Genomic DNA, 70,148 nt, shown 5'->3' with positions numbered 1-70,148 from the left:
CCCAAGATACAATTACAATAGCATAGAACTCCGGAAGTACTCAATCTTGTCAAGTAATACAAGCGCCTTTTATATATGTAAGACTGCTTTCTATATGTAAATGGAAGCTACGTAATCCACGTGATTTTATTCATGTCTACATATATTTTTATAACCTTACTTTCCCGCAATGGCTGCGCATTGCGTACAGAAAAAGAAAATCCTCCCCAATTGTGTGTTATTTAAAAAGATTTTCCTATTCATGCAATAAATGTCTGGATCAAAAGAATTCGAGATTTGAGAGGTTGCGGAGCTGACCGCGTGAGCGACGTAAGCTGTGCGGATACGTTTTCTTCATCTGTCATTTTTCTCTTATCAGCTTCGGCGGCGACTATTATGGACTCAAACGTGTTCATGGACACGGTTCTTCAGCAGAAGATGCCTTCCCTGGTTAGGGGAAACACCAGGCTATACCCATTCGCAACCATTCCCGATTTTAAGTTCAAGGTAGGTTTATTGTTTTAGCTCTTGTCTTGCGACAAGAACCAAGACATTAACTGCTGCTCTTCGCCCCTTTCATTTTCACTCAAGGAAGCAGGTCGTGTCGCAAGAAAATTTCTTTATACTTTTACATTGTTTTCTCCCCGAGTAAATCTTCGTTAATTTTTATCGAAATGAACTTTGTTGTACTTATTGATAACACGTAAAACCTACTTCTCGATTCGTATAAGTACAGTGTTTGACAAAGGTTTCAGAGCCACCGCACCTGGCAGTACTTGCATTGAGATGGCATACTATACAGCGCGTATGAAGAATTGTCATCGCTACAGTCGTTTCAGATTTCTTGAAAATGAAGAGGGGCAGCCCTGTTCACTTCCCTGAGGTTCAGTAGCCTTGGCGTCCCAAAGAATCTGTCACAAGGCTCTCAGCCAAATTGTGTCATTTGGGGTGTAACTTCGAAGCTATTGGTAAATATTGTAGAAATGCACTAATTTGCCCTCCCCCCAAAAAATGCCAGTCGCTGCAGCGCTAAAGAAGTGGCTTACTCAACATGACGCGCCCGCAAACGTGAATACGCAGATAAAGTCCACGGGCCTGTTCAACCGTGACCTGAAGGTCAACGCGACCGAAGGCGCCATACGACACCTGGACACTGCGCCACACCGCAAGGGCAGCTGCCAGCCCCCGGTGCTGGTCGCAGGCAAGACCACCGTCATCTGCGAACTCGACCTGAGCGGAATCAACACCACCTTCACGGCCAAGGTAAACAGACGGCTGCAGATAGCCTTCCCGTCGTCGGAGATGCCGCTGAGGTATAGCGTGCGAGCAGTAATGATATTCGTATGCAGCGACGCACATGTGACCAGTGCGTAGTAAGCAATTGGAAAACAAATTGCTAGACCTACCTAGCAGAACCCCTGCTTGGCTCTTCAGGACCCCAATAAAGTCCTTTACTGCTACTACTGCTGTTTGAAGCCGCACATTATCCAGCAGCCAAGTGTCGTGAACTGTCCAATCGCAGGATCCAACTCAATCCTTCCTGAATGCAAAGCATACTGCTTTAATTTTACACCAAAATGAATCTTGTTTTCGTTTTCATAGAATGCGCAGAATGGTTTTGTTTTACGGGTGATCAAACCTGGGCACCAGCATCAGGAGATTGCAGCAACAGATGTTATTTAAAAAATCCTTGTTAAAATTATGGTGGTGACAACTAGGGTGATGATATCTGGCACAAGCCATACCCGAACAACAAATGGTGCGTGGAAATCGGGCTGTAGATATGAGCCAGCTATGCATGGCCGCTAACTAAGGCACCTATAATTCATATTAAAACACATAGAGAGACAACTGCGCAGTGTAACCGTGTTTCACGGTGGCCGAGCCGTTGTTCTGATGCTGTATCTCTCGCTTATTGTTCGGTGACCCTAAAATAGGGTGATAGGATAGAAAAATCAGGGCTTTACTCTGATAGTCAATCATAATGATCTGGCTGCGTCAAAATTCAGCCTAAAATTGCTCCGCCGAGGTCAGGCCCGGATGCGTCAGTGTTCCTACTCATAAAATCATTCGTACGGTCAATCACGGAACGAGTGACATGAAGGTAATAGGTGTCTTGAGCACATACGTTCGTGAATTGGGTTCCTGGTGTAATATTCAACGGTAATTCTTTAGCGCGTACCAATCCAGTCCTGCCAGTAGCCACCCAGTGCTTTCGTTTTACGATTTTCAATGTACTTGCTAGATTTATCCCACGTGTATTAGTAGGATAGCAAACTCGGCACTCAGATCAGCTATGTGCTGGAACAATGCAAAGTAGAGGCCAACATCTTTATGTTCTTATTGATAATTTGGTGGTAGTTTATTATCTACTAGTGTTCTACGGTATATCATAGTATTGCGCAGCTGTTTGTTACGAACGTGATGCTGTCGCACACATAATATTTATCTCATCGTTTTGTGTATTGTTCGCTTTATCAGCCACATGAGTGCTTGTAACCTGCATTCTTTCAGTACAGTGTCATGGGCCTAAGGCTCATTGAATCAGGCGTATCGACGCAAGAGTTATCTCAACTCTTGTTTCGCAACTTGCCCGCATACCTTACGTTTCTCGGAGCAAAATATATTGTGGAGGAGTGACGTTTGTTATCGTTAGTGTGGCTCTCCATGCAACTAGTGTCGTGAAGCGCTGCAAGAAGCCTGCTTGCCTGTTTCTTTTTTGGAAAACGGTGTGAGCAGCTTGGCACGTTGTTATATTATCTAATACCATGCGGCACTACAGATCTTGCGCAAAACTTGCGTTTGAACACTTATAATGACTTTCCTTTCGAGAATCTGCGACGCCAAGAAATAATAAACAGATGACAGCAGCTTAGAGGTCAGCCAACGTCTTCACGGAATTTCACAGAAGCTGTAGGCTGCGCGGAATATCACTGCCTTGAAGTGCCTATACGGCGCTGACCAAGCAAATAATTCTGCTCGAGATCCACCCACAAAACCGCGCTGCACCTGTCTTCTGCGCTTCCGCTACAAAACACAGTCCCTGAGAAACGCGATACTGTAAGAAGTTCGCATCCGCCGGGACGTCACAAAAATGAGCGAAAATAATTGGCTGGGGCATCTATAGCAGTTCCCTTTGAGGTGGCATATTTACCACTGCCAGTCTTAGGTTGTCCGCCACATTATAGTACCTGTCGTTAGAAAATGTCGTGGACAGCATACTCGCGAAAAGCATTTTGCGCGATTGCGTTGTAACGCCCAAAACACAAGATATCGCTTTACTCGGCGAAACGTTGTCAATTTCACGCTTAAGCTTGTTTCTTGAAAATGGGGTGAAAAAGGAACAACCAAAACCGTCCCGCTTACGTTCCGCCTGCCATGTTTTACCGCGCGGAGCTGCTAACCTCCCTTTTGCGCTTCTCGTCGCACAGACCAAGGGTGACAACCTCGCGGGCACGATCAAGAGCATCTGGGTGCACGTGAATGCCACCAAGGTGCTGACTGACTTCGAGGCGGCCGCGCTGCCTGGCAAGGACGCCAGCGTGCAGACGTTTCGCATCAAGGAGCTCGAGCTGAAGACCAAGTACGACAAATCACTTGGCCTCGGCGACGAACGCAAGAAGGAGTTCAAGCAGGAGCTCGAGAAGAAGGTGCAGACCGCCCTGTACGAGGTCATCTACAACGAGTACAAGCGGGTGCTCGAGAGGGCCGTTGCCGACACCTACTTTCCGCGAGCGTAGAACGTGTCGGAGAGACACATCAACGCGCCGGAATGTGTCGCGCACACACCACACACACCAAAAATTCTACGAAACTGATAAGCACGAGAAGTTGGCTGTACGGTGGTTTAACTATGAAAATGCATTGCTTCGCTACGAGTGTAGCGAAAACTATTGCGGGAGTAAATATATCTGTATCCCATCCCTAAAAGCACCTTCTGTTGTCTTTGAAGCAATAAGCTTCAGGTGAGCGAAAAACAAAAGTGAAATGCTTGTTAGCACCATGTCACTTCTGAGATGTGGAGGTTCAGTCGACAGCAAAGTTGGGGTGCTTTTTTTTTGAACAATTTAGGGGTGTACCTTATGTGGTTCACGTAAAGTGAACAAACATACCCCGTGACTCTGACAAGAAAAAAAAAAAAAAATATGAATAGAGAGAAGAACGCATGTGTCTCGCTGAGTGTTTATTTCAGTTGTAGCATTTGTTGTGGCCTGTGTGTCTTTTTCTGCTCATCAGACATCGATTTCACTAGGAAATTGGAACACCCCCCCCAGTTCACTATACATTCTTATACTCTAGTGCCAGTGGTGCACCATTCAAGTGCGTCACGCTTGTTGTATCCTTCGAGCTCGATACATTTGAGACAGTGGTCGCGCTTCTATCACACACACCAGTGTGATTGTTCTCCGTGCATTGTTTCCTTCTTCCTCGCTGTGACTTACAGGCAACAAATTTATATGCGTTGCAGAAGAAGCGCTTCCTATTCTGTCATTGTTTCTTCCTTTTTGCTATTGGTGAAATATTCTTAGATTTACGTAATACGCAAAGCCTAAAGTGGGAGCTAACAGAGTGACTCCAGTTTTTATTCTCTCTCTCTTGACATTAGAAGGTGGCCAACAAAAGTCAGAAAAAGACGCATCTGCATTCTTTCTACAGCATCAAACATTTCATTCAATCAAACATTTGATGCAATCGTTAAAAGCCATGTGAGTGCTGCTTTAAAAACGAACTCATATAACTATTATTATTATACATAGTTTGCAGGGATTAGTTTTGAGAAAGGATATCACTACTTCCTTTTTTTGAGCTTTCCAAAGGAGACAAAGTATATGAATTGGTTTACAAAGAGTGAGTGAGTGAGCAAAAATTTTTTGAATATAAATAAAACAAGGCACGATGGTTGGGGCCCCTATTCCAGGGCCCCACTGGGACGAGCGGCTCGCTGGGCTTGGTCCACAAGAGCCAATTGGCTCTCCCGGGCCTCGTCCGCAAGCCATGCCTCCCGCTGCCTATTCCTCATTAGTGGATGTTGGTGTTATATGGGGCTGTCTATGTGCGGAGGCCTTCTGGGACACTCCCATGGGATGTGTTTTAGTTTGGGTATGTCTGTGCACCACAGGCACTCGCCAAAGAAGCTTTCCGAATAGCGGCTGATCGTTCCGAGTTCTCTTGAAAAACTGATGCTGCTAACCATACCCACAGCTCAAGGATAAATTAGCTATACTGACATTTATGTGTTCACCCACAGCAATGACTAAGTGGCTGCGGCGTTCCGGCGCTCAGCATGAGCCAGCGATAAGGAATCGAACCCAGGATGATGGAATAGAAAAGAAATGGGGATTGTACCGGGCGTTGGGTGCAGTTATAGCAGAAAACGTGTCCAAAGTTATTCCGGAGGACCCCATTAATGTGGCGCCTCTCGTTGGCAAAATTTTGAATTGAATGCTACGGTTTTACGTGGCAAAACCACGATTTTATTATGAAGCACGCCGTAGCGGGGGACTCCCTGGGTTAATTTTGACAGCCAGGTGGTCACTAAGATGCCCCCAATGCACGGTACGCAGGCACTTTTTCTTTCATTTCGCCCCGAACGAAATGCGGCCGCCGAGGCCGGGATTTGATCCCGCGACCTCGTGCTTAGGCAGCGCAACGCCATAGCCGCTAAGCCACCGCGGCGGGTTGGCAAGTTGTGGCTTTTACATTTAAAACTCCAGTTAATCTAATTTTTTAAAACATTTTGGTCACAGTGGGGAGTTCTTGGTACCAAATCGACATCCACGTCTTTTCACTTTTGAAAATGTGGAAAACTACTTTTTAAATAAGTAGTCCTCACAGCTTCATTTTTTTTCCTTTGAACGCATCGCTGAAGTTCACAATTCCTTTCAATGAACAATGAAAGCCAGAAATCTGGATAGTTACCTAGGTAAACCATTAACCCCCAGTACGGAGCAATGGGAGGTACAGCTCGCCACCTCGGACCCAGAAGTGCAAAAGGCGCTTCTGAACCAAGTCCGGCGGGCAGCCGAGGTCAGTGGAGCCCAGGACCTGGGACCCCACCCATAGGATCTCAAAGACCACCTTACTTTCTCAAGAAACGTTTTCATCATAATCACTTTCATTATTTTCCTCTTCGCTGTGGGTTCCCATTGAGTTTCACTTGCCAAAGATTATTTGACTGTAATTATTTTTATGAGAACATTTCTCTTTGTCATTATTTTCGCACCATCTGTACGTTCTTCTTCCATTGAGTGTATGTTGCTACAAGAGCCCAGTCTGGCGTGCGATATTTCGCCACGCGAGCTCGCCACGACAATCCTGCTTTCACATGCTTAGCCAAAGCTGCGGGTGGCCGTCAGATTTCAAAATCGCGCACGGAGTAGTACATACCCGGGTACAGCCAACGCCCACGCAAGTAGTTGCTAACGTGGGCTACGCGCCAAAACTCGGCAACGACCAGCGTGAAGGAGCCCGAACAAAGCTAAGACGATCAATGAATTCCTTGAGACTGTCACGCCAAAGAGAAGGGGACCACCCGTGCAGGACGCGTCATAAATATTCAAAGCTGAAACTTGGGGTGACTCAGCTGGGCAACACGACCTTGTCGCGCGCCGCGCCTCCTTGCAAACACACGTGCAGCCCCTTAGCCTATGTCGAGCTCGAAGCCAGGAGACGTCGTGGCGATCACCAACCACGCACGGACAAACTGCAAGGTCCACTCGCCGCCGTCTGCGAGTGTGGTGCCCTGAGGTCACACCGCAAGCAACAGATGCAGTTCCGCGCGCCGTCGCACCCCACGTGTGTAATTACGGCCGATCCACGTGCGGAGAGGATGATTCGCGGACAAAAAAGAAGAAAATGCCGGCCGTGATGTGGGTCAGCAAAAACGAAAAAGTCGCGCCAAGGCAGGCAAGGTTGAACGGTTGTGCCAACTACGGCCGATCGGGTAGACACGGAGGGCGAAATGGAACAGAATAACGCGATTCCAAAATCCGCACTTGACACAGTTATATGAGCTCTCACCTCGGGCATGAGCGAAGGAAAGAAAGAAAGAAGGAAAGAAGGAAGAAACAAAGACGTGAAGGCGATGCCGAACACAGAGTTGTGAAGTCAGAGTGCGCGACGTCAAAGCTGCTAATGGTGCCACGTAGAACGCATCCGATTTCGCATACGTTTGATCCTTCGCGATACCAATGCGCAAGAGAGCGCCGTTGGCACGGGCGTGTTTTTCCTTTTCCTTTTCTTTTGTCTGCAAGCTGAGATTGTGAAACTGCGTCGAAGGCTTGTACCTATCACCACGACGGTGGAGAGGGCGAAAGTTGCCAGGGGAAGGAAAAAAAGAAACTCTCCGACCTCGACGTCAGCGTGTGATCGTCGCGGCTGCCTGATTTAGTCGAGCGAAACCTCTTGCTGCGAGTGACGGCAAGGTGAGCACCAGCTCTTTGACGCTGTGTTTGTTTTCTCTTTCTTGATCTTAAATGCATTTCGTTAGAGTATAGAAGTTCAAGGACATAACTGAAAGCGTATGGCTTTAGCTACTTTTGCCGAGAGAAGACATCAAATGTCACTTTAGCCATCTAGATGCAGTTGAGTGACATTTCATACGAAATGTGGCACCAAAAGCTCCTACTTTGTTAGGACGTCACAGTGCTTATCCAAGGCACCGGGCCCTCCGTGAAGGTGATGCTCGTAAATCAAGTGTACTGTTAAGTAGTCCGCTCTTGCTGTGTAACGAAAGTATAGCTTCTGAAAGGCGAAAAACTCGTTTTTCTCATCGATTTTAAGAAGAGAAATGACACAAGAGAGCAAAACAAGTTGACAAAGAAAGCTGAACTTTGGAAAAGAGAAAGCATGTTTATTGCGACGATAAAATCCTAAATATTCTTGCGAATTTATCAACGAATAAACCATTTTTTCACGCTCATAGACGCTTATCATAGAGGGATTGCCCATGATGAACGTAGCGCATGGCTTTGAAGATGTCTTGCGAACCCGATGCGTTTGGTTTTCATGTTGACAAGCTGGCAACGTTAAGGGCAGGGGGTGTGTCTTTACGGCCTAAGTGAAGTAATATTTATTCTGAAATTTTTTTTTTTCAGGGAACATAAAATCATCATGCTGAAGTTCTGTATTTTGGTGCTGGCAGCTGTCAGTTACGGTGAGTTTTGGGCTGCCATCAGCATGCCTTCCATTACTTCACGCGAGTTTTTAGGTGAGGAGAAAACCGATAATTCCCGGGTGAATTGCAGTCTGCGAACAAATTACACACTTAAAGAAAAAAGTAAGCTTTATTGTCCCGAATTTATACAGTGATTTTTTAATCATGGCTTAACACGTACCCACGGGAAAGATAAATGATATAAAACATTGTGCATGATACGTTTCACGTATGCATGAAAAAAAAAAAGTTCACACACATGGTTCCGAGCACCTCAATAACTTTTTTTTTTTGCTTTCTGGTTTTTTCTCGCTGAAGAGAATCACGGTCACTGACCAAGTCAGATTAATTATCCCGACGTTTCGGAACCGCGTACGGGTTCTTTGTTCACTGACTTGGACAAGAAATTGTCGTCACTTATGTAGACAGCACGTGAAGTAATGAGCGTGCGTAAATGGCAGGTATAGTCCATGCTGTCCGGTTCATCGTAGCTGGCGTCTACTGAATGATTAACAATTCTCTCGCAGCAGTAAATGATCATATGTGTCACCTTGGTAGTAAGCATAAGGACACCGCAAGTGACTAATTATTCTTCTATATATTGTTGCACGTAAATGAAGATATAATAACGGACCATTTACAGTGTGTACAACAAGATAGAGAAGCTGGCGGGTAGTCTGCCGTCAAACGTCGTCGTTGACTTCTTCCTCACAATGGCCAAGGTGGTCGTTGTCGCCATGTTCACAGTACCGTGACAATATGTTCGCGTAGGAAGCTTTCTCAGTTGACACGTCAACCACAGCTTGCACTATGACTGCTGGTATTCAACAGAAAGAACGCACAGCGAAGCACCCGTTCAGTGCCCGAAAACACTGATATGAATTCAAGAACACAGCACCAAGCATGTCTGGAGCGCCTACCAGAGTTGTTATGTCCCGCCACAGTCACATACGACAACTATAAATTGTGGGGAAACATAGGCCAAATTTTCTCAGCAGTCACAGAATTTTATTTCTGTTCTGCTGTGTTATACTTGAGTTCCTCTAGAGAGATTGATTTAGAGAGTGCACCGGCTACTCCATTTATTTACGTTATATAGCAAATATAAAGGAATAAATATTATTACCAAAATAAATAAAGAAAAAGGAAATGACAGTGAAACCAATAAATGTTACGCCGCAATGAAGAGTTCCTTTGGAGTCTGTTCACGCCGCTAACAGAGTAACATACACGTGTTGTATTCGTTATCCATTGGTGCGAAAGTCCTCCATGTACAATATTTCACTGTCAAGTCTGTAAATTTACATGTTCAAAATAATTTATTCTGTCGTGTATTCCCAAACAGCCGCGGCGGCGGGCGTCAGCGATGCGAACACCTTTGTGGACACCATTTTCCGGGAAAAGATGCCATTCCTCGTGAAGGGATCGCCACGGCTTTTCCCCTACGCGACCATCGGGGACTTCAGATTCAAGGTACCCCCGCAAGGGCTGTTACCCTTGGAGGATGTTTCACATTTGAAATCGCTACAACGTGTATAAAATTATACCGCACGCCTCGCCGGTACCTTCTGAATCAGGAAAAAAAACATTACTTTTTTGATGCAGGTAAGCCAGCCGCGAAGGTGATATGACGAAGAGTAACAACAGCGCACGAGCTGCTGCAAGATAGTATTCAGAGTATTTGCTACGCGCAGTCGGTCAGAAGTTGCAGCCATGTACTTAGAAATGACGACAATGGTGACTGAGATAAAACAAAGTGAAAAAGGAGACAAAAAAAGAAGAGAGATAAGGTCGAAAGTAGCGCCATTTCGTTGAGCTCCGAACTTCTCGGTGATTAATGCCTGCAATTTTGTACGCATTTGACTTAACTTAAAATTACTTTCTTTTTATTTTTACGGTAGTCTCTGCATAACGCTTAAATATCTATTCATATTGATAGAAAGAACGCTTGTACAAGAACGCAAACATTACCTCCTACTTGGGTGATTTCTGCCTATAGTGATGTGGAGAACTAGAACCACAAATATCGTGTTGAATCCCTATTAAAGGAGATTCGCCCGAAATTACGCGCGAGGTTACTAGAAAGGAGGGAATGTTAGTTGTTTCCCTGCGATGGTCGCTTTACTTTAGTTACTGTATTCCTTTGCGTTACACACCTTTCCGTTACACAACAACAATGGATTGCCAATTATTCCCATCTTCCAACTTGGCTATGTCACTGCATCAAGGTGTTTCACGTGAGAGCACAGTGGCGGAGTCTTTGCTGACACGTCTTCACAATACACGTTCTTCGCTCGACGCACCCGGCAGGTGTACAAGACCCAGATCACCAACCGTGACCTGAAGGTGAACATGACGCGTGGCGAGATCCGTGGCCTGGACACCGCTCTGCAGCGGCTGGGAGACTGTCAGGCGCCCTTCCTCCGTGACGGACAGACCGTCGTCTTCTGCAACCTTGCTATGCAGGGACTCAACATTACCTTCACTTCGCTGGTAAGTCGCTTGTGTCTTCTGCAGTGCCGGCCGTAACAGTGAGTGTGAGCTGTTTTCCCTGCCCGCTTTGGCCCTGCGAATCGTCTTTACGAGAGGGTCTCGACCCGAAGATTTCCCTCGACTTTGACGAGCACTGGATGGCGCCTTCCCTAAAACGAAACCGTCTTTGAAATCTAATGATATTCCTTGTCAATTACTGCGATAAGGAAGGAGTGTGGTTGGGAGTGCAGTCTATATTGCATTCGCGTGGTATTATGCAAGTGCTGGGTGAGAAATTTTTAGTAATTGAATCGCTGGGGATCGTTATTAAAACAAAGTTGCTGTTTTAACCAACCCACTTTCCTGCGATATTCATGGAACAGGGTAAAGGACGCAGAGAGAGAAAGAGACAGAAGAAAGCGGAAAGGCAGGGAGGTTAAGCAGAGGGGAAGGTGCAGTTTGCTACCGTACGCTGGGGAGAGAGCGGAGGGGAAAGTAAAGAGATAGGAAAGTTCAGAGAGCGAAAGAAAGAAAGGGAGCAGAGATACATAATCACAGTCGGTCACTATCACCGCATGTTATCGCACAACACAGTAGCACTCGTAGCACCATAAACTTCAATTACGGCTAGAGCCGCTTGTCCAAGTCTGTTGTGTTTAAAAGCTGCAATAGTGCCCTCACCACTCTTCGCTGCGATGGCTTGTGATGTCAGCATTCTAAAATGGTTTCTTCTATTAAATTTCTTTTATCGCGATTGCGAGCGATCCTCTCAGTAAATTTTAATGAGGGCGGTTTCCTCGCTACCACAGTCATCCCACAAGGCGTCATTGGCCCATACCATTCGGAATTCAAAAGACTTCGTAAAAGCCATTCCTAGTCATATTCGACAAAGCAGGGTAGCCTCGCTTCGGCAGAGTCTAGCTAGGTTGCGAATGTGGATAGAAGAGTTTAGGTGGTGTAACCGGTTGCCTTGAAAAGTTCGGCTGTTCCACAGGGAGAACGTGATATCCCGTGCGAGCATTCGACGTTTTCTTGCGGCATCTGTCCGTATAAAACCTAGTACGTATAAAACCTATGTAGAACCTGTCATCAGTCTTCAAAAACTGGTGCTACTAATAATTACCTTTTCTGAACATACTCATCCAAGTAAACATCTGTTTCAATCGCTTCGTGTTTTGCCGTTCAGTGAGGCGTACAAAGTAAAAGTTGGTCAGGCAGTTAATGCAATAATACGTTTTAATAATCCGCTACCTATCACAATATTTAATTTTCCGGCACGAAACACGAGGGCAGCTACTGACAACTGTATTAACTCACCACCATGTCACAATGTATATGGACAGAGACTCGTGGAGTTCAACGGTGCTATAATATGCAACTAGCTCTCACTCAGTGGAAAGGCTAGTCAAAACTTTCTACAATGCTTAAAGAACTTCATGAATACTCACAGGGTATTTATATTTGTATCCCCTGATGTCATAACACCATTTGGTTCATCCCGTATTTTTCCTATAAAAATGCTTTAATAACGTGTGTTTAAGTTGTCTCGTACAATAAGTACGCTGTTCTTCTAATGTCTATTTCTTTGTTGAACCCCGAACTAGCCGCCAAGGCTATGGGTACAAACAGTATTGTGTGTATGCAAGTAATTAACTTAACTAAAAAAGAAACGTTATCAACTGCTCTTTACCAGCTTGAAGAGCCGACCGAGCAGCGTTATCGGTGCGTTCGTTACCTATGACGCAGCAGTGACTTTGAAGCCACTGAAATGTCACGTGGTGTCAGTTTCCGGCCAAGGTATCGATTAGTTGTCTAATCAGGAATACCAGTTGTTCCCAGTTATTCCCAGAATACCAGTGTTGAATACCAGTTGGTCCGCGCCGCAGGGCTGATAGCAAAGACTGCAGTGCTGCCGTGGAATCACGGAATATTGACCATCTTCGAGGTTGTTCTTGGCTGACGAGACTAAGTGCAGTGCGCAAAGCTGTAAGTTCGGCAGCCGTCGATATCGTCGGCCGACACGTCTTGAAACTGGTGGTGGTGGCTCTCGATGCGGAACCATGCCTATAGGGGAACACTGGAGAGTTTCTGATCCATGAATATAACTATTTACGTGGTCGTAATGGAGGTAGCGTATGCAAAGCCAAGAAGCAGGCCCACACAGCATGGGTTTATTTCATACATAATTCTTATTTGAGAAATTATTGTTACATAAAGGCTTCCTGTTGTCAGGTTACCTCAGTGGCTGTGCATCCCTATTCTGTGGATTGAAGGCACTCTCGAAAATCTTGTTAGGCGCGATTTTTATGGTAGCACCGTGTCCTTAAATTTTTTTATGTTGAGCCAAGCAGTGTCTGATCACATGGTTTGCATATCCTGCATGAACATTGCAGGTTGGGCTAGCCACTTACCTTGTCATACTAAATGCAGGCAAAGGGAGACACTCTGGTTGCCATTTGGAAGACCATCTGGGTGAACGTAGCCGTTAAGGACACCATGGCTCAGTTCGAAGCAAGCGCTCCTATCGGTCGGGACGGCACTCTCCGCACGTTCCTCATCGAGGACATCCGGCTGGACGTGACGTACGACAGTGACCTGAGCCTTAACTCGGCCCGCAGGCAGAAGTTCAAGGAGGAAATCGCGGCCAGAGTCAAGGACGAGCTGAGACACATTTTCTACAACGACTACAAGGACCTGCTGCGCCGTGCTGTGGAGTCGGTCACGTTCCCCAGGGTCTAATCGGACTTTCAGTGCAACGCGTGAGATCGTTACAGTGTCGGGAAGTGGCCTTGACTCAGTCATGCCACGGAGCAAGCAGTCTCGTCTTCTAGCGAAGCCATGCCGTTTTGGTCCCGTATGTGAAACGTTCGGCTTTCTTTGCGCGAACACTTTCACTGTCGTCTTTACCACTGTCTAGCTTATTAAAAGAAATTAAGCCCAATTTACGGCTTATACGAGAAAAGTGCCTGCAGCGTTTGAATTGCAAGTCCACCTTTGTGTACTGTGTGCTAGCACAGAAAGAAGGACGCTGCGTTTATATGTTCCTAAAATAAAGAAAACATGCATTTAAATGTTCATGGCGTGTGGTTCTTTTGTGTTCATTTGTTTTACATTGCCTGGTACGGTCTGCATAAACTGCATAAAGCGATGTGTTGCGTGCTCCCGGGATCGGCGTGGCACTGATTAAAAGGGCCGACTTTGACGCATGCTTTTCTGTGAAAACTATTCTAACCTGTTTGAAAATAGAAGAGGCGATAGAGATGGCAACATGCTTGTTGTAGTGTTCGAGGGAGGCATGCGAAGGAGATCTAAATGCAGTGTTTGAAGGCAAGCTGTCTTGTATGCTGGTCAGAGGAAAAGAGAGCGAACAAAAAAGAAAGGCAGGGAGGCTCGCGGGATCGCAATATCAGATTTGCTACCCTGTACTGGGGGAGGGAAATGTAAAGGAAAAAGATAAAGTAAGAGAGAGAGAGAAGAGTACAAGACCACCAAGGAGCTCACAATACATGCGCAAAATTCAATAGAGTGGAAGTCCGGGTTTGTTGGTTTATAATTCTCCAAAAACTGGACGTATAACGAGGGGCAAACATCTGTACGTATTTTCTATGTTTGTCTCTCGTTTTATGCGCTGTTGTAGGTTGGACATGCGCGAAATTAAGAACACTTTGAAATGCGTAGTTGTTAGCCCAGGCAGTTCTTGAAGGAAGCGCACGAGCCTCTGTGTTGACAATCGCTGAAGCCACTTTTGGATTCTCTGTGCTGGTAATGATGGCAGCTTGTGGAGCATTCCGCAACTCAATGGATGCCAGCAGTGCAGCCAGCGTATCAAGTACATACATCGCACCTTGGACAGACTTAGTGTACTGGTTGTTCAGGAGTACCCGGATGACGTCCATTAATTAATGTAGTAGAGCTATGACTGGTCAATCTGCAACTGATACCTCATCAGAAAGTGTAGCTCATGTCCGAGCAAGGAGTAGCAGGCTGCTACTCCTTGACAGTCGGTGCATACGATATTGCAGGCCATTTTGCTGAATAGTTAGCCTTGCCGACTTCTGCCTCCGTTGGCCGAGCCCTCAAAGTCTAATGCATGCAGTGCTGGAGGGTTCGAAATTGCTCAGTATGTAAACGCATGTCTGCCTAAAGGGGGGGGAGGGATGGAGGGGAAAGGTAGCAGCAGCAAGAATTTTTTTAAAGCTTCCCTGAGCTTACGTCTTTTAAGGGTACATACACAGTTTAATAACGAAGATTTAAATTTAGAAGCAGCACACCCAGCAGCAACAAGCTTGGGACAGCAAATCACGTCAAGCAACGAATTGTTTCTACATCACTTTCCAGATACTTTCTCAGTGACTTAGCTGTTGCCAACTTCACCTGCTTCAACGATGCGTTGGTATAAACTTGCTCGAAGCAATTGTCCCTCTTTCAAGCTTTCGCCATCAGAACACTCCATACATTTTCGCAAACAAAATTGCTCTTTCGTAAGACCTGAGGCAACATTCGCAAAATCGTAAAACGGGCTGAAATTCGTAAACTACACGAAAAATTTGGGAGAGTTGGCGGGTATGTAAATTCCCCTTTCACAGAAGCCGTAGTCAGCCTGGATGACCGTTGGTGGCGACGTCTGCGACGCCGGGCAATTTCAGTTGCTTGTTTTTGGGTCCAGTTTTACCTGACCATTTCTTTTTTTATTTTGAAGATAGCTGACTTATTCCTAATTTGTAACTGCGGTCATGAGAACCCTGGCACGTCGATCTCTTATATATGATTGGATGGCAAGTGTCTTTTGTGTTCTCCGCACGCTAGGCACACACCACTGAGCCTGTACTGACGGCCTTCACCTGTCCAACCTACCGGCGCTTGTGACATTGAAGGGTATTTAGAATGAATGGGCGAACTGTGAGCCGGAAGGAGCCTACCTTGACATATGCGTGCATGCATGAACCCCTTAACTGTAACCTTGACACCGCGCCTGTCCCTGAGGCGGCCATTTGCACAATGTCAACACCTTCGCAAGCAGGCTTTATAAGCAATGGCTGGTCCGCGTTTTGTATAACCATGTCAGTATCATAGAAAACACCGGTAGTGGTGATAATGTCTTCGAGTGTATGACACCGGACTTTTATGTTGCCTGCTCAAACAAAAATTTCAGCAAGATATCATATCAGACACAACCGTAATTTTATTGCTTGTGCAAATGAAAACAGACGCTGCGAGTGGACATATGCTGTGGAGAGCACTGCAAATAATTAAACTGAATTGGAGATGTGAGCTCCACGGCATGCCAGGCATGCTACTCTGGGTGTAATAAAGCCAATGAACGCACCTCATATGCTGAGCAACCTGTATACCACGCCTATGAACGCTGTCGCCTTTAATCTTGGGCCGAAAGTAATGTTAGAAAATACCTTTGTTAGGTAGTGTTACATAAAAGTTAGGTTTGTAAGACATTTTAAATTAAATAAATAAATAGTGCATCTGCACATGTCGGAGACAGTACGCCCCTGGATACATCATTTCCCTTATACACAAAAAGTAATGTTTCTCTAAAATGAATAAAATAACAATGATAATGGAACAGTAGAACACGCGAATACTTACACATGCGAGAGGTTCTAAAGGAAAACGAAAAACAACAACCATACATTAACAACGAACGCCAATCCCTGCACACAATCGTTCCTTCCATTTTGAACACACATCTGTACTAGTGAAAAGTAATGGACTGCAATGAAAGCTGTCCTTTCAAGGTCCTTAACTGGCCGTAGTTAAAATATCGTCCCAAAGGACACTGAATGATTGTTTTATCCCTAAGTTGTTATCCCTCAGTTGATATCTTTGCTGGGGATAAAGGGGGTAGTTCAGCAGAACGGTGTGCAATGTCCTCGTCGGTCAGTTTAAAAGCAAACGGCGTGGAGATTGTTCAATAAAGTTTAAAGAGAACGTGTTATGTTAAGGCTGCTCCAAGGTGAAAGTAGTCAAATAATGTTTATACACTTCGCAGTATCTTCCCATGTAAGCAAAATTTTTGTTCAGTATCTACAGTACACCATATTTATCTTTTGGCCCTTTCATCAATCCATACAGTCTATGATCTCGCTGAAAGTTATCGTAGTGCGATTTTAACCTCGTCGACTTAAACTTGCGTTTGTACTAGTTGGCTCATGATTAAAGCTCAAGAATAGCGCAATGAATGCAACGGGGAAAAAGGACAGAACAGGCGGTAATTCTGTCCTGTGCTTGTTGTCCACATAAATCATTTTTGCGCCATTTTTAAGCTTGATTCTAACCTCGCGGATATTTACTTGTGCAGAACATTGCAATGCTGTTTCCCTAGGGTCCAAGCATGTCTCACAGCCCAAGCTAATGCATTGGGCCCCAACATGACGTGTTCACGGCAGGAAGCCTGCGAGGCAATAAGCGGTCCGAAATGTACATCACCCTGTTCATGACAAATGGGCATGCTGGACGCAGGCATGCTGGACGCACATGTTTGTAGAATTGCTGAATTTGAGCAGGTCGTAATTTTTCTCAGGGCATGGAAGAGGACACGTTGACGGCATGTTTGCTCATGCGTCATGTGAAAGTTAATATTTCTATAACAGGTGCTACAACGTCTTGTATGCTTGTTTAGAATCACCAACCAGGTCACTCGGAGAAATCTTAAATGTCCATAGCCATTGCAGTAAACTAAGCACCAAGGAGTGAAAGAATTAAGCGTTGTACCAAGAACAATATTCTCAATTTGCAACGAAAGTACTCCTGCTGCACGCGCTGGTTTTATTATTCGTATTAGTGTACGAAAGTAAGTGTGCGTATCTTATTCGACGCCACTACAAGATTTCTCATTGCGCGCAACACCCTGTCCCCGGAGAAACGGCAGACGCAACAAAATGCACATTGGCAAGTAATGCTTACAAAGCACGTGCAGAGCCGACGTAAGCGCCATTGACAGATTCAGTTACTCTTTCAATGTTTAGTCTGCGTTTAAGAGATATATTGTGGGCACGTAAGCACATAAGCATAAACTCGGGCAGTCTATATCCTCCTCGTTGCACGAGACGTTCGCATCACGACAGCGGTCTGCAAGCACCAAGGATGGCCCTTGCAAAGGCGTCAGCAAAAGCTTAGTGGTAAGTTGATGCGTAAGATTCAAGACAAAGCTATGAAAGTAGAAGTACTCCTGAAATACATGCCTAGAGGAATTTGATGCGCCATCGAAAGCTTCAACATGCGACCTACTGAAGCCTGAGACTTTTGTTGCATCTGTATAAAAATAATCCCCAATGAGTATAAGCGAGCCTTGACATTTCTACCCAGCGCCTGCATATGCGAAATTGAATTTAGCAGGGTTACACAGGAAAGCTAAAATTGTTTTCTCTATCTGCAGCGAGCAGATGTGCCTGTTGATGAAAAGCAAACATTCAACGTCGTCATCACGATACGAAAAAGAAAATCCGACATAAATAATTAACGTATCATCAATACAAACACCCCAGAACTACGACGAAAGATTGCGGGCACGAAGCAAGAAGTAGCTTTCGTAGAAATAAACAGAAATCTGAGCCAAACAGAGTGCTTAGGAGCGACGGATAACAAAAGGAAACAGGGACGCCGTATATGCTATAATGACTTCCATCACGCGCAAGTGCCCACAATATATATACCGGACACACTCTCCAGCCACACACAGCTCTTCAAACAGGCCCGTTTTAATGAGCGCGTGGATGACAGAGATTGAGTTTTCGTATCGGGTCATGCCAAGCATATTTATTCTTGAATTTCATGGGCTCAGGACCACTGTAGTGATACGAGTTGATTTCTTTGACGGCTGTACTGTCCTTGAAACATGAAATGGCTGAGCGCTGCGCAGCAAAAGCTCGTGGTTTATTTTCTTTATACCCTCAAGGTACATACATGTGTAACGTTTGATCTAAGTATTGTACGTTTTCTATGATATTTTGGCTGATACTCTTACAGATGTATACACTGTCGGATAAAAATAACAATAGTAATTTTGTTCTTTAGTGTACGTGCCTTTTATTTCATTGTATGGTTGACGGTAAATCCGTTAATTAATGTTCATCATTGTTTTCTTCTTGCACATTTGTTATTCCGTTTTTGCTCCTTCTCTTGGGCATGAGCTGTTCCTATTGAAATGGCTCTTCCTGCTTGCTTTAATTTCCCAATACTACTATTAACATGCACATGATTAACGATAAGTATATTGTTCTTTGACGTAGTAGTTCTGCGGAAACCCGCAAGGTGGAGAGAAGTAATGAATAAAGGAAAAATCAGACATCGACCCGTTCGTAGCAATTGCTACAAAGGGTTGATACGTCAAACTCTTGCCTTTGCTTCGTGTTGTCGACAAATTCGACTTCGCCCTGCCATCTGCTAGCCGCCTGGTTAGCTCAGGTTGTAGAGCGGCTGCCCCGGAAAGGCGGTGGTCCCGGGTTCGAGTCCCGGACCAGGACGAATTTTTCTTCAACTACGAGGCTTTTCTTTCCAGGAACCCGTTGGGTTTCCTTTGTAGCAATTGCTACGAACGGGTGGATGTCTGATTTTCTCTTTATTCATCTTGTTCTTTGTTGTACTCGCTTCGTGTTCACTTCCTTGAAGAAGAGCTGCTCTTAAGTTAATTATTGGATTTGTTTTATGACACGTCCTTGTTTTTCCTGTCCCCCCATTTGTAATGCTCTGTGATGAGGCCGGCCCTTTAATAGGGTAAAATAAATTATGGTGATGACAATGATTATGATGATCAATACATTATAAAGAACAATAAACAAAAGAATACAAATAGAGCACACAGATAGAAACCAATGTTTTAGGAGCAGTAGGCCATACAACAAAACGGCAAAAATAGATGACATGATGACCGATGATGAACGGGTACAGTTAGTATTCTTGAAAGTGGCCTGCAAATTCGTGGCGTTCTAATTTTATAATTACAAGCTTGCAATACACTCTAAGAAATGTTTACACCCTTTGGAGTGCCCCTTCTGCCACACAACGATAATCGTCATCTGCTTGATGCGTTTCCTTTCTTTAACGCTGCGAGCCCGGTACTTTCCAGTAACGAGCGGCATGCGCGTTATCAGCATGATAGCATTCTCGACAGGAAAGTAGCGGGCGCGGCGTTTTCAAGAAAGGAAACGCATCAAGGCAGATGACGATTATCGTTGTGTGGCAGAAGGGGCACTCCCAAGGGTGTAAACATTTCTTAGAGTGTAGGCCTGGGGGAGAAAGCATTTCGGCGCAATTTCATGCATTATTTTGAGACATTCTTTTTCAGAAAAGATATCTACAAGCATGATGCTGAAGTTCTGCTTTGTATTACTAGAATCTCTCAGCAGTTTCTGGAGCATCTGCATGCTTTCTATTTTTTATTAGACTTTTAGTGTGAGCAGCATAAAACCAACTGAAAACAATTTGAGGGCCTGTCGGTCACAGAACAAGCGCCGAAAAACCTTCAAGTACGCTGCGCCAAGCATACGAATGTGTTTATCTCTGGGAATACATTTCAGCCTGTCTTTCGACTTATCTGTCACTGTAGTTAATTCCCAAAATTCGCGGACCTTTTAAATTACCGTCGAAATACTTAAATTTCAGTGAAACTGGTAACAATGACAGCGTTTATTTCATGGTAAAAATTCTGGACCTAGTTTACTTACTCAACATGGAGACTGCTTCGAAGATGGCAAACCAATGTATGGTTATGTAAGGATATAGGAAAAAGTGGTCAGTCTTCACGATCACTTATTTTGCACCTTCTTCTCTTTCTTCTTCCGCCTGTCCCAAGGCTTACTGGCTTCACTTATTGGCACTACCCGCCGCGGTGGCTTCGCCGCTAGGGTGTTGCGCTGCTAAGCCCAAGGTCGTGGGATCAAGTCCCGGCCGTGGCGGTCACATTTTGATGGGGGCGACATGCAAGAACACCCGTGTTCTGCGCATTTTTGGACACGTTAAAGATTCCCAGGTGGTCAAAATTAATCCCGAGTCCCTCACTACGGCGTGTCTCTTAATCAAATCGTGGTTGTCGCACGCAAAGCACCAGAATTCAATTCGAGCTGCCGCCCCCTCTCCTAAAGCCGTCGCCAAGGGAGAGGGCGACAGGAGAAAGGAGCACTGTCCTCACTACGCGCTTGGCCACTCCATATATATAATACGTCACAAATCGTTCGCAGCCCTGCCGATGGTACGAGGCGTACATAAGCAATAGGCTTGCACAGCTGATAATAGTTCCGGACGTAAGTGTTTTATCAAGATTAGTGGTGAGATGACTGTGTTTTGTTTTTGCTTGGCCTAAGATACGTTACTGCGAAGCGGGACATGTTAGGACCTTCGCGCACGCACATCGTCTACCTCGAATTCAGTACCCGCTGAGCAGACGACGCGGCGGGAAGAAAGACATCTCGATGGACATTCGGCCTTCCTATTGGCTAAGGAGTCTTGCAGCTTCCACAGTGCTGCAAATTACCAGTGAGATGGAGTATAAAGCCTTCAAACGTCCCAAAAATCTCGCGCAAAAGCACCTGCGCCTCTGGCAACCGCGGACTTCACGACTCCACGCGCCCTTGTCACTGGTGTCTTTGTGTCAGTGGTGAAAGCCTGACCACCAATACTCAACCGCCACGAAAGCGGGCGAAACAGGCAAATGAACCTATTCAATTTACGCCAGAGCCCAAAGACTCTTGTCGATGTCTTCTTAGAGAAGCTTTGTCAAAACTTACGCATGATGTTGCGAAAGTGAACGTAACGCTACGGCGACTTCATTGTGACCTCGCGGCCTCAATTTAAGGTATCGCTTCCTTGGCCCCACTTGCCACTTGGCAAGAAGTATGGAATGCCGACTAACTCGCTCTGCAACGTTGATTGAGTAGAATGTTGTGATCTTGCACAACTGCGTTCCACGTGAGAGCATGAAGGTGACATCATTTCTGATATGTCTGAGATACAGGGATTCCTTGTGGAACGTACCCCGCAGCATTGTGCGGCGTACCTAACCCGAGTATCCCCCTCCCCCTCCCGACTAATACTGGCTCAACACTCATTTCACAGGCGTGAGTGATTGACGGCGGCTGTAAATAAACTCGATTATGAGTAAGCGGAATAGCCACTGAGTTTCAGTGGACGTGAATATAAACGTTGGGGAATTAAGGCGAGTGTGAGAGGATGCGAGTGAGTTTCGGTGAGTAGAAGTCGGTGCAAGTAAGAGCCCAAGTGAGTGCCGACGAATGCTAGTTCAAATGTGTGTGAATGAGCAGAGGGCACGGCGAAAGCATTGGTGAATGATTACGAATGGGGTACTCTGCCAACTTAATGTCCGGCAGGTGTTGAAGAACCGCATCACCAACCGCATCACCAGCCGTGGCCTGGAGGGGAGCATGACACGCGGCGAGATCCATGGCCGCGATCATGCCGTGCACCGGCGAGGTGGTTGCCGTACGGCCGACTTTTATAGCGGAAATAACGCCATCTTCTGCTCCCTCACCGTGCAGGGACTCAACCTCACCTGAACTGCATCTAACACGTTCATGCCACTGCTTGTGAAATCTGAGAAACTTATCTACAAGGGGATATTAGCTCGAAGATATTCCTCTTCACTGTCGCCTGCTGGATGACACCGGCCTCGAGAACAGAGCTGGATTCGAGATTTAACAATCGTCATCAGTTCCTGCCGTGAAGGGCGTCCATTCCAGAGCAGTCGAGTAGACGCTGCATGTTAAGGTTAAGCAGATTTAAAGAGGACTCTTCTTCTTTTTCGTGTTCCCGTACTTCGCGCACGAAAAGTGCAAAAAAAAATAATCAAGGGATCTTGGAGCGGCGTCTTTAAATCGAAATTGGCAATTTAATCAGTTCGCGTACCTATGGCGGTAACGGAATCGTTTACATGAGATAGTGGATGGATGGTGTACAAAACTAGGACACGAGCTGATACAGCTTTTCGTTCGTATAGACTACTTGTCATCGCTCGGCCGCCAATGTTAAAAATATATGCCCAACATTGAGACTGGCATGTACCTGCTCTGGACAATAGTTCTAACGTAAGATGTTTTTTTGTGAATATGGGGGCCTTAGCCCGCATAGGGTCGGTTTGATTCTGAGTTATTAATTACCCGATGAGCTTATTTCTCAGTCTGGCATAATCAGGCTGCCCGAGCGCCCTCAGATCACTATCCACGAAGTAAACACACTGATGATAGCCGCAATTTTTACTGTACCACTGATATCTTCAACTTTCGCACCTTGAGCAACATCATACGTGAAGCTTACTTTACTTTGTATAGCACCACCGATTGGCCAAGCTGACCACCTTGTCGCACTAAAGGAAGGCAAACGTAGACACCCTGTTCACCATTCGGGAGACCATCTGCGTCAATGTAGCTGTAAAAAACACGGCGTCTTTCTTCGAAGCTGGCACTTATACCGGTCGGGACAGGACTTTCTTAACGCTCCACAACGGGAGATTTCAAGTCCACGTTAGCGACAAAAGCAGCGTGAGTGTTAACGAAGGCTGCAGCCAGAAATTCAAGGACGAGATCGCTGCCAGAGTCAAGAAGGAGCTAATAAGCATTCTTGACTTCGACTACAAGGATCTGCTGAGCCATGCTGTAGGGTTGGTCAGGTTTCCCAAGGACCCATTGGATCACGATCCCCAAGGCTTTGAGAAAGACACGCGAGATGGTTAGAATGAAAGAACCGGCCTTGGCTTAGTCATGACACGAAGGGAGCGGTCCGGCTATCCTGCGTAATCATGCGGTCTTGGTCTTTCATCTGAAACTTACGGCTTATTTTTTTATGGGGACACTAGTTCTATCTTTTTTACTTACGTCCAGTTTAATCATAGAGAGCAAGCCAAATACATGGCTTATGCGAGAAACTTACCTGCCGCCTTACAATTCTACCACGATGCGCTTCAACAGCCGCAACAATTGCCATCGCCGAGGAACATCCCATCAGAACACTTATCGTCATAGACACCGTTAGAAGTCATCTTCGTCACCTTTTCCGACTCCAGCCTGAATGTCTTGCTTCCCTCTCAGAAAGTAGACCAGATGCAACTTTTCCGATCATTGCAGCCTCGTACGGATCCTCTCATCCGTCCGATTTCACGCGTGCAGCAAGATCACCTTGTCCTTTGAGGTATCTCCGACAGCCACAAGCGCGGCTTTACATCCCAAGAGCTGGAAAGAAGTCCGACTTCCCAACTTGTTCCCTGAATCAAGCCGCTCTACATGTAATGCATGATTCATACTCCAATCGAGTTCACGTTTATACAAATGGCTCTTCCACTCTAACCAGCTCTGCTTGTGCGGTAGTGTTTCCGTCAATGTCAATCTGCAAGAAGTTCAAGATAAGCCCCGTCACAACATCGACTGGATCCGGTATTTCCTCTCTCCGTAGCGCAGTGCTATATGTGCAGCAGGAATCACCAAATAACTGGTTTATATTAAGGTATTCAAAGACATCCCTGCAATATGATATGAGCTCTGTGCCGCAGCCCACACGAACAACTTGTAGCAGAGATACGATTACGCTACCATCAAGCGGTGGACGGAGGCAATGGCATTGTATTTCAGTGGCTACCCGGACACTGCAGCATTACTGGCAATGCAAGTGCCGACAAAGCTGTCCGTGAGAGACATGATGTATATGAAAGAACCTCGATACCATTGTCGAGAACGGATGCAGCGTGGCACCTCAGCGGTCTTGCCCATATTATTACTGTAAGGAAATGGAACACACTGGAGTCCACCAACCGGCACCTATATGCCACGGACCCGCCTATGACATTGCAACTTTTACTTGGTTATAACCATCGGGAAGAAACGCTACTGTGCCGCTTGCAAGTAGGAGTTTCTTTCACAAACGCCTAGTCATTCTTAATTGAAATGGCGGAAAGTCCCAATTGCAGCAGATGTGGTGTCGAAGAAACGACCGAACATGTCCTGTGTGACTGCCCTACGTACGAATACGAGAAGAGTGTCCTTCGTACAGCTTTGGAGAAGTTAGACGACCATCCTTTCACAGAGTAGATCTTGGGCCCGTGGCCTCGTGCGTCTGTTATGTGAAATGCCACAAATGCGCTGGTGCGTTTCTTGAAATGCACCAGCCTGTATGACCACCTGTGACTGACTCAGTGATGAACGCTTGTGTGCATAACAGTGGAAATAGTGAACTTCTTACTTCATTCTCTTCTTTCAATCCCCCTTGCCCAGTGCAGGGCAGCCTACCGGGCTCAGCCTGGTTAACCTCCCTGCCTTTCCCTTAAGGCTTCTCTCTCTCTCTCTCAGTTACTCTCTCAAGGTTTATTGTTCGTTTAAGACATACATCACCATCGGGAGATCACCATTATCAGAGTAAGTCAAGCAGCCATACACCATCTCGATTTCACGAGACGTTCGCTTCACGAGGGTGGTTTGCAGGGACCCCTACTGAGTGAGTTTACAGAATATTAGCGTTAATCTGTTGCGGAAAATTCAAGACGAAGCTATAAGAGTAGGTAAGCTTTAGAAATTGACGCCCACAAAAATATAAAGCGCCACCGACTGCTTCAATGAGTTACACACTGAAGTCTGAGCCTTTTGCGGCCTGCATGCAAAAATAAACCGTAACGAATGCGAGTGTACCTTCACATCTCTATCTCGCGCCTGAGATACGACACCTCAGTTGCGTCCTTTACTGCATGAGACGCATGACGGCGAAATTTCTTTGGACTGTCTGCAGTGACAAGCAGTATCGCTTCTAAGAAAGGAACCATTCGGCGTCCCCTTTGCAATAGAAAAAAAAAGAAAAACAAAGCGCTTCATCAGCGCAAACACACCAGAACTGCAACGAAAGATAGCAGGCAGGAAATAAGGCGCAACATTCATAGAAAGAAACAGGAGAACAGGAGCTTTTAGCTACGGGGTGGGTTTAACAAGGACGATAACAAAAGGAAACAGGAACTCCGTAAATGTTCTAATGACTTCCGTCCAACGCACGTGCCTACGATTTATGCTAGACTCGCGCTCGCCTACGACATCCAGCATTCCTACCAATAGGCCCGCTGTAATGACCTTGTTGTCTGTAGTTCTGTTTTATTATCGGTTAATGCGAAGCGCTTTTCTTTCTGAAGGTCATGGGCTTAGAGCTACTGTAGTGGCATGAGTTGATGTCTGTGGGGACTATTGCACCTCCTCTATTTTTTTAGAAGCCTACCTTTACATAATAAATATATACTTATTGATATACAAACACATTTACCTGCAGGTCTTGAAACACGGAATGGCTACACGTTGATGTGACGGTGTTACTCAATCGCCCGACTGGCTGCGTAACAGGCGCAGATCTAGAGTAGAGGTTACCGTCATCGAAACAGTTAAAGAACAGGGGGCGGTGGGGTGGGTGGAGGGGGCTGAATGCACGCTAAGTTTCGACCCCTAAAGAGCTACATTCCAAGTGATGGCCATGTGTCAGAAAAAGTGCCGGTGATAAAAGAAGAGTTTAATATGTAATGGAGTAGCACAGGTTTAGGACAAACCTTTCAAAAATGCAGAAGTTCTATACGGTTACTTCTGCATCTCTGAATAAATCACCGAAAAAAGGAAGGACGGAGGCGTGTTGTAGTCACAAAATTACGGTCAGTTGCTATCTGTCTATTTGTACTCTTACAGCGACCCAGTGACCCAAGTTGTCTACCAGCTTGGGCCTTTAGTTATGTGTTCGCGAATGTGATGCCGTCGTGGTCGATGCATCTTCGTCATTCCAGCTTCGTCATTCGACTTTCGCCATGCAGCCGTAGTCGCACATTTACGCCAACCCAGGGACACAAGTTACCTAATAGCCTGGACCACTAGGTACGTGCTCGCGGTCATTGCATCATCATCACTCGAGCTTCGTCATCCTATTCCCTTCATACCGTCGTCGTGACGCGATTATCGCCGTACAGTTATGTCCTCATTTTCATTCTTTGTGCTCATAGTGTTTACATGCCATCGTCACTGTGTGGTCATGATGACATCATGGTTGTTGCATCGTCGTTATTCTAACTTCGCCATCCGACTCTTATCATGTCGTCACCGTCACACAGCCATCGTCATACAGCTGTTACGCCGTTGTCGTCACGCTGTCGTCTTGCCATTGCCATCACTTCAGAAAAAAATCATCTTGTTGTCGTCATACCGCTGCCATCGTACCACATTCGCCGTTCCATCAACGTCATTTTTTATCATTCTATCATAGTCATGCTGTAATCCTTCAGTCGTGATTGCGTCGTCATTTTCAGGTCGTGGTCTTCATTGGCTAATTGTCAAGAAGTCATGGTCATGCATTGGCTGTCATACCATTGTCGCCAAGCCATCGTGTTCTTTCCGTCATCCTCATTCCAGCTTCGTTATCCGGCTTTCGTCATACCTTCGTCGACATGCTATTGTCGTTATGCCATCTGCGTCATCTCACTGTCTTCACGCCGCCGTCCTCACGCTGTGGTCATACCATCGTCATTACTCGTATTTCAGAACGGCGATCTCATGGCCGTATGCCAGCTTCCAGGATCTCCCTTTCTAGATCAGCCAGTGCTGCGCGAGATTCAAATCAGCCAATTTTTCTTAAAATCCACTAGGTGTATTTGTTCTCTTATGCGTAGCTTTGTTGAATGCATTATAGTGCTAGAAAAAGAAAGCCTGTAAAGGAAAGAGACCGCCCAGTTTGACGCGCCGGCACGAAATGTCCAATCTGTCATAAGTTCGACTTCCAGCTTCATGCAAACCTGAGAACGTACGCCGGGTATTATGTTTTAGAGCGCCTTTGGTGACTGTTGCCACGATTCATAATATGCGATTGTCTACCTTAAAAAAGAGATCTCCATTTTACATTGGCGGCCATGCCAGCCTTTTCTTTCACATGCGTTCAAATGCGAGTTTGTTGTTGAATATAACTAAACTATTAAATGAGATTGCTTATGACGGCTCACACAACTACCCGAGAAATGCTAAATACCACCGTATCGGGGGCGTAGGGGTCGCGTATTTGCCTATTACACGGGAAGTTCAGGGTTGGAATCCCCGTACCAAGGGAAACACACCACACTTTCTATTGGTTTGAGATATTCCCCAGCGTGGTGGCCTGCTTGGGGAGGTTCTCATCTCGAAAGAAGGACCTAAGAGATTTAGAGCTATCTGAGCGTCCCTCGTACAACCACAGGCGGAATGCTTGGGCGAGCATTCGCGTTGCTTTGGGAGGCCAATGAGAGCTGTCAGCGGGTGTCTACCAGTAATATAGGTCCAAGTGCGCTCTTGGACGGGCTCTTGGTCAATGCGGGACCTCAACATTTGTAAACTATAGCAACATGTTGGAAAATCGCCGGCACGGTACCAGCAGGCATCCTTTTGAGAGTTGCGTAGGGCTTTTGCACAGCAAGCGTAGCTGTGGCACAGCTACACTTGCACAACTACAAGTGTAGCTGTGGAAGTCTACATTCTGGTAGCGGTCTGTGCGAACCTCTCCCAAACCATGTCATCTTGAAAAGCCGGGCGCCAGACCGAGGGACTGCGCGTGCCCGTACGACGTAGATCTAACCACGCCCCCTCCGCAGCCAAACCTTGAGCTCTACGCAATGAGCCGCGGCTGCGGTAATAGGCACTATTTGATATCCATGGAGAGGGCGAAACTTTTAAAAGAAAGGAAAAGCCTCCTGGCGAGAGCTCTGTGTCCGTTGAGCTTGGTTTTGCCGAACGAGACGTCTTGGTGCGAGTGGCTGGAAGGTGAGCTTTATTCTTTTTAATGTTTTATGCGCAGTCACATATATAATCTAAAATTCATTCCGATAATGTACAAGTTTGTGGACATCATTGAAAGCCCATGGTTATAGCTAAATTTGCAGAGAATATTTTAGCGAAAAGCGTGGACTTGCCTATATTGAATAAGTCTATGTCGAAGCCCTTCAACCAAAGTGCATTCAAACTGGCACAGCTTTTACTTTTACTGCCAAGCTATTATTGCGACGTGGGCGTGCTGCACTGCCGAGGCGGCGCTGCTTAACACCGGTCAACAGCGCTCTCCTTGCCACATTCACCGGTTTCGGGTAGTAGAAAACGCGAAGTCCTGCTGATACCTGCAATACGCCGCGTTATGCTTTCTCATCGGAGCTGCGCTTCACCGGTAATTCTGGAAAATTTCGTGAATAGGCGACCCTTTCCGTCGCGAAGGAAGCAAAATTATGTGCCCGGCTGAATGCGTACACTGCCCAGGAACAGTTTTATACACAGTTTCACTTCAGTGTCACTTTCGAGTATGTACCCCTAAGTAACGCGATATCACGCTGCAACGGCACATTGACAGAGTATGTCTCTATTCACTTACAACTTAGAAGCAATCATTAAGAAATAAATAACCTGCTATAACGTTAGCACTGTGACAGACCTTGACCGTTTTTTATGCGTGTCGACGTTGGCTGCCGTTGGACTGCCGGACACAAGCGTGCTTATGCGGCAAAAGTACATTTCTATAGAATAGCAGCTTGGGCTCGTAGGTTTTCCTTCCTGGTGTTAACAGCGCGAAACGTAGACACAAGAACGTTTTATGCTTGTTTTCATGGTGGAAATGTGGAAAATATACGGGGCCATATGCAGGCCATTTTCGAAGTGGTTGAGCTAATAAAGGGTTAAATGAAAATTGTCATATTCTTGTTTTCAGCCCGTTTAAGGGCGTTATATGAAACGTTTGCGAGGTTTACCTGTTTTCATGAGAGAACAAAAAAGGCAGTGATGTCATATTTAAACGAAATAGAGGAAATTATATGGGTGACGTTTACGGAAAGTTTGAAGTGTGCAAGTTAATTACGGGTTTTGAAAATAAAAACTGAATACTCATGCTTTACCACTTTTTATGTGTTATGTGAGGTTCATAGTTGTTTTCCAGGGGACCTTGCTAGACTAAACATTGCAGGTTGCCGAAAATCGGTTAAAATACGGGGCACGTTGAGGGTGATGTGTTGGCAAAGTTCTAAATGCGTGGATTAATCCAGGCTTTGTCAGAGGTTACGTATGCAAATGCTCCAAAGCGCTATTATTGTGTTTTACGAGTGGCGCAAGAATTTGCCCACGGCCCTGGCATAACTGCAAATGCGCCAAGGTCAAATTTAGCGAATACGAGGGAACCCAATGGGAAATTTGTGTTCATAGTTAAATATGAGCTGATTAAATGCAACCTTTGTGAAACATTTCTTTGTGGAGAGCTCGAAAAACATTATATTGACATATTATGCGACGTTTGCCCGTGTCTCGAGGCTGTTTACGCTATACCAAGTTGATATTCGGTGAAAACGGGCGCCATGTTAGGGACTATGCGTAGCGAAACTTTAACCTTCCTCGCCTAAATAGAATTGTTTCAAAGCGCTTCTGAACCGTCTTTTTTTATTCATCGCGTACGAGGTTCGTAGTAGGTTCCCTTGGTGTCCTCGGTGAATTAAGCAAGGCAACTTATTCATATGTATTTAAAATAGGGGCCGCTTAGGGGTAACATGTAAGAGAAGTTCAAAGTGTGTGGACTAGTTGCGGCTTTTGCAGTAAATTACGTACGTAAGTGATCCGAAGTGTCTTTTACGAACAACGTAGAACTTATCCTGCTGCCCTGGGAGAACTATGAACGCGACACAGATCACATTTAGCGTAAGAGGACCGGGGGGGGGGGGGGGACAATATGTCCAATCTTCTGGCGAAATCAAATGAGTGCGGATGACTTACTGATTTTATAAAATTTCCTTACCACTTGCCCGAAAACGTTACATGAGGACAAGGTTTCAAATGGACCAGTCATATACGGCGATTGTGTTAAAGTATATGATTTAATCACAAACAACTGAAGTTCTTTTTTAGTTTATTGCGATAAGAATAGCATGGAAAATTCAGGCTTATTTCGGCTGTCGGCGTGATGTTCCGTATAAAGCCCAAGGGCGATAACATCGTTGACGCGTGCCGTTATAAGTGCGAACGAAAGCGTGCGAGGGTGAGGCGAAAAATGGCGGCTCAATCTCGCGCGCCCAAGGGAGGAAAGTGGGGAGGAAGCGCGCCGTCTTCCGTCGCGCGCAAGGCAGCGAGGGGAGGGGAGGGAAGGGGGCATTCTATTCCTGCTGCCGCAGGGGCCCTATCTTGAAAGCGATCTGACTTGAGTACATAGTCGAGGTGCACCGAGGCTTATAGCTTCGTGTGCGCTCTGTTCTCGCCGCTTAGTTCACGTTGAAGCGAGGCGCAACACGAAGGTCAGTTCACTCGCTGCGGCTGCCGCGTTTTCTCCTTCCAGCGTTTTGACAGCGAGTGTGCCCGGTTATCTAGTAAGATGTGTTCATGTTTGTTTGCACACGCGTGACATCATGTTTGTTAATTTAGTTAGCTAACGAATGTTTACAAGCTTACGGCCGATAAATCTAATATCCTTACTTCGTATAGCTGCCTGCTAATTTGCTATCATAATCGATGCTTCGTCTTTCAGATGAAACTGCATCTTTCTTTGTGACTGCTCGAAAGAAGCAAGCTTCGCTGGAAATTCGGTTGGTGATTGTGCAACGCCGTAAAAGATATCATTTTTTTAGCAAGGCTCGGTTTTCATGAAAAGTGTCACCCTCTATGCGAGTCTTATTCTATCTTGTATGCTTCTTCATAATTCAGTAAAGCAACATTACTGACAAGGCACCACCCTTGTGGCGTAATAAAATCAACTGCTAAAGGGCAAGAAATACGACTGATATATATATATATTTTTCAGAAAGGATACACACAGACATCATGCTGAAATTTTGCATTTTGGTGTTGGCATCTGTCAGTTGTGGTGAGTTTATGAAGCATCTGCATGTTGTTCATTCTTTCACACGATTTTTATTGTAAACAAAAATCTTGCACGTTCAAATTAATCACGTTCAGTTATAGGCTAGACACTTAACGCAAATGTAAACTGCAATACCCCAAGTGCTTCAGTGGTATTGTATTATGTCTCAGAAGCCCTACAGAAATACAGGATGCGCGGTGTCACAAAACGCGCGCCAGAAGATCTTCCCGTAAGTTCTGCGAAGCACACGAAAGTGCGCGTGCGTGTGTGCGTGCGTGTGTGCGTGCGTGTGTGCGTGCGTGTGTGCGTGCGTGTGTGCGTGTGTGCGTGTGTGTGTGCGTGTGCGTGCGTGTGTGTGTGCGTGTGCGTGTGTGTTTACAATATGTTTCAATTGCTCTTTTTACGAACCTGTCAATGCAGCCAGCGTTTTCACTGTCAGGGAAATTTGCAAACATCTGAAGTTGTCTGAGAGATCTGTCTTTATTTATTTATTTATTTATTTATTTATTTATTTATTTATTTATTTATTTATTTATAAATACTGCGGTCTTGAACACAAGACCATAGCAGGTGGGTATACATAATCGTAGAGTTATACATTCAGACAGAAATGGAATACATCCCGGCAAAGGATTCAGCAACACTTTTACATAGCATAAAATTGTTCAACAATGTGACCACGCACAATACCCTAACAATATATTAATTTCAATGCAGGATTCACAAACACCGAATATGGCTCAACATGCCACACAAAACAAAAATCACTAATTATTGAATATGCGCCTCAAACAATAAGAATGAATTCTGTGTTACTACACTATCCGCAAGGTTGTTTCAGTCGGTTACGGTTCTAGGAAAATAGGAATATTCTTAACATTTGGTTCTTGCTAATAATGGTTTTATTGAGAGAGAATGTCGCATGCGTGTAGCGCAACCACTGGAATAATTAATTGTTTTCGAAGTGTGAATATTGTAGTGCCCATTTACCAACAGGAAAAAGAATTTCGAGCGACAAATACGATTCCTATTAGTAACATACGGTAAACCGCTTTTTCTTAGAAGGTCCGTGATGCATACACGTCCATAGCAAGGACAGATAAATTTCACTGCTTTTTTTTTACCTTTTCCAATTTGTAACTGCTAGTTTTACTGAAGGTGTCCCAGATTATAACAGCATATTCTAAGACTGGTCGTACAATAGCTCTATAAGCAAGTAAGCGATCGAGTTTCAGGGGTAGCCTACCGTAACGCCCGCCTTAAAAAGAACAGTTTACGAAGAGCGTTAGCGGAGACAATATCAACATGTTCACTTCAAGAAAGGTTATTAGGAACCTAGAGGCCCAGATACTTGTAGCATCTGACTTCGGGAAGTCCGTAATAAATAATGCCACATGTCACACCAACGTTTTAATTTTTGAATGTCATTATTTAGCCTAATTTGATACTCAATAGAATTTATTTTTTCATAAAGACCACATTGCTCAGCCTATAACGTAACGCGGACAGAAAGATCACGGACAATACCATCTATAAAATAGGAAACAAAAGTGGTCCAAGAACAGGTCCCTGGCGGACTCCGGACTCGACCGGAATGTTGTGGGAGTGGGCATTATTAAAAGAAAGAAACTGACGCCGGTTTGACAAGTAAGCCTTTATGAAGGTTATTAGCTTGTCATTTGTTATTAAGAAACTTAATTTATGAATAAGCTTTCTGTGTGAAACCGTGTCGAAAGCCTTGCAAAAGTCTTGCGAATCCAAAAATTGCGGTTAGAGTACTATTTAGTTACCTTTGGAATGAAGGCTGAAGACATTCATGAATAATGTTTTTGAAGACAAGTCACAAATCGTTTATAGTGCATGGACTGTCTTCAACATCGTCCTAATAAGAGTCAGGTATGTGAATAATAGAGTCATTATGTGCTCGCTTAAAATTTGGAAGGCTTTTAATGTAAGCTACGTTGTTTAAGAAAACATCTTTCAGTGTCAATAAAGCTGCCTTGAGGTCTGGTATACCAGTAGCAACACTGCAGGAGGCGTTTGCTGCAATGCTACCACTCAGAAAAAGGCGATCTAAAATGAACGCAGATTTGTGCTGGATTCTTGTAGGCTTATTTAAAACCTGCATCAGATCCAAATTAAATGCCAGGTCCAGCATATAACTCTCCATCAAATTGAATGATCGGGTTGAAAAACAGGACCAATCATTGTTTGGGAAATTGAAATCACCGGCCATAATTGTTCTATCTTCTGCTTTTACATGAGACTGAAAACGTTTAAGTGGTGCAAGATGGCGACAGAAAAGCTCGGAGGCCTATACACAGCTCCAAGAATATGCTTAATATTACTGGAATAAAATTTACAAAACATGCCAACGACTCCAATAATGTCAGGTAACCTCATGAGTTGCAACGATGGTTTAAATAATACAGCAACTCCTCCAAGTCTACTGTCACGATCTTTCCTAAATACCTTGTAAATATTTGGGACAACTTCACTCTCATATGCATCCTCGATTAACCATGTCTCAGTCATCACCCCAACGTGAGGGTTATGTGCAAATAAGAGACCCGGCAAGTGAACGAATTTGTTCACAACACTACGACAGTTAACATTTAAAACTGGCGAACATCCTGCTTTTGGTTTGTTATATCATTTAGCTATAGAAATCTTATACCCCTTCTTTTCCGCTTTGTCCCAGGAGATTAATATCCCGTTCCCACTGAATTTATCGCAGACTAACTTTACCTTGCATCCTTCGCCCTTTCTTGTGCAGAACTTCCCCATAGTTTCTCCCTTATTTCACGAACGCCAAGAGAGAAGTCCTCGGAAACTGATATTTTAGAGCCTCTGAGTTTTGAGACAGCCCTTCAGTATTGAGATTTTTTCGCGATAATCCAGAAACCTCACAATCACGGGACAATAACCATAACGTTTTCTTTCCCAACCTGTGACACCGTTCTATTCCAGTAAGAATTACATGAAACTTCTCAAGGGAAAACACGGGGAAGGCGGGAGATGGAAATTCAACACGATGAGCAAAACGAGAACAAGGTGAAAGCAGAAGCCAACGTTTCGACAAGTGGACTTGTCTTCTTCAAGGCGACATATGCGTTCCTCGCCACAGTATCTATAGGTGGGGTTCTTCTAAACGGGAGAGGGTGTAAGGCGGGTGGGTGCGGCAGCGAGCGAAGGTGTGTTAGCGTGTCCAATTGAGAATAAAGGAATGCTGTGCACAAGGCCAGGGGCCCGACCATCTGTCAATGACGTGTCAATGCCCGCGTGTTAGCCGGCGTGTCAACGGCGTCTGACACGCCGGCTCGGGATCGAGTAGCGGCCATGGTGGCCGCATTTCGGTGGGGGCGAAATGCGGAAACGCCCGTGTACTTAGATTTAAGTGCACGTTAAAAAACCCCAGGTGGTCAAAATTTCCGGAGTCCTCCACTACGGCTTGCCTCATAATCAGAAAGTGATTTCGGCACGTAAAACCTCATAAAAGAAAGTTATTCCGAAACGGCTGAAAAAAAAATATTGCTTCCGAGTTCTTCCTAATATTTGTTCACAATATCAGTCAAGCTATAAATTCTAGAACGCTGAAGTTTGATGTGTCATTTCTAGTACCGACGTTTCGAAAGGCAGATACGGGACACTATACAGTTGATTGCCATCTTTTGGCACTGAGACAAAGTTACCTGTGCTTTTTTCAACGCCAGCGGTCTATGAGGCCCCGCTGCGTATCACGACGGCAACGCCGGTAGCTTGCGCCAGCGCCCAAACCAGTAGCGTCCGGCGCACCACGAATTGTTTCACCGAGACGAGACTTGCAATGAGGTTCTGTCTGTGACAGGAAACTATTGCGCCCATGTGGACCAGTGCACAGGATGGTGTGGTGCGGTGTGCCGTTGCGAACCTGCACTACACACCCATTTTAGAATTGTGGTCCATATCATCTCCACCCAATATGCTTTCTTTTTGTCCCTGCGCTAAAGTGTGCTTTGAAAGGACACCCGGCCTGCGGCGCTGACGCTGTTATTTACCTGGTGTACGACGACGCGGACGTTCATTGCACTAAAGGTGACGTGGACGCGAGCAATGGGGAGCACCTACCAGATCTACAAAGTTGCGCCGCGCTCATATAGGACAAGTATCATCTTAAATCGGGATGAACAACAAGCCTAATTTCTTCCTTGGTCAGGAAATGACGTTTCAAAAAATGTTTTAAAACTATATTAAGTGATGCTTCTTTTTTTTTTCATCCCATTTCAGTATCGTCGACTGGCGTCATTGATGCCAACACTTATGTGGACACCATTTTGAGGGAAAAGATGCCACTCCTCGTGAGGGGATCGCCACAGCTTGCGGTCATCGGAGACTTCAGTTTCAAGGTACTTGCACCAGTGCTACTCTAGGACAGTGTTTTACAGTACAGATGGAAGCGAGTAATTGAAGTTACACTGCACGTCTCGCGGATTGGCTGTGATTTAGAAAGAGTGCAAACAAAAGGATAAAAGCAGAGAAGTCAACCAGACGAACGACCGGGTTGCTCCTCTGCACTGATGGTAAGAAATAGGGAGAGCAGAAAGAGAGAAAAGGGAGAAAAGCAAACTCGTCGTGCACAGAGGGAGAATGCACTGGCCGGTTGTAAACGGTCCCTCGGGCCGGTACACTTCAAGAATTGCATTAGCGCGTGAAGAGCATTTTGCGGCAGCAGCAGATGTGAACACGGTCCGAGTATCATTCATTTAGATAACTGACTCGAACACAGCCGATTTTAAGTTGTCCGGAAAGGAAGGCGCACGAAGTCGTACCGAGGAGAGGTGCACAAGGGGCACTCAGTGATTTTCTCGTACCAACAAGAGTTGTACGTCGGCTTTTCGACCGTTTCAATACAACAGGGGTAAGTACTCGCAATCACCACTTACAGCCATGAATAGCACAGAAACGTTGCTTCCCTGCGATTTCTCTTGGTGACTGCAGCGTCATATCCCGCCTGGGCAGTGTAGAGCACTTCCGAATGATCACTCGTGTGTTGCAGCAACGCCTTACAAAGATGGCGACCCCTTTTTTTTTTATTAAAAAGCCGTTTGTAGTGTTGTTATACCAAGTCGTTCGGTCATTGCGCCTTATAGGCTTATATGTTTGCTGCCTAATTTACTTTGCCACAGAAAAAGTTCAAGCAGTAACTCTTTTGGGAGTTGTCTAAGTACGCGTAAGCATTGCGCCACTTGCTCACCTACACGCTTCTCGGTGCTATTGCCAATGTTATGAAACTTGATCGGACTAGTATAAACGACAGCGCTGCGGCGACACGAACTGCTCTGGACGGCGGCGCGAAGAGAATTGATGAGGCAAGCAGACTACTGCAGGTGACGGCGCCAGATGCGCTGATGACGTTCCGATCATTATCAGCCCTTATCGCTCTGTAGCTCCTTACCCATCCGCGTCGAACCATTATCAACCGTGATCAAACGTAATCCTGCAGCGGCTGTGTACGGCACAGCTGCGCGGGCCTCTACCTTGCAAGCGATCTGCCATGGGCACATAGTGCGGCTAGTGCAGATAGCTTCATGCACGCTGTGTTTTTGCCTTTGAGTTCACGTTGAAGCGAGAGGCAGGACGAAGGTCAATTGGCTCGCTGCTGCGGGTCCTATATTGAAGGCGATCGCCTCACGTGACAGACAGACGGACGGGCGGACGTTTTCCCTCGTTGGGTAGACATAGAAACAGTTACGCATTTAATGTAATGTAGCGTTGCGACATCACTCATGTAATACTCATTCAAATACGTGTCAAAGTAGCTGTACTCTTGTGACAGAGTTGTGGCGTTGAATTAAGCGTTCTTGCAATAAGGAATGAGCTTTGCTTTCACAAAGTTAGATGGAAATGTCATGTTGAGGTCAACTTGCAATACCGCATGGTCACTTAGTTCGGGAAGATAAGTATAGAGAAAAGAAATTTTCGTTAGTGCTGAAAAGACTGATTCCAAAGTATTGGATCATTGACCAGTATTGTATTTGGCTACGTAATGTAAATATATCTGTATGTGTAATGTAAACCAAGTGTTCTGATATAACAACTTTCTTTTTTGCATTTATGAGAAAATGGATGCATCACAGGAAAAGACTCACTCCATGAAATACCGCCGTAAAGTGCCCCAACAAAATCATAGGACACGTAGAATAAAAGCAATTAACATGACTTACAGCGCCGTGGTCAACAAACGCTGAGGCAGAATTTGAGAAGCGGTATAGGGCAAGCTCCCCACTACAATTATCGTGCTTCTTCAGCTCACGCACAGTCATACTAATTGTAACTTCGAGACGACATCAATGCGGAGAGACGGCATGCTCTGCGATACAGCTATTAGTATGCCACCACCACTACGTGCTTCCCTATGATGCGGTATATGTCACCATTTTTTTCCAACACCGAGAAGCACTGCATTGCATACGCCCGCACGGCGCTGCGTTTCAGCCAGAACTAAGAACTTTGCGTTACTGGGAAATATAACGCAAATTAAGTTGATCTGGCTTGTTCATTACACTTCTGAAGTTGTCGAATATAACGGGAACGGACAATTTCGCTTTTCAGTCAACGGGCCATTTGATGCTTTCGCATCTCGCATCAAGGAATATAAAACATCGGTAAAGCCAAACCTTTTGTCTTCTTAATGCGACAAGTGTTATAAATTACGGGGCAGCGGATGTCAAGAAAGACGATTTCTCCGTTTCCATATTTTTTTATATAAGAGCTCGTGAGCTAGAGCTTCTTCCTATCTAGTGACGTCGGACACTACTCTTGCGGTAGGATTTCAGCATACTTATTTAAATGAAATGACCAACCCTTCCCCTACCGGGAAATGGGTGTAAGCGAAGCTTGTCCTCTTTGCACGTGACCGTCATCACGGTTCAGTAACCAACAGGTAACGGTGCCGCATTGCTTCAGCCTCCCGCTTTCTCAGCTCGGGATCTTCTTTTCGTTGCTGTCGGATTGCCTGGGCTCGGGCAGCCCTAACCGCTGGATCGGCGCGCCGACGGCGAGTCCTTCCACGGGCGAGTTCTTGCCGCCGCTCGTCGAAGGCTACCTGTTCCTTGGGGGGAACGCACATGTGGCCGTCCCATCCCTTTTGCGAGACTGAACTGAACGGAAACGAAGACGGCGCAGCGCGCTTGAAACGCTTTCCTGTCCTTTCCCTCCCGGCGGAAGTGAAACGGCTCTGATTGGTTGAGCGCGTGGCGTGAGCACGCGCCTATGTAGCTAGAATTCTTGCTAACGTCTCACGCTCCGGCGCCGACGCAGCTGTCAACTCATAAAACCGCCCTTTCCCGTATCTGCTCTGCTCTGGGAGCGACTTGGTTCATTTGCGTGACCACGACAACGCCACCGAAACTTGTGAGCCAATACAAGCTTAGCTTGAAAAAACACGTGCTTATGAAGGCGCAAGAAGAAAACAGAGGCGTGCCTTTCTTATCTCCTACTTGTGTGCTTGAGGGCAAACATTAATGTTACTGAAAAATTTATGTAGGAACCATTGACGATGACTGTCGATGAAAACGAATAGGAAAACACGTTTAGAAAGCTATTTTAGTTAATAAAAATGATGCACATGAAGGCATACATTTATTGCAGTGAAGATATTTTGTGACCATTGCTGTTTCATTGCCTAATTCTACGGAGAACGAAGGAGTTAAACAGCATATCCGCAACGGTAGTGCAGCTGGCTATGCATATAACCCGTTTCCATATGTGTGTGTTGTAACGAGCGGCGCGAGCACAGGCGGGTTCTGAAGGAGTACCTAACGATGCTGGTGTTTCTTGCGTCCACGCCGCGTCGCTCTAACGTATGGCTTCTTTGCCGCACTCCACACCCCTTTCGCACCCCATAGCTCTGCAACGAGTACCAACATTCAGCTAGGCCGATATACCACAATGGCCAGTGCATTGCCCAACTGCGTCTCACGTGTCAGAGTGACGTTGATATTATTTCTGGCACGTGACACGTGTACGGGTTTCTCGAGCAACATAGCTGGCAGAAAAGGTCGTGATTCACAAGTGTGAGGAACAGAGTTAGTGATATCGACGAAAGGGGTAAGTGAATCTCAGTATGAAGTACAGTGAGAACCAATGACTTTGAGTGTGCTTGCGTTTGAACAGGAGTGAGATTCCAGCTAAAGTGAGCATGGACGCGAGAGACTGAAGAGTGTGAGGAGACATGAGTATATGAGTGAGTGCCGGTGAATAGGAACAAATGTGAGCTGAGCGTGAGTGGGGGTGCTTGTGAGTGGCATTGCAACGAATGAATGAATTCTGGGGATGTGGATTGAAATTGTGGGACCAAAATCAGGATTTGATTATGAAACACCCCCTAGTGGGGTACCCCGCATTAAGTTTGACGGCCAGGGGATCTTTAACGTGTCCGTAACGCACAGGACACTGGCGTTCTTTCTTCTTTTTTTTTTTTTTTGCATTTCGTCCCCGTCAAAATGTGACTGCCTCGGCCGGGTTTGAATCCGCGACCTCGTGCTTAGCAGCACAATACGGTATATCCGCTAAGCCACTGCGGTGGCCAGTGCTGTTCTGGACTATGAACGCGCGTTGAGAGTTTGTGAGTAGAAATGGCTGCAATAGGAACGCGAGTAAGTGCCGACAAGTGTGCGTGCACATGAGCGCGAGTGAGCAAAGGGCATCTGAAAGTATTGGAGGGTATTATAAATGAGGTATTCTGCCGGCAGGTGTCAAGGGACCGCACCATCAACCGCGACATGGAGGTGAACATGACACGTGGCACGATCGATCGCCTCGACAACGCCCTGCAGCGGCTGAGCGACTGCCAGGCGCCCGAAGATTATGAAGGACAGACCATCATCTATTGCTACCTCACCGTGCAGGGACTCAACGTAACCTTCACTGCGTTGGTACGTCGCTGGCATCTAGAGCGTCGCCGTGCCACTGCTTGCGAGATCTCAGAAACATATTTATCAGTTCGAAGTTCTTCCTCGACATTGCTGTGTGCTGGATGGAACTTGCCCCGAGAACGGAGTTGTCCTCGAGACTTAACAATACTTGTTCTTAATTCCTGCGATGAAAGGGGATTCACTCCAGAGCATTCGAATAGACGCTGCAAGTGCACGGCAGATCAGATTTTAAAAGGAAGTTGAAAGGGACAATTTAGTGGATGTTCGTATTTTGTTTTCGTTTCTTGTGTTTCCGTATACAGAGTGTCCCACGTAACTTTAGCAAAACATTAAGAATATGCAAATGCCACGTAGCTGGACAGAACCGAAGTAATGTTGTTTGCCGTTGCTTGGAGATACTCATAATTATTTTTCGTTTTACCTGTTTGCATCATTCGTCATAATTAATTAATTAACTTCTCAAATATAATACATAAAAAGTGCCAATGACAACATTGTAGAGTGACACGAAAAACTCCCGATACAGCTTTCTGTTGCTCAATACGTGCTACATAAACGTGTTTTACCGAGCGTGGAAGAAGCCCGCGAATAAACGCAAAGCGCCTCGACCGGCCAGTTGCGGAATAATTTTGCGTGCATTTGCGGGCTTCTTTAGGACACGGAAAAACACTTTTATGTAGCACGTATTGAGCAACAGAAAGCTGTATCGGGAGTTTTTCATGTCACTCTACAATTTTCTCATTGACACTTTTTGTCTAATTATAATATTTTAGATGTTGATTAATTAATAAAGACTAATAATCTGGTTACGTAGAATGAAAACAACAATTGGAATATATCCAAGCGACGGCAAACTACATTGCCTTTGTTCTGTCCAGCTACTTGGCATTCGCACATTTTTAAAGTTTGGCTAAAGTTATCTGGGACACCCACTATAGGGCAAGTATAAGATATAAAGAAAATAAGGAAGGAATATCGGAGAAGCGTCACCAAAAACGATATTGCCAATTTAATCAATTCGCTTACCTACGACGTTCACTGACTCGGGTACATGATATAGCTGATGAATGAAAGCGGAGGACCAGGAGACGAACTGAAGCAGCTTTTCGTTTGTAAGAGCCACTTGTCATCGGTCGGCGGCACTTACTAATAATGTATGCCCAACAACGAGACTGGCATGTACACCCGTGAGCAAAAGTATCCGAACTATGGATTGCGCCCTAAAAATAATTTTCTCCTCTGTCTGTGACTGCAACTTCAAAGTAAAGTTGTAGTCCAAACTTGGCATTACGAATTTTCTAGTTCACTCGTCAGTGTTCGTTTATGCGTGTTAATTACGAATAACTTCTGTTTTTTCGGCGACCCTGTGGTCCGTATACTTCTGCTCACGGGTGTACCTGCTCTTGACAACGGTTCTAGCATAAGGATTCTTTTGTGAATACGGGGCCAAGACCGCATAGGGTAGCTTTGATTGTAGAATGATTCTTGACCGAGGCGCTCATTTCGCAATCCATCACTGACAGGCCGCTTGAACGCCCTCACGTGGTTATGCCGCGGAGTGAAGGGGTGTGCTGGACTGGGCTGGTTGGTACGTCATTATGACGGGAACAAACAGCGCTTGAACGGGACGAAGCGAGGACGACAGAATAGGCGCTGAACTAACAACCACTGGTTTGTAGCAGGGAATGCTATATATAAAAAACACAGGCTCAGAGCAGAAGACCGACAAAAACGCGAAATCTCGCAGCTATACAGGGAAAGAGAGGGTACACTGACACAGGAGTTTCCATGCGAGTGGATGCAAAACGCTTCGCAAATCTCACGTGCTCTTTGCTCTTTGTATCTACGTAATATTATGTATTTATCCAAGATAGGCTGGTAGCCGCATTCCTTGCAATGCACAGCTGAATTACTCGGTACTGACCTTTTTGAACGACCAGCTGAGAGAGCATGCGAAATCGCTAAAAAGGTCAGTATCCACGCGACGTGATTTGATGCTCGTGACTACTTGTGCACCCGGGTGACGTGATGATTTCAATCCAATTCCTGCGCAGATAATATGGTTTTGTTGGTCTTCTACGCTGAGCCTGTGTTTTGTATATATATTGCATTCCCGACAATAAACCAGTGGTTGTTAGTTTAGTGCCTAGACAGGCGTCATCTGTTCGTCCCGTCCATGCGCTGTTTGTTCCCGTCTCGCGAACTAAGCACACTGGTGCTAACCGCAATTTTTACGGTGCAACTTGTATTCTCGACTTCCTAACATCGAGCAAGATCAGGTGTAAACATATACTTTGAATAGTCCTACCTACTGGCCATGGTAATAACTTTGTCGTACTAAACGCAGGTGAAAGAAGACCCCCTGGCCGCTGCTTGGACGATCGCTTGGGTGAATGTAGCTGTTAGAAACACCACGGCTCACTTTGAAGCCAGCGCTCCTCCCGGTCGGGACGGGACTCTCCGTACCTTCCTCATCCATGACATCCGTCTCGACGTGACTTACGACAGCAACCTGAGCCTTAACGTGCACCGCAGCTGGAAGTTCAAGGAAGAGATAAATGACAGGGTCAAGAAGGAGCTAATGGACATTTTTCAGTACGATTACAAAGACCTGCTGAGCCGTGCTGTAGAGTCAGTGCCGTTTCCCAGGCTCTAACCTGACTTTGAGTGCGATGAGCCAGACTGTTACAACGACAGAAGCGGTCGGCCTTGAATGAATCGTGCCACGAAGCGTGCACTCCCGTGGTCCCTTGTAATTAATCATGCTGTTTGAGTCAATTATGTGAATTCTGGGGCTGTTTCTTTTTCACTTTCGAGGACTCTTGTGCTGCCCCCTTTGCTAGACTGATTAGAGTTTTCTCATGAAAGTCAAGCCGAATTCATTGCTTGCGCGATAAAGATACATGTAGCGTTAAAATTACAAGCCTATGTTTGTGTATGTGCTAGAATAACAAAAGTGACGCTGTGTTTGTACGTTCCCAAAATAATAAAAACTTTTCTCTAAACTTTTTTGGCGTACGGTTCTCACGTGTCCTATATTTATACAGTACGATCTAGCTAAAGCAACACATTGCGTGCCTCGGCTACTTCACGTTCTCTGGAACGGCGTGGCACGAACTGTTAAAGCGCCGACTTTGATGCATGCAGTGCTTAGAAAATATGTGCACTTGTTTTCAAAGAGAAAAGTAGGCAGTCTCATATATTGGTCAAATTATATTGTTCTTTGAGGCTACATAACCCGCGTGTTTGGCTGAAATGAAAGCAGATGCCGCAAGTTGATATGTGTTACCAAGAACGCTACCAATCGGCGAAATCGAGAGCTTTACCCTGTCATGCTAGTCTGAGAAAAATGAAGCAAAAGGACCTTAAGAAATGCACGACCACGTCTGTTAACACTGTCACGACGTATCTTGGAATCAAAAACAACGTTAGAACCGTCTTCGTTTTACAAAACATGCTATGTGGTCCAAGTATGCGGCACAGCCCAAAAGAGTGGCTTGATAACTGATCAGGATGCGCTGTTGGTAGAAATACTGAGGCAAGAAGTGGGGCGCATATGTATAAATCGTGCTATTTATGGCTTGTGGGACATTGCATGTTGGGGGAACTGGTTTGTTGAAGTGCTGAATTTTAGCAGGAAGTAATTTCGCTCAGTGCACCGAACAGGATCGCGTTAAAGACAGGCTTGTTCATGCAGCATGTAAAAGCGAACATTGCTGTACGCTATAAATAGTTTCAGAAGATTTGTATGCGTGTTCCCTAAGACCAAACCAGAAACTCCGAAGGAGCTCTTATGGCCGTGGTTGCTGCAACTGACCAGACATTATGTACTGACAGAAAAGATGCATGAACAACAATGTTTCCATTTCACAGCAAAAAATACTTCTGCCGCATAGACTGTACTTGGGTGGTGTATTTTAGATTAAAGGAGCTTTTCGTATCTTATTCCATGCCGGACTACAAGCTTTCTCTTTGCGCGAAAGTCAGCGCCGAGAAATCAGCGGATGAAACGAATTGCACAAAGGCAAATTGTGCTCACACGGCACACGCAGATCTGACCTAAGTCCAAATGTCAATGACAAATTCAGTTAGTTTTTTGGAAGTTTATTCTGCGTTTATGAGATATATCGTGGGTACCTAAAAAGTAAGCACAAACGCAGGCAGTCGTACACATTGTCAAAGCCCAATTTTTTGCTTTCAGGTTCTTTTTTTGTTCAACTCCGGAGCGAAAAAAAAATAACGGTTTAAGACGGTTCGACAGTTCTAACCAGTCCATGTTCGCTCGTATAACCGAAAAATATTTGCACGAAAACAGCATAAACTTATTTTGTAGAGGAATTCAACCGTGCTCATGAGCTGCATAAAAAGAATACAAAAAAAGTATGCGTGCTTTTCAAGGCACCGGTGGATCTAAAAAAAGTTATATTAGAATCTGCTTGAAGCAAAACACCAAAGAAGTTGCTCAATAAGGGCTTTACAGCTAAATGTGATGTGCACAGGTTCCTTTAACGTGGTACAAGCGTTGTCGTGAGGACTAAGGCGATCTGTAATGTTCGCCAACGAAACAGTGGGGAGCAAAGGTTTATGGGCACAGAGTAGTACCACGCAAATATAGTTATCCAGGGAAAATACGGGGAAGGCGGGAGATGGAAATTCAAGACGATGAGCAAAGCGAGAACAAGGTGAAAGCAGGAACCATCGTTTCGACAAGTGGACTTGTCTTCTTCAAGGCGACATATGCTTTCCTCGCCACAGTATATATAGGTCATAACTTGATGAACCAACCAGGTCATAACCTTTATGAACTTAAACTCTACATCTTACGGTCAAATTTCCGTTCTGAACGAGAAAGAAAATACAGAGAATCATACCTTATCCATAAGTTCAAGGCATTGCAACTAATCGGCATAAACATTTCAAAATTAGAATCTATTCGCTATGCTAAATTTCAAGCTATAGGCAACAACACTTAGTTTGGTTTCCTAGCGTATTTTTCTCTTTTTCTTTTTTCTTTTCTTTCCTTTTTTTCAGCCGGCGTGTCAGACGCCATTGACACGCCGGCTAACACGCGTGCGCTGACACGTGATTGACAGACGGCCGGGCAGCTAGCCTTGTGCACATCATTCCTTTATTCTCAATTTGACACGCTAACACACTTTCGCTCGTTGCCGCAGCCACCCGTCTTACACCCTCTCCCCTTTAGAAGAACCCCACCTATATATGCTGTGGCGAGGAAAACATATGTCGCCTCGAAACGTTGGCTCATGCTTTCATCTTGTTCTAGTTTTGCTCATCGTCGCAAATATAGTTAAGCATTTATACCTACTGTGTCACAGACACAGGCCCGTTTTGGAGGCATGGCCAAGACTGGGCATATACACAAAGGGCCAAGAATTGGTAATACAAATAAACACGTTTAAGCAGCTTAAGTAAGCCGTTACAAGAATTAAGAGACACGCGCGTTAAGAGCCACAATTGCGGTTTAAAGTTTTATGTAGTGATTTATCTTTTATTACGCAGAACAGAGATGGGCTCATTGGCACTAATTCATCCATCCAAATTTCTTAATCATAAGCGAGAGCACCTCGTGGCACATACATAGCTGCTCAAGAATGGCGCAGGTGAAATGTAGAAAAAAAAGTCAATGAAATTGAATTTCACGATTTTTTCTTCTTCCACTAAGAGATCAGTGTGCTTTGAAGATTCATAGAAGCCAACACAACATGAAGTATATTTCTGTCACTATTTCATGTTTCATTATGCAAAATATGAATGTTCTGTCTTTTTTTGTCGATGATTAGTTTTGGTATTCATCAGCACGAAAACCTGTAAAAAAGCATCATACTGACAGGCATGTCAACACCAGGGGTCATGGCAGATGAAATCGAGCAATAAGGTTGCGAATAGCTTTATTATATGGCTACAGCAGCAATAATAACAACTTGCAAAAACGCAATGCTAGTTTAATCAAGAAGTCACCGGAAAACACTCTGTCAGAAGATCCGGATCACGTTTCGCGAAAATATGTAGAAGTGGCCAAAATGTGCTGACGAAGATCCAGAACGGGCATGACTGTGACACCTACCAGCCTGGCACCCATATAAAAAAAATGTTTAGGTGTCGTATGATTAGATACATCGATAAATCGCTCTTGAGGTGCAGCACCGGAAAGCAAGTTGACGTCTTCCATCTTGCGTGGGCATGAGCTGTGTATACTTAGCACCGACTCAAGATTATAATCAGGCTGTGGGCACCCATTTACCTCACAAGTTTTCAACAATGGACAAGGCCTCGAGGGAAGCTGCCGCTCCACTCGCTCCAGGACACTCTCCTGGAGTACCCCTGAGCGAAGCCTTTTTTTCGCACAATCTTACCTTACCCTGTAAAATTTTCCTTTCCTTCACCCGTTTCTTCCAAACGATGTCCATACACCAGTCATGGAGGTCACACCATTTTATTCTAATGTAAAAATTTTCAACACCAATTCCAGATAGCAGGCATAACAGGCAAAGAAGCCTTCGTTTCCAAATACACGTTGTTGAAACACAGCTTAAAAGCATTAGGTCGTTTCCATCTCACCTACTTAAGCTTAGATACCAGTGTGACCAAAAGCACAGCACAGCTTGAAAGCGCTTCTTAACGGGAAACTATTTGGCGGTGATCAAATTCAAGCGTCCAAAGTTTAATATTACTGCGCTTGCCTTCCGACGCGACACATTGAAAATCGTCCTCTGCCGGTACCCTTCTAATATGGCGCGAAGTTCGTTTGTGTTTACAAATGAGGCAGCATAGTTGAGGCACAGGTACTTCATAGTTGAGCTTCAGAGTTTAACAAATCATAACGTTCTCGTTCAGTTCCGTTTCAATCAAGACAATATGTGTATCCCGGTTTTCGGTTCAATACCGGTTTGAGGCCCAGGTCACACATCCCTTCGTTTCACGAGACACCCTTTTCACGAAAGTGGTTTGCAAGGACTGCTCTTGCATCGAAAGAATCTAGAAAAAGCTAGAAATGCTCTAATGTCTCTGAAATACACGCCTACGGCACCCTGGTGCACCAGTTACTGCAATAATAAGTTACATATTGAAGCCAGAGATCACTGCTATCTATATGTAAAAATAATCTGCAAGAGATGCGCGCGAGCCTTCACATCTTTTTACCCATCGCCTGACATGTGAAACCACATTTAGCTGGCGTACTGTATGCGACCCGTTAAACCTAAACTTGTTCGCTCTCTCTGCAGTGAACAAATGTGTCGCTTAGTGAAAAGCAAGCTTTCAACGCACCCACTCGATAATAAAAATGAAAAAGAAAGTGATTCCTCACTACGAACCCACCAGACTTGCGGCGAAAGATTGCGGACACGAAGGAGGAAAACACTTAATGCAAGAAAAAGAAAAACAAGAAAATGAAAAACAGGAGCTCTGAGCCAAAAGGAGGGTTTGCGAGTCGCGACAACAAAAGGAAACAGGAACTCCGCGTATGCTATAATTACTTCCGTCACGCACACGCAGCTACCGTACACGTCGGGCACACACTCCCCCGAGACATCCAGCTCAATCTATACCAATAGGCCCACCGTAATGAGAGTGTGGATGGCCGAGATTGTGTTTTCCCGTCGGATATAATGCCAAGCCTTTCTCTTTCTTGAAGGTCACGGCACCTGAGGCCACTCTAATGAAACGACTTGAGGTTTGTGGTGGCTATAGTGCTCCAGAAACCATGAAATGGCCACACGCTTCGCAGTAAAAAAGAACTTGCGATTTGAGTGTAACAGTGGCACTCGACCACCGGTGTGAAGACTTGCTACATGAGAGCGATATCCACAATGTTTAATCTAAATGAGGAGGCCGGTAAACTCAGTTGCTTCGCGGTGCCTAGGTTTTACAGCAGCGGCAGCAGCTCAGGTTTCGAAACTAGGCTTGCCTTGCCTGCTCATCGGTCCGTCCGTTCATGCCGTCACCCCGATGAGGACCGTTGGCGTCCTCGAAGCAAATTTTCGTCGTCAGGGCGCCTCATCGCCTCGCGCTTCACCAGCGCTCACTCACGAAGGAAAAAAAGAGCACCGTGTCTACGACGGCCACCACGTGAATTCAAACCCATGTCAGCGCAGCAACGTCCATTTCAGCGTAGGTGGACTTCCCATTGCGCTATCGTGCGATTTTTTTTTCAAATTATATATTACAATGCATAAAACGGCTTATGCACAGCTACTATTTACAATATTGTGAGCACGAGATGGTCACAAACAATGACAGGAAAACGAGCAGCACATAGGACGAAAACGTTATACAAACGTCATGCTAAAAACTAGAAAGCGCAGGCTAAACACCAAATAAAAGAATATACAGCTCCGGCTGACATTCATTTTTATCGTAAAAGCCATTCAGGTGCTTTATCATTTGAGTGAAACGTGGTGCTGAAGAAACAATTCTTTCTGCATTTTCGGTCTGACATACGAGCTTCTCATAGGCTGCACGCCTATAAGTAAGAACTATGATATAGTAAGTCCTGGGCACGATACAACAAGATAGCGGATACTGTGAAACCTTAGAAACAACTCTTTTTTGAAACCTTTATGGAGAACATTCAAAACAAAAACGCATATTTACAGACAATAAAACAGTGCTCAAAAGTTTCAGGCCCATTATATAGTTACAAAAGCGACAGTCAATGACCGAAACTAAACTATCCTTTTCCGAAGCAGTGTTGTAACTGGTAAGGATTCAGTGTGTACTTTGTAAAAAAATGGCATTGCTGAGAGTTCATCTTGAATTTCGCAAGCCATCATGTTGTGTTTTAATGACATATATCGATCAACAAAAAATCGGTGGGAACAGTCTCTATGTGGATTTCTTGTAAAAAAATTTTCGCGACACAGAACAAATATTACAAATGTCTAAAAAATAAGGAACCGCGTAATTAATTGCACATAAAAATGAAGCAAACCTAGCCTCCCACCAAAACTAGTCGAAAAGAAGTGAAACCTCCCTCAACGGGAACTGTGTAAGATAAGCGTAGCTGTATATCGCGGTCGGCGTGGTGCGGAATGTGTTATGCGTGACAACGATATGTGTGGGGGCTATGGTGATGTACTATGCGTTATATATGAGTGAGGAGTTCGATTAGAGAGATGCACATATTCACACTGCCGAACATGTGCATCCCGCACCACGCCTGCCACCACATATTGCTACGCATAACCTTCGGCAGTTCTTATTCATGCATGGAGGTTCCACTTAATTTGTTTGCGCGATGTCCGGCTTGGCGTAACCAACGCGTTAATGCCCTCATAAGCAGCGGAGGGGGATGACTGAGCGTGCATATGTGATTAGTGCCCGAGTCGCGCATTCTCTCATTTTGGGTCCCCTTTAGACACCTTCCATCCTCGCTAGTCGGGTGTATTTAGTATAGGCTTAGGCATTTCCGTCCTAGGTCTGACGCCTACTTCGTACACATGGCCCATTGGGAACGTCGAAAGGCGGACGGGCTCGTACAATGTTTTGCGCCGGTGCGCCTTTTGTTATCGCTGAGAGTGGGTCGTTCGTCACTGTATTCTGGATGGCAGCTATCAACCGCTCACACAAACCGAGTGCGCATTCTCGCTTTGTATCGAGAAACGGGTTTTCTGGCTTCACGTGCAATTTTTTGACTGAGCAACCATATAATGCTCGGCTTTGAAATGTTTCCGCGTCTTGTAGGTTAAAGACCGGAAACCCACATACATTATGGAAGAAATTCTGTGAAACATTGAATGTGAAGCCTCGCGCAGTGAAGAACCTTAGAGAAATAGGAAATTCTGTTTGCCAAAAACACGTTGTAGGTTTCTTCTCTGCCCAATATTCAGAGGCAGTGCTAGACAAAGCTTTGTGTGTAGCGATCAAGGGCTGGAACGCGCTGTCTCCAATAGGGCACACTTAATCTGTAGACATGCAGCGGAACACTTAGATATTTAGGTGGAACACAAGACCATTTGATGCCAGCACAATGCGATGGTGTAGGCCCATGATATAAACCACAGGCCTGAACTCTCGCGCGATAAAAGCACTGGGGAAATACTGTAAAGTATTACGCTGCACAAAAATTCTGAAAGCGGCGGCTTCTGTGGATAAACTCATTTCAGAGGTGAGAACGAACTCTACTGTAGTGGGCTAGGATTACACTATGTGGCATTGCAAATCGACAATTCTTGACAAGATGGCGGTGTGTTCGCGTGCAATTCTACATTGACATGCTCATGAAAACAGCGTCAGCGGCACAAAGGAGGCGTACATGACAAGGATAAGGATCAGCATCAAACATGGATCATATTCATAATAGGGAATATGCCGGCATTCAGGCGGTTTGGGAAGTGAATGTTTAAACTAATGACTACGTCGATTCCAGCAATGACATCGCATCGGTTATGGTACCTAGTCTTCTAAGTAGTAGCTCACACGATTTATGACGCCTAAATGCCGGCTGTTACAGCAGTACGACTGATGGAGCCTTAAAAGCAAGTTAACACAGAAACTGCTTCATTACCGTCAGCTTAAACAGTAACTTACACAAAAATTTAGTTTAGAAAAAGTTGTAAGGAAGTGTATTTAGTGTATTTAAAGGTAATCTAAAATGCTACAACTGAGGAGGTCGGGACATGTGAGGATATCGTGAAGGAGTTTGAAGAGAAACAGAAAGTCAGCGCGATTACGTCGGGAGCGATCTAAGGGCAATGACAAATCGAACATTGTTAGAACAAGGTAAAATGTCAGTGTTTGCAAAGCGGCGGTGATATATGCTTAGAAGCGTTTTCTGGGCCCGATCTATAATGTCACTGTTGGATCTGGAAAAGCCATTCCAGACGATCGACGCACATTCAAGCTGAGGAAGACAGTTGTGCACGACTTGAGGAACGGTGTAGGAGACGAACTCCCTCGATAGTCTGCAAACAGAGCCAAGAGAGCACATACCCCGCATAGCATCGCGTTTAGTGTGAGCATAACAGTGTGAGGTTGCCTCGAAAAGTACACTGAGATCAATGATTTGTGCCTTGCACAACGGTATAGAATCTGCAGATTAAGAAAAAGAAATGTTTACTGTTATGCATGTGAAAGTCGCGAACTTGGTCTTAGCTAGCTGTGTTCAAGGAGAGGTTATGATTTTTTCACCCTTTAGAAAAGGAAAGCCGGTCCGACTGCAGGGTGCGACAGTCATCAACAGTCTGAATTCTCTTCAAAATTTCGATCTCATCGGTTTATATAAGGAAAGAAGAGTTCCGAATAACGAAATAGACATCCGTAATAAAAATTATGATACGGAACGGTCCTAATACTGATCCTTGAGGGACGCTGCTAGTTGTCATGTAAAAAGAGGTTTGGCCATTGACGTTAACGTAATATGATCTATCACGAAGATAGCTGCGCAAGAGATTGACAGCTGACTAGTCAACATCACAGTACGTAAGGTTGGTTAGAAGCAGTGAGTGGCAGACTACATCAAAGGGTTTGCTCAGGTCACAGTAAACGGTGTCAACTTGTCCCCTTGGGAGTACCGGTGCGGAGATCTGTATCATGAAACTTGCCAGATTTGTCGTAGTGGAGCGGCCGATGAGAAATCCATGCTGATTCGAAATGAGTGAGTTCTTCACAGTAAAAGACAATATGTTGTGAAGAGCAAGCTCAAAAATCTTAGATGTGGCACAGAGAGGAGAATTCGGGACATCGGTTTTACAGCCATTTAAGTAGAGGAAAACGATGACCAGTTTTTCACATGTGAGGGAAAGTGGAAGCATTCAGAGAGTTACTAAATGTATATGTCAATACTGGGGCAAGCATACTACCCTAAGCCTTTAGAAGTTGCGGAGTAGATGCCATCAGAGCCGAAGGATAGGAAAGGCTTCAAGCGCTTAAGGCATTCGCTGATGAGCTTTTCATTAGACAACACGGCACTAGATGTAGGAACCGTCGTGTGCTGCCAACTAACTCCAGCGTTGAGACCTGCAGTTTTATATGAGAAGAAGAAATGGGCAGAAAAACAATCTGCGACTGCCTGGACTTCTACTCCTCTATAGTCAAGCAGGGGAAAGCACTGGCCACGTTTACTAGAGCGCTTGAGGATTTATTCCAAAATTCCGCCGGCCGATCGGAGGTGTTCTTTTTCAAGAATGCAATATGCGAGAATGCAAATGCAAAAAGCTATTTCGCAATGCATAACCAGCTCGCTCAAGTCGCCACTCGGTTTTCAAGCCTTCTGCAGTATGTCTGACTATACAATAGACGGATATTTATTTGCTCTGTAATTTTGAACACTCAGTAGAAAATTTGCAACGCGCCATCGTGTTGCCTTGACTTTCTTTCAATTGAGTCTGAAGCACTAAGGAACATGTAGGCGTTTGCAGAGAGTTTGAAAAAGCGTCCTTCTTCTCTCTGCTCACTAGCCACAGGACTTTTGGATGTACGGTGAGCGCGATCTTTCTGCTTCAGGGCACTTATAAAATGAGATGAAAACCATCGGGGATATTTAGAGTGCTAAGGATTGTACTGGGAAATGTATTGGCGCATACTGGCTCGAAAACAAGGTTCGTAAATTGTTCTTCTTGGTCATCAACACTGGTGTCACCTGTGAGCAGTGACCAATCGGTGGTGGACAAGGAATCATATAAATCAACTTATTCGCCACGCCTGACAGCAAAGCGAGGGGGTTTATTAATGCCACTGGAGTTTTGCCTCATGGCTGACACAGAGGGAGTTATCTTTATACTCCGTTTCATGCATAGCAATCAATGCTATGGAATCTACGCAAGAAGTTCGGTCAGGAAAAGTTATCACTCAGCGCGTTTCGTTCATGCTTCGCTACGCACCAACAGCATTCGATCGCGCAAGCATGGACGTAAGGCTCCTCGGAACGGTTTGCAAATAAAAAACCCGAAAAGAACAACAAGAATAAAAATGATCTAAAACAACGCATTAGCAGCCGTATACCACAGTGTGTTCGTTTCTAAGGATTGAAACTTGTTTCATTCAATACTGAGCCTTTATAAAAAATACAGTTGCGCACAACTGCGGTAAAAATAAACATCGAACTATATGCAAGTGCGAACGAAACCACTGCAGGAAGTCTCTCTAGCCTCCACAGCGTTGACTGCTATGTATGGAACGGAGTATAGTGACGGGTTACACTTATCGGGAAGCGCAAGGGAAATGTCATAAGGAGAGACATTTATAACTGGAGCATTCGAGAATCAAAGGTATAAAATTAATAATAATAATAATAATAATAATAATAATAGTAATAATAATAATAAATAACAACAACGAAGTAGGGCCTAATCCTTTCTGTAAAAACGTTAATTTGAATGGCCTTCTGCAATTTTGTTCTTTGGCGCATGGCGTGCATAAGACGAGGAATTTTCGAGAGACTCCTTTGGATTAGCGACCGATTTCGCAGGGTTATATATATATATATATATATATATATATATATATATATATATATCCGAAATGCCTCTCCGCTCGGTTGTGCGCTGTTCTGGGGGGGCCGAGTCGATAACCCTGCGAAATCGGTCGCTATAATCCAAAGGAGTCTTTCGAAAATTCCTCTTCCTATGCACGCCATGCGCCAAAGAACAAAAGTATATATATATATACACACTTTCGGTGGAGACGCTTCTCGGCTTGCTTGCGAGGGGCGGTCGACCAAGCAGATAAAGTAGTAACTTCGTGCGTCCATCAGTCCGGTGACGGCAGCGGCTACCTATCGGCGGTACGACGCAACCGGCGCTTCGCGGGAAATCCGAAATGATTGAGAGTGACGCGCGAAAGTGTGTCACCGTGAGGAAGTGAGAGCGTGAGGCAGTGCGGCGAGGGCACTGCCTCGACGGAGCAGATAGGGTGACGCGACGCCATTTGGAGGCGCCCTTCTCTGGCTGCTCGCGTTATCCCGCGTCGTCTCGCCGATAGGCATCCCCTGCCCTCAGCGTACGAATGAACGCGCGCCGTTGCTACTTTATCTGGTCGAACGCGACCTGCAGTCTCCTCAACTAAACTGTATAGAACAGGTTGTTCCAGCTATCATGCAAGAACGTTTAAAATATGCAAATGCCACGTAGCTGGACAGAACCAAGGTAATGTTGTTTGCCGTCGCTTGGACATACCCATATAAGTTTTGCATGCCATCTAATGATATAATTAGTAATAATTAATTAACTTCTCGGATATTATAATTAGATGATAAGTGTAAATAAGGAAATTGTAGAGCAACATGAGAAACTCCCGGTACAGGTTCTGTTGCTCAATACGTACTACATAAAAGTGTTTTTCCGAGCGTGAAAGGAGCCGGCGAACATACTCAAAGTGCCTCGAGCGGCCTGTCGCGCGGCAATTAGATTCAAAATTGCGTCTAATTACTTAACCGCAAGAGGAGCACGATTGCCGCATGACGTGTTTCTCAGCTTTCGCACTTCACCGGCGCGCCATGCGTTTTGGAGGCCACGCGCATGCTTCGTGGTGGCGGCGCTAGATGGCGCCGAGTGTTCTTAGGGAAGTGCGAAAGAGGAGTTCCGCTGCAGTACACGCCTCGTGCACAACTCGCTTTGACGGTGGCAATACGTTGTGTCACTATATTGATACTATATTGATGCACCATATAATACTAAACGCATTACAGTCGACATTCATCGTGAGATGGGTTCTGCTGAATGTGTCTATTATCGTAATGTCTGCAGCCAAAATTCAACTTGTGCATGTGGGTTTTTTTTTTCAACATATTTATGCACACATATCTCTTTTGAAACAGAGTTGCTGTTAGTGTGTGCTGTGTTATCTTTTCTTACCCAGCCTTGTCGTGCCGTTTTGGTATGCTCGTATTTTCGTAATATACCAACTCCATCAGCTTTCATTGCGGCATTTCTTTTTGCGCTAACAGATACGGTCATCATCATCATCACTGCAGGACAAAGGCCTCGCCCAGCGATCTCCAATTACCCCTGTCTACCCACATCTGACACGGACACAGCGAAAAAAAACTATTTCTCAATGCGTAACCAGTTCGCCCAAGTCGCCACTCAGTTTTCAAACCTTCTGTAGTATTCCAAAAGGACTTCTTGGGCAAGTTGGTGCTTAGATTTCCTAGGTATACTTTGTGGCGCAAGATACATATCTTGAAAAGGGACAGAAGAAAGGAAGACCGGGAAGCGCAGTATGTCTGACTGTACGATAGACGGATATTTGTTTGCTCTCGACTTTTGAACCTTTATTAGAAAATTTTCAAAGCGTCAGCTTGTTACCTTGACTTCTTGAATTGAGTCAGGAAATGGAAATCGTATTTCGTTGACTCAAGGAATTAACCTTTCTGTCGCATCCTTGCAATGTTTTGTTTCACGTTCTCGAAATAGCCAGTGAGGTAGTGTTACAAAACACGTTGTCCACGCTATGCCACGCATCACGATCTAGGTTATACCACAGATACTTGTATCCAATACTGTATCTTTATACCAACTACAGCCACCTTCCTCTGTCACGTTTCGCAAATTTAAGAAAAAGCTGCTAAAGGCTGAACAAATGTGAATGGAATGGGGAATCTGGCTATCGGACGGTACTGCTTTATTGGCCCAGTTCCGAGATTATCTTTGTTTTGATAAAGTATGGCCGCTGGCTGCAGTGACAACAAATAGGGGAGGAGGGGTAATGACAGATCGTAATGCTAAAAAAAAGGAAAGTGAACAGGTTTTTACAAGCACAGACTGCGCTTTCAGCTCACAAAGCTAACACTCTTGCACAAGCCGCGTATTACGTGTTACTTTTGCTTCTGCGCTGACACTTATTTTTCCGCTCGCTATCTTTGCTATTTTCCCTGCACTGCATGAAGTTGTCGTTGCACTGCTGTTGCACTATTCCCGCGTGAGCTTCACACTCCTTAACTGGAGTTCTCGTTACAGAGCATAATCTTTCTACAGCGAAGCTGTTTGTGCTACTGTGGAAGCGCTCCAAAGCGCTTCGGTAGTGAGTTTTGATACCTCCTTGTTTATTACGCAATTGAGGGAAACAAATGTTTTGTCACCATGCACATTTCTGACGCCGTAGATTATTTTTCAGACTCACTTTCCTAAACCCAAAGAGGAGCAGCCAACCCTGATTTGTTGCAGGAGTCACAGAAAGCGCCCCTTATACATACTTACTTCAGCGCGGTGTATTTGTCTCTTGCATAGACGAGGGACGATGTATGAATTGAAAGTAGGCGACGAGCTAAATAGCGGCTCATTTAAGTGTGGATGTGGAAAAACAATGTGTGCGACGCTTAGATCGCAGCGTCGTGGCCTTGGTCTTCTTTACCAGACCCTTTGGAGGAAACCCGACTCTTGAGGCGGGAAAACGCGCGATCGAGATAAAGGCTCTGAAAGCGAAGAAAGGAGAGAAAAGCGGGTGACGTCACCGAGTCGCACACGTCTGTCTCTCGGCCGGTCAGTGCTATATCAGTGACAGACTGCGAGAGTCGGCAGAGGCCTTGGTTTGGTTGCGTGAGTTTGCTTGCTCCTTCATGTCTTGCATGTTTTGCGTGCTCATGTATGTCCCGCTCGCGTTGTATCCATGCGCGAGAGTGCGCGCACGTCGGGAATCAATTAGCGTTCGGCAAACATCCGGTGTGGCGGATAAGACAAGCGGGCCCTATGGCCGTTGAGCCGGAGACCCGAAGTTCAATTACTGACTGGGATTCGCGGCTCGACAAGTTATAGATCACGATTCAGGGCTACAACTTGATGTGCGTGCTAGAAACACTATATCAAATATATATATGTATGCGTAATGTACCTCTAGCGGCCTTGAGCTGATGAGTCTTTTAGCATCTGTAGGTTCAAAGAAAAGTGCATGAGGCCTAGTACACAATCTCCCGACCTTCGTCAATTTTCGCCACAATCCTGAAAAATGCAGTGGTGCCTTCCTTGCTTCTTTGAGTGTTCGTTTCACATGCGCTACAATACCTTCGAAGCAGGGCAAGTAGTGTCAACTATAGTGGTGTTCGGCTGGCAGTGCCGCAGCGTATAACTGCCAAAGCCGACGAAACTAGAGGTGCTTCGCCACTAACACGCCTAAGATTAACCAGACCTGAAGCGCCGACTAGCGGCCAGCAGGTGGCTGGCCTTATCTCGCACGAATAACGCGGAGAACCGGCACCGTGGTGACGGCTATGCAGCGGAAGTGGTTGAATAGGTTTAGAAGTTCTAGTGCTCACAAGCTTTTGCTAGTAGAGAGTAAGCCCACCGCAGGAAGCCGTGGCTGCATCATTGTGGTATCATGATCGAACGAGCCGTCGCCTTTGTCTGCGAGTTTTGCGGCCGAATTCTTGTCTTATTGTAATATTACGTATTCACTTGTAGCCGATAGCTAAGAACGAACTTTCCGAAACGCGCTTCGTTCTTGTTATTTGGAAAAACAAGTGGTGCGTGCCAAGATTTTTGCTGAACGTGGGCTATAATGATTAGCCGGAACACAGACCGATGCGTCATAAGGACCTGTCACATATCCTGGACAAACAGCCCGCTCTTATTTCCGCAACAAGGTACTTATTGCGCCATTATTCGGCGATATATAATGTAACCCAAACTTGTTGCTGGAAGACATGTGGTCGTGAGCGTTTGGAGTTTCTGACAGCTGCTTGCTTGTCCGGGCGATACCCAGGTGTTACAAGTCGCCCCAACGCGCATACGCTACAGCCACCAAAGGCGGGCAAGGTTGCTGAACAGTTAAAAGTGCTTGCGCAGACGAGCGCATTTGCTAAACAAGAGGATTGCATGACTGCGAACTTACCGGGAGAGAGAGAGAGAATCAACTTTTGCACTGAGCCCTTAGTGACGGTTGGTGCGCGCTGGCACCAGATGGGGTGGAACCTTCTTCTCAGGTCCCATATGCGTCCAGCAGTTCCTGGCCCCTAGCCGCCAGCGCGAGAGCAATCAGCGACCCGCTATGGTTGCTACCGTTGCCTTTGCCGTGAGCAATTGCTTCAGCGCACACGGCATCTGACGACAGTACATTGGCAGAATTCTACTACGCTAAATCATTCTGTTGGCTTGCAGCTTGCCCAGCGTGAAGGAATAGGGCGTAAACTGTCACGCAACGCACACTTTAACTATCTCGCTCAAGGCGAATAAGTGAATTATACGCTGTACTCTATTATGGGAAATCTCTCTGTAATCAGTGTACTCGAAAGTCTCGCTTTCAAGGTGTGACCGAGCCCAATGCTGCCAGCGTCGATGACAAGAGGACAGCAGGCGTATTGTGCATGACGTGGCCGATGGCCACACTTAACCGCAGCGCCTGCTTCTGATTGCAAGTGACGTGCCTGTGCCGCGTAATATTTGAACGTGTTTACAGTGTCCGCATTCCGAAAAACTTGTGCCGGCAGGTGCATAACTATAGTACATGCAGTGCACCTCCCTTACGTTAGCAATAGTGTTCTCCTTGACAGATTTTTTTCCCGATAGTATTAATGAAATTACGCAGTAGCGATGTCAAAACCTTACGGTGAATGTTATTCGACATAAGCAGTTTCGTCATGTTACTCTGTCTTGCCCGCTTATCAGTGACTTTCTTCGTTCTAAAGAAACAAGATTATACCGGTTGTGTCCTAAAAAAAGAATAAAGGAGCTATCGGAAAGCGGAGACGTCGAGTTGAAAGTATATCTAAAAGAGTCATGTTCAGCGGACGCTGTTTTCTTCCAAGAGATGTGGCGCGTTACCAAATCTACTACCCCTTGTAGCAAGCAAAAGAAGGCCTCGGTCAAGGATGCCTCAGTTTCAGTCTGTTCTCTCTTAAAATTGCGATAAATTGGTTATCTTGAAGGACGGTAACCTTAGAAGAGGTGATTAGGTGTTGTAAATGAAAAAAAAAAGAAAAAACAACAGGCGAACTTTTGTTAGATTCTGTGATATTCTAGATATACATAATCGTGAAAGACGGCAAAAAAAAAAAAAAATAGCAGAGAGCACAAGAATCCGCGTGATTTTTTAGAGTCGTGAAGATTCATATCTGTGCCCTGAGGTAGCTCTTTGCGGGTCAAGTCCTTTGCTTTTAGTGAACCACTAGAAGGTAAGGAAGAGCTCATGTGAAGTCGCTTGGCCTGTTCGTTCGCTTTCCTGCCGTGATTTACCATTCTTTAATATAGAAATAAGAAAACACAGCGGGAAACCGCAACTTTTGCGCTCATACATTGTAGTGCTAACGACTCTTGATCTGAAAACTGTGTGTTTATTTTCCTCTCTTTTCAGTAAAGGACTAAAAAACAATAAAATCAACGACAAAATAATGAAGCATTTTCTTGCGCTGCTGTGTGTCGTCGCGTACTTCGGTAAGTGTTACAAATCTTTCTTTTATCCGCATAAAACTGTTTTGCCCGCTGCAGGCTTTTTGGGCCCATTCCTCTGTGCGATGTGCTTCTGCACAAAATGGAGATTTGCTTGCTTTGACGGCTAATTAATGGTTTTATTCGAGGGAGTGGTTGTTGAAACGAGAACTCTCATTTTATGACGACTGTTTTACGCACGTAAAAAGAAAGAAGTTCAACCTGCGCTCACACCCAAAAAAAAGAAAGATCAATGGTACCATTTGTATCGAGCAAACATATCGTGCGGAAGAAAACACTAGGGCACTTTCTGTTTGTCTGGTTTTATGTGTGGAACACTGAGCGCACCGACAACCGATGTACGCACAGATGATCATGTACGAACGCGAACGCTTTCGTTACATTGTAGGTTCCCAACAGTAAAGCCTACGACTGCATACTAAGCGACGTATACTGCTGGCTTCCATGTATCCAGTAATAAAAACTGGGCGAGAAGGATATGGTCATTATGAGCGAAGACCGCGACAAAGATGATCCACTTAAATTGAAATGGGCTTGCACATTTTCTGGCTCGGGTCCATCTTTTTATTAACGCTTTCTCTTATTTTGTTTTCGTGTTGACGTTCATAATGCGCACTTGTTATGTGCGGGTGTAGGAGTTAGTAGGTGTTTCATGAGTGCCATTAGGGCTGCTATCTTTATAAATTTTTTTGTGAGTAACAGTTAATTTGATTCAATTCTTGTGACGCTTCTGAAACTTAAGGTCCGCGCGAATCGCTCAATAGGTTTGCTGCTCACAAGAATATTTTACTGGAAATCAAGAAAGAGCTCTGCCAAGGCACCTGCGGTCCATAACTTCTCGGTAGAACTCGGGTTTTGTGTGGGACCTGAGATCGTAACAGAAACGAGAACCTTCTGATGTAGGAGCAGGCATATCAAACACCAGACTTCGACCAGACTTCGACTGCCTTCGTCTGTTGCATGATAACGTAACATCGCTGCAGTTCGCCCTTATTGCTAGACTTCGAACGCAGCGCCCGGCCTTCAACGCGTGTTTTTAATAAAACGCAAGGGAACATGCCCAGATCCACTATGGTTCAAAGTAAGAGAGCCGCTGAACATTTTAACTCATATAGATTTACAGAAGAATATATTTTTTCCAAACAAGCATGCAGGTACATATAATGTTTTCCTTTATTTGTACCTGAAATTTTTATGTCAACGAGAAAGACAAGCAACCACAATGGTTTATTGAAGCTGTAGTTTTCTTTTGCACCAAACTTCAGTGTCAGTGGCCTTGCAATTTGGTGCACTGGAAATTTGCTGCAGATTAGGAATATTCATAAGCGCATACTGGCTGACCAACCGCATGGAAATGTATAGGTCACGCAGAGGCTGACGACAGGAACAGATACCAAGAAACTGTGCAAGATTTCTTAGGACTGTTGGAGAGAGACACATCACCACCTAAAGGCAAGTTATTGCATACAAATGCATACAGATTATTGCGTCCACAGCCTTTGGCAGCACCCCCTTCACCCCATTTCAACACGAAAGTGCCTTATGCCGGACTCCACCGAAAATCTGTCCCACGTGTGTGCGTCACGCAATAGTCATCCCTTAATTTCACGAGATGGCGACACTTTGCCTTTTTTGTGCCTACCTAATGATTAGAAACAATAGGCATAGAAAGGTTCGCTCTATTTAAGTATTGTGCCCTTGAAGATGCATATTTGTTGCAATAAGGATATTCAGGTATCATTTTCTCTATTGCGGAGTAATTTCGTATACAACATGGCCAGCAGCCTGGACACGTATAAGGATAATAAGGATTCTAGGGCTTATGAGAGTCTCGCGGTCTTAGTCGGCGCCTACAGGGAACAGTGCTCCGAAGGCGCCGAGCCGGCTCACGCTGTTTGCGAGCTTCTGCTCACCTTTGAACATGTGACGCCTGTGCCTATGGCACCCGGTAGCCTCCGGGGTGCTGGTTACACTGCGTAGCAGCACAGGCCTGATGCACTTGTTATCGCTGCTATTGTCCCGCCCTCCGAGCGAAACTGTAGTTAATAAAAGACTGTGCGCATTTATGGACTCGTTATGTGCAACGAAGCTGCCACTGCTACCTAGAATACACGTTTCACTTTCACGCTGTGACTAGGGTTCAGCAGTTTTCCGTTTAAACCGAAAAGAAACCGATAAAATTCTGCCCCATTTAATTTGCCGAACTCGGTTTTAACCAATAAAGTTCAGCTTCTTCAATGACCTGGTACACGAGCAGCTAAGTTATTCTCGACCGCTGTTTGCCCTACCAGATGGTTATTTTTTTTTTTACGGATCGCTGTAGGATGTTCTTGACTACTGGCGCCCCATTCTTACCTTCGTGAAAATTGGTGACGCGAAAGGTGAGAAATGCAAGAAGCTTCAGGCTCTGATTGGGGACAGTAGAGTAAAGCGTGACCCCCTTATTAAGATAATATTTCTGAGGGAAACGTTGGACTCGGTTAGGACAATCTTGAGAAAGCTAGAGTGGGAGGACACACGTGTGTGCGATGTTTGCTCCTTGCTCCATTTTTCCCTTTCCCCAGTGTAGGGTAGCCAACTGGGCTTAGTCCTGGTTAGCCTCCCTACCTTTCATTTACCATTTACTAACTCTACTCCTTGCTCATGATACAGCTAGGACAGATTTCGTAGCTGTGGGCTGAGGAGGATCTAGGCTACCATAATGAGATTGCCAACATGCTGGACCTTGTGGACGCAAAAAAAAAAAAAGGACGGTCCGAACTCACCATGACATTTCAGTCGTACTGTAACGCTGTGACACAAAAGCGGAACGACAGTGTCGCAAGGAACGTTTCAGGCAACATGGGGTACATGCACTCACAACACTCTGGTTTAGCGTACGTATCATTGACCCAAACGAGAAGTTTGAAATGTCCCGTGAATTTTCGATCTACAAGAAATCGGCAAGGTCGCTGTTATTGGGGCTGACGCGACTCAAGCCCTGCAGCAAGAGCTGCCTGAATACCTCCAGTACGCTCTCCTTGAAAGCTTGGTTGTTAGTTGTCTCCTGGTAACCGCATTTCATTGATTGGCTAACATTAAGTACCGCGGAATTTCACCACCTTAGGTTGCCTGTTTGAAGTGTAAACGCTGAGAGAGTATACTCTCTAAAATTAGGATGAAAAACAGAAAAGTGAGGGTGCTTTTATTATAAAAAAGAAAACGGAAACGCTCAACCGTAGCTATGACAATGCCTTCTGAATTAGGGATCAACCAATTTCTTTAAACGTGCCTTACACACAGTGATTGAACAGTATTAGGCGACTTCAGAGCTTTATCAGCCTCTGCACTCATTTACCGCAAAAGCAGCAAGCTATCACAGCAGACGCTGCACTTGTTCTAGGAGCTACTTGGTCTTTGAAAAGCGCACAATGTCTTTGTCAGCTACAGTATTCCCTGCTGCGGCCTCTGATCTGTGAAAGCTACGGAAATAGTGTCCAGTAATAAATATATAAATACATGAATAAATATATATAAATGAAAATTTTACAACTGTAACGCTGAGCCTAGCGCATGCCGGACGGTTCAATGTTCAGAACTGTCCGCGTTGGATTTTTATTCTTGCGAAGTTATTTTTTAGGAGCACGGATGCTGCCACTCTGCCAGTCGGTGTGGCGTGCTAAACCCTGCACAGATGACAGAGCGCGAATGATGCGCGATATCTCACTGTCGAAAGCGCGCATGTTGTGCTGCCTAACCAGTAAATTCCTCATTGACTAACTTCATTCAAGAGATGGTGCAGCTAAAGGATGTATATGATCAAACTGAGCTTAGTCCACAGTGTTATTTTTTATATTCGGAAGGTGTTTATCTTCACCACGATTTCAGTATGTTCCGCAAAGCCTGACTTTTGCATGAGCAGGGTATCCTTATGGGATGAATCAAAACTTTCATGGAATTCTTTGTATTGTGCTTGTGCTGGCCTTGCAAGTGGAAGAAACACATTAGCCCGTTTCTCTGTGGAAGCTGCCTACAAAATGTATTTGTGCTCTGCAATAACTACCGTGAAATAAAAATAAATATGCGCAGTTGCTCGGTGGTAGGAGCTGTTATCTCCGTACTGCGCATTGTTCCCCTGGTGCGCGGCCGAATCCCGGTGGTGGTAGATGGTGTACAAAGCATTTTCTTTTTAATGTCGTGTGGGGGAAGGTAACCATTAGTAAATGGCCTGACGAGGATGGTGCATCCGAAAGCCCCATGCAGTCTCAGCAAACCGAGTTCGGAGCGTTCAACCTCGGCCGCAGTGAAAGGGCCAAGTGAAACGCATATGCCGCATGTAGTCAGATGTCACATACAAGAGGTAAAATGCGTTGCCTTGTTTTACACCTTGAGGCGCATCTCTGTACAAGTTTACCCGAAGCACTCACTCTGTAGTTATTGTTGTACGAATACGAAAAATTCAGGCAAGTGTCGGAGTATAGACCTACGTGAGTGAGGACTAACTTAGCGTTACACGCCACGTCGCTCTAGTTCTTATTCAGACGATTATCCATCACGAATCGCAAACTTTACCATCTTAAATGTTATGCGTCCAATTTTTTTTTTTCGCCCAGGAGGCTCAAGCAGTGCCAGCCAAGCGAATGACTTCATCGACGTTGTCCTTCTGCAGAGGATGCCTGCACTCATCAGGGAAACTACTGGCTTGTTCCCGGCAGCTTCATTGCCTCCCTACAATTTCAAGGCATGTTATAGGTGTCTGTATTTACGTGCACTCTCAGCTGGCCATCTGTACGCAATGCTCTCGTTTATAGCCGATGATGTCAACTCTACTAAACGCAAGGACGGGACTGATGGAAATACGACTCAGTCTCGTTTCTGAAATAGCTCCCAAAATATCCGCAATCTATTAAAGTCTATGTCTGGGGAAATGAAACAGATTTTTAACAGGGAGAAAGCTTTGCTCAAAATCAATTTGGCATGACAACAGCAAAGCTGGCCAGTAGGTGCAAAAAAAAAAAAGCCGTTACTTGGGTGCTAATAAATAAACTCGAAATGAAACTTCAGCGGTGAAGGAGACAGCGGAGGAAATGAAAACCTAAAAGGGCGACTCATGAGGCCCGCCGGAAGTTTTCGTTATACACTATAGAAGGTGTAAGGGCCGTCCACGGATCGTTCTGCCACATTACTTTTTTAACGCGCCTACTTGTATCCGAGACGGAAGCACATGAAATGTCGCAAAGAAACTGTGCATGGTGGTCAGCTGCCCTGTATGCATGGAGCAGGCGCTATGATGAGCTCCGCACACAAGCGACATGCCTTCTCTTGCTTTCTCCCACGCCGGAGTCAAGGGCCCAGCTGCTTCTCTTTCGTAACAAGCTCTGCCCCGTAAGACCTGGACCTATATAATTATCGTTTCTTTTTTTACCATGCGGCGAATTTCTAGAGTATTTCTGGTGTGCTTCGCGTTTCACTCGAATCATCGCGTTTAGCAAAGTAAGGTGTTGGGCTAGTTGGTTCATAGCTGTCGAAGAAGTTAGCGGACGAAATAACACGCGAGGAGAAAGTGTACCAACTCACAACTAACTGCATTGCGTGAGATGAAATAGCTTTATTTTGCTTTGCTCTCTTTGTATCTGCGCATCGAATCATTCAATATATGCGCACTTTACCACTAAATAAAGTTAGTTGTGAGTTGGTTTTCATTCTCTCCATTTCTTTTTTACTCCGCTAACCTTTTGCACCACGAATATACTCTGTCTTCAAGTCATTCTGGCTCAGTTACTGTTCCTCGAGTTGCTGTTCTGGCAATTCGTACGCCTCCGCCGGCATGCCTGTGGCGCGGAAGCACCGCACGTGTGACGCCATCTGGCTGTCGGAGCGAGTTGCTCTCAAAGAGGAAGAGCGCGCGGACTCTCATCGGTTTTCTCGGCGAATATCGAGACAGAATCGTATCCGCCCGATCTACGCACTGCGCTTGTCTATTTGCAGCACCCAAACCTAGTTAAATGCCTTTTGGGAAATAGAAGGCAGCGTGGTTTAGAGCGCAATCCAGGTGAAGTCACTTTACTTGACATAAAGAAAAAAGAGTGGCCTTGGCTAGAACGCGTGTTATTGGTGTTGCCGGAGGGGTTCAGGATGGGGTGTCGCGCATAGAGCTTTAGCTCGGGTGCTCCTATCTAAATACATGTAAAAGGAGAATTCGTTTTTCTCGGCAACCACTGCGCTAAACTTGACGAAGTATGTTGCATTTAAAAGAAAAACTTAAAATCTACTGACTGTTTGTTTTGTATTTTTGATTTAGGTCGTCAATGTTTTATTAAAAATTGGCAAAAATTGAAAATTTTCAGACAACGAAACTATCAAGTTTACAACTGTCTAACTCAGCAAGCGAAGATGACATCACAATACTGTGAACTGCATCTGATAATACATCTAAAGCGGACAAACTTGTTATGTTACGTGTAACATATTTGTAACATGACGTAACATGTAATGTAACATAACATGTAACATAACATAACATTTAACAATCTAAAAAAATGGAGTAATATGGAAATCCAGCTTTTGCAGAACCCTTGTACACAACGTAACAAATTCACGTAAGATATAAATTGACAAATCGAATTTGTCCGCTTTGAATGATCTAATGGATGCCGTTTACAGAACCGCGATATCTGTTCTTTATGCAGAGCTATTGATTTATAAGCTTCGTGCATCTATTGTTTTCTAACTTTTAAGTTTTTGGAAATCCTTTTCATAAAATTCCTAATTCTAAATTCCGCTTCCAAAAGTCACTAGAATTTAACTTTCTCTCTCAAATACAACAGATTTCATTCAAATCGGTCCAGGGGTTATCTCAGAAAAACGTTTTTGCATTTTACATGTATTTGAATAGGCTGCGTCGGTGTTAGGCCCGAGCTAAAGCTTCCTCTTAAAACTGCTACATGTCAGCGTAGAAGCCGTGAACGCCCCACTCTTCCGGGTGGTCTCTCTCTTAAGGATGGACAGAATCTAACATTGGTTATGTGGGGTTAATTGACGAAGGCTGGCGCATTGAGCATGACATCAGCATGTCAGCTGGCCGCATGTATTGCGCCGTAGAGATAATCAGGTTTGTAAGAATGACAGAACGGTTTTCAACGGAAAGAAGATAACGAAGAGGACAGCAGAAGGGGATATGGAGTAACGAAGTTGGAGAATTACCAGCTGCAAATGAGTTAACGTTGTGGACAGAGTATGGTTTTAGTGTTTCTGAAACTGACATTTAACTTGGTAGAGAAGGTAATCATAGGCCCGACATGAAATTGAAAGTCAGGTGACTGTCCCTCAAATCAACCCGTAACCACTTAACAACTGTTGGTAAAGTAGCACTTCTACGGAAGACGTACGCGGGCATCAGTAATAAAGCAACTGTTAATGCGCTTTCAGGTGTACAAGACGTCCATCACTAACCGTGACCTGAAAGTGAACGTGACGCGAGGTGGGCTCAGGAACTTCGACACGGCTGTGATCCGCGTCGGCGACTGCATCCCCGCTCTGGTGGCCGGGAACACGAGCGTCAGCTGCACACTCAGCTTCGATGGCATCCTCGCGGAACTTGTCGCCGTGGTATGATATGAATGTCGAATTTATTCTCTTTGTTTTCTGTCGAGAATGAATGCGAATATTCCAAGGAATGATCTGGTGGCGTACAGTAAAAATTTGCATATTCGTTTTTACTTTTCTTGTACTTCTAAATCGAGTAAAGCGTCGTCATCAGTAGTTTTTCTTATGACTCACGTTGCGTTCCCTTGCGTATTATCACAGTTTTAAGGAACAATTCGACTCTCGTTATGCCAACTTCGTATCTGTGGCAATGGTCCAAGTTCAGGTATTCTTGATAGTAATGTTGCAAAAAAGTAAAGGGAAATAGTGGTGATACATCCGGCTAAAATGATTTCTTTTTGCAAAGCACTTCGCGCATATGCGTAATAGCAGGATAACAGAGAGTAGCTAGGTCAGGAAAAAAATTACTAAACAAAACAGGATGCCGATCCCGTGTAAGCAATTACTCATAAGCATGAAACATTTACTGTATTTTGTGCTATGAGAGCTCGACTCATATTCTTTCACGTTTCTTACGTATTGGCTTCAATGACTATGCACGTGATGTCATTTACACTAATTATGCACAATTACCATTCACGTGGCGTGCTCTTTTAATGACAGTACGTCCTCAATACTCACATCATTATGACGTTTGCAAAGGAGCTGGAGACTTCGTTTTGGGAACTCATGTCCCGGTGCTAGCTATTTGTTCGCAAGAACTTCCATTCCTATGGCCCCTGTCCGACGACATAGGTAACATGTTGCTGTTTCTGCGATGTCTTTGCCCTCGAGCTTATTCGTGATTTATAGCTGTTGTTTCACAACGTTAAGGGTCCTCAACACATCGCCGTCGTCTACGAAAGCAAACTACGTGCATTCGGCTGTCGGGTTCGGTGGGGGGAGTTCTATATTTGAAGGGAAATGTATGGAAAGATTTGAGTTTGGCACTTTATTAGGGAGTATTCTGCTGAGGACGGCAGTGAAGTGGCATGATGAAATTAAGAAACCAAAGATGGTGTCAGCTGGCGCCAGTCAGGTGTAACTGGAGACCTCTGGGAGAGGGCTTCGCCTCGTACGGGGCATACAAAAGGGTGGTGGCGGTAATGGTGATAATGATGGTAACCATGATGATGATACTTCGTGGTCATAAACAAATGTGAGAACCGAAAAAGAAAAATGGGATCAAGGAACAAACTCAGCAGACTGTTTTTCTTTCTTTACTTGTTTCGTACGGGTTGCCAACACAGCTTGCAATAAAAGGAAGACGTTGAATAAAAGCGAGTAGGTCCGTTTCATGAGCCCTGATACTGTTGGAGAGACATGTAAAAATTGGCAGTGCGTCGTCACATATAGTTGTCAGGTTGGTGTCTGCGTAAATTGACAATCCTAAGCTCCTCTTCACGGATATACTGCATATCACAAGGAATGTTCAAAATACATTTTGTGTTGCGTTTGAGCGCAAATATAAATGCGTCTGTTTTCTCTATTTCGAAAATGCAGTTGTTAACAAGGCCTCTTGCTCATGCGTCCCTTCCTTCGTGGTCGACAGTCCTGCGCTCAAATTAGTAAGGTCCTATCGTCGTTGTCACTGTCGTTCTTTCAGCCAGCCACCCTGTTGCCAGCCAAGGTATAGGTGGCACATTTCATTATAAGTCTATGATCGTCTTAATGGTTGGCTTTAAATTTGAGGCCACCGAAGGGCTGGCTATCCCATACGCAAAAACTAAACCTGAACAACTGAGAAATCTCAAAACAACAACAACAAAAAAAAGCTGATTGATAGGCATCTTAATACTCCGAATATGTCCGTTTAAGAAATCAATAAATTGATCAGCAAGTTAATCAGTTTTTTCTTATCGCACGTTTGCAGACCAAGGGAGACAACCTGCTGGGCATAGTGAAATCTGTGGACGTCGACGCCCTCGTCTACAACACGACCGGCCGGCTCGAGGTCACAGCGGCTCCGAACAGACCGGGATTCGTGCGCACTCTGTTCGTGGAAAGCGTCAACTTCGACGTCAGGCCGGGATCGAACCTCGATTTGAACGAAGTCCGGATGAGCAACTTCAAGTCGTACATCGCTAACTTTCTCACGGAAGAGTTGTACATGAACATATACGGCAATTATCAGACGCTCCTTAACCACGCGGTCGCCCGCATGAATTTTGTTCTGTCTTAGTGGCGGTCCGCAAACGATGGAGAAAGAGGGACCTGGCGCCGCTCCACGAAGCTTTTTGAACGCTACGTAGGAGCGAGCGTACAAAATTTTCTTCGCATGGTTGGGGATGCAGAATTTTGCTGCGAAGCGAGAGCACAAATGCAATTAGTGCAAAAAAAAAAAATTGTAGAGTGCAATGAACGCACTGTTATTGTGTGCACATGTAACTTTGTTGAGCTTGCACGTGAAATGAAATAAACACAAATAAAGCCGGTATAACTTCAATCTCTATAGATTGAGAATTCCCACCTGCTGTGCGATGTGTGATTGTCTCAGAGGCAGGACAATGATGTTGGTGCTAATGCCAGTATAGTGACATTCATACTTTTTCTTTCACTATGTGACATTATTTGTGTCTTTGTGACTTTCGTTTGTGTCTAGAGCCTGTTGAGATTTCTTTATCGATTTTTTTTAGGTAGTACATTTCATGTCTCAGGATATATAGCTGGCCATAAAAGAGCCCGCTTTCTCCTTTTATTGCGATTAAATTAGGAAAAGAATTAGAGGAATTTCGGTGTTCAATGTTGAAAGTTGGAAACCAGTGAAAGGTTGTTTTATCTGACATGATGTGTCGCCCCGTGAAATTTGACACAGTATAATAAACAGTCGTAAAGCACAATATATCATTTTAGTACGGGTTCGCAAGGAGGCCTTGAATGATAAGAAGGAAATAGAGAGAGAAGAACAGAACACATGCATAC

General features: G+C 45.1%; 4 protein-coding genes across 7 annotated transcripts in view; all 4 read left to right on the top strand.

Annotated features, from left to right (window-relative positions):
* LOC126541363 (salivary anticoagulant protein P23-like) overlaps nucleotides 1-4,141 on the top strand; it is a 5,798-nt gene extending 1,657 nt beyond the window's left edge. For both annotated transcript variants that reach the window (XM_050188115.3, XM_072286516.1), the window contains exons 3-5: nucleotides 359-486; nucleotides 1,060-1,242; nucleotides 3,411-4,141. In XM_050188115.3, coding sequence (XP_050044072.2) covers nucleotides 359-486; nucleotides 1,060-1,242; nucleotides 3,411-3,719 — 620 coding nt within the window. In that variant the 3' untranslated portion in view covers nucleotides 3,720-4,141. The remainder of the gene's footprint in view (nucleotides 1-358; nucleotides 487-1,059; nucleotides 1,243-3,410) is intronic.
* Nucleotides 4,142-6,434: 2,293 nt separating this feature from the next.
* On the top strand, nucleotides 6,435-13,681 carry LOC126541365 (salivary anticoagulant protein P23-like). The gene is made up of 5 exons (XM_050188117.3): nucleotides 6,435-7,403; nucleotides 8,076-8,134; nucleotides 9,480-9,607; nucleotides 10,445-10,627; nucleotides 13,037-13,681. Exons 2-5 carry the CDS (start codon nucleotides 8,092-8,094, stop codon nucleotides 13,343-13,345), a joined length of 663 nt encoding a protein of 220 aa, XP_050044074.1. The 5' UTR covers nucleotides 6,435-7,403; nucleotides 8,076-8,091; the 3' UTR covers nucleotides 13,346-13,681.
* A 14,578-nt stretch (nucleotides 13,682-28,259) lies between these two features.
* On the top strand, nucleotides 28,260-43,347 carry LOC126541364 (salivary anticoagulant protein P23-like). 2 transcript variants are annotated; one of them, XM_072286263.1, is made up of 6 exons: nucleotides 28,260-28,356; nucleotides 31,082-31,139; nucleotides 31,355-31,417; nucleotides 35,681-35,799; nucleotides 40,147-40,329; nucleotides 42,677-43,347. In XM_072286263.1, exons 3-6 carry the CDS (start codon nucleotides 31,375-31,377, stop codon nucleotides 42,983-42,985), a joined length of 654 nt encoding a protein of 217 aa, XP_072142364.1. In that variant the 5' UTR covers nucleotides 28,260-28,356; nucleotides 31,082-31,139; nucleotides 31,355-31,374; the 3' UTR covers nucleotides 42,986-43,347. The 2 variants fall into 2 exon arrangements, with proteins under 2 accessions (XP_072142364.1, XP_072142365.1); XM_072286264.1 differs by lacking the exon at nucleotides 31,082-31,139 and having other exon boundaries at nucleotides 28,319-28,356.
* A 13,402-nt stretch (nucleotides 43,348-56,749) lies between these two features.
* On the top strand, nucleotides 56,750-69,695 carry LOC126541208 (salivary anticoagulant protein P23-like). 2 transcript variants are annotated; one of them, XM_055076565.2, is made up of 6 exons: nucleotides 56,750-56,822; nucleotides 59,569-59,648; nucleotides 61,026-61,115; nucleotides 64,256-64,383; nucleotides 67,071-67,250; nucleotides 69,100-69,695. In XM_055076565.2, the coding sequence occupies exons 2-6, from the start codon at nucleotides 59,606-59,608 to the stop codon at nucleotides 69,406-69,408; spliced, it is 750 nt and encodes a 249-aa protein (XP_054932540.1). In that variant the 5' UTR covers nucleotides 56,750-56,822; nucleotides 59,569-59,605; the 3' UTR covers nucleotides 69,409-69,695. The 2 variants fall into 2 exon arrangements, with proteins under 2 accessions (XP_054932540.1, XP_054932541.1); XM_055076566.2 differs by lacking the exon at nucleotides 61,026-61,115.
* Nucleotides 69,696-70,148: the final 453 nt, after the last annotated feature.

Source organism: Dermacentor andersoni, chromosome 2, assembly GCF_023375885.2.
Source record: "Dermacentor andersoni chromosome 2, qqDerAnde1_hic_scaffold, whole genome shotgun sequence".
Lineage (NCBI taxonomy): Eukaryota > Metazoa > Arthropoda > Arachnida > Ixodida > Ixodidae > Dermacentor > Dermacentor andersoni.
This window is presented reverse-complemented; position numbering and strand designations above follow the sequence as displayed.

Excerpts from the sequence above, each read along its gene's own strand:
- LOC126541365 (XM_050188117.3), top strand. The coding sequence starts at position 8,092 with ATGCTGAAGTTCTGTATTTTGGTGCTGGCAGCTGTCAGTTACG. Across the intron at positions 9,608-10,444 it reads TCGGGGACTTCAGATTCAAG|GTGTACAAGACCCAGATCAC; the intron begins GTACCCCCGCAA and ends CGCACCCGGCAG. Across the intron at positions 10,628-13,036 it reads ACATTACCTTCACTTCGCTG|GCAAAGGGAGACACTCTGGT; the intron begins GTAAGTCGCTTG and ends TACTAAATGCAG.
- LOC126541364 (XM_072286263.1), top strand. The coding sequence starts at position 31,375 with ATGCTGAAATTTTGCATTTTGGTGTTGGCATCTGTCAGTTGTG. Across the intron at positions 31,418-35,680 it reads GTTGGCATCTGTCAGTTGTG|TATCGTCGACTGGCGTCATT; the intron begins GTGAGTTTATGA and ends ATCCCATTTCAG. Across the intron at positions 35,800-40,146 it reads TCGGAGACTTCAGTTTCAAG|GTGTCAAGGGACCGCACCAT; the intron begins GTACTTGCACCA and ends TTCTGCCGGCAG.
- LOC126541208 (XM_055076565.2), top strand. The coding sequence starts at position 59,606 with ATGAAGCATTTTCTTGCGCTGCTGTGTGTCGTCGCGTACTTCG. Across the intron at positions 64,384-67,070 it reads TGCCTCCCTACAATTTCAAG|GTGTACAAGACGTCCATCAC; the intron begins GCATGTTATAGG and ends ATGCGCTTTCAG. Across the intron at positions 67,251-69,099 it reads TCGCGGAACTTGTCGCCGTG|ACCAAGGGAGACAACCTGCT; the intron begins GTATGATATGAA and ends GCACGTTTGCAG.